General features: G+C 37.8%; 3 protein-coding genes, 2 long non-coding RNA genes and 1 pseudogene across 6 annotated transcripts; all 6 read right to left on the reverse strand.

The window, feature by feature from the left end:
• Positions 1–3,715: 3,715 nt before the first annotated feature.
• On the reverse strand, positions 3,716–3,965 carry LOC110791295 (60S ribosomal protein L39-like; annotated as a pseudogene).
• Positions 3,966–6,765: 2,800 nt separating this feature from the next.
• Positions 6,766–9,519, reverse strand: LOC110791294 (uncharacterized). The gene is made up of 4 exons (XR_002534052.2): positions 9,197–9,519; positions 7,892–8,044; positions 7,645–7,786; positions 6,766–6,937 (listed from the first exon to the last, which is right to left on the reverse strand). It is a non-coding gene; the product is annotated as an uncharacterized lncRNA (long non-coding RNA).
• A 3,552-nt stretch (positions 9,520–13,071) lies between these two features.
• Positions 13,072–19,897, reverse strand: LOC110791300 (uncharacterized). 2 transcript variants are annotated; one of them, XR_008927433.1, is made up of 6 exons: positions 18,347–19,897; positions 18,095–18,140; positions 16,211–16,659; positions 15,893–16,000; positions 14,255–14,317; positions 13,072–13,464 (listed from the first exon to the last, which is right to left on the reverse strand). It is a non-coding gene; the product is annotated as an uncharacterized lncRNA (long non-coding RNA). The 2 variants fall into 2 exon arrangements; XR_002534054.2 differs by lacking the exons at positions 15,893–16,000; positions 16,211–16,659 and having other exon boundaries at positions 18,347–19,103.
• A 25,654-nt stretch (positions 19,898–45,551) lies between these two features.
• On the reverse strand, positions 45,552–47,802 carry LOC110791299 (biogenesis of lysosome-related organelles complex 1 subunit 2). Its single transcript, XM_021996054.2, has 2 exons — positions 47,468–47,802; positions 45,552–46,036 (listed from the first exon to the last, which is right to left on the reverse strand). Exons 1-2 carry the CDS (start codon positions 47,576–47,578, stop codon positions 45,770–45,772), a joined length of 378 nt encoding a protein of 125 aa, XP_021851746.1. The 5' UTR covers positions 47,579–47,802; the 3' UTR covers positions 45,552–45,769.
• Positions 47,803–48,295: 493 nt separating this feature from the next.
• On the reverse strand, positions 48,296–51,225 carry LOC110791298 (amino acid transporter AVT6A). The gene is made up of 5 exons (XM_021996053.2): positions 50,097–51,225; positions 49,847–50,002; positions 49,463–49,666; positions 48,908–49,373; positions 48,296–48,817 (listed from the first exon to the last, which is right to left on the reverse strand). The coding sequence occupies exons 1-5, from the start codon at positions 50,485–50,487 to the stop codon at positions 48,691–48,693; spliced, it is 1,344 nt and encodes a 447-aa protein (XP_021851745.2). The 5' UTR covers positions 50,488–51,225; the 3' UTR covers positions 48,296–48,690.
• A 142-nt stretch (positions 51,226–51,367) lies between these two features.
• Positions 51,368–54,533, reverse strand: LOC110791297 (amino acid transporter AVT6B). The gene is made up of 5 exons (XM_021996052.2): positions 53,130–54,533; positions 52,800–52,952; positions 52,453–52,656; positions 51,875–52,346; positions 51,368–51,684 (listed from the first exon to the last, which is right to left on the reverse strand). Exons 1-5 carry the CDS (start codon positions 53,533–53,535, stop codon positions 51,570–51,572), a joined length of 1,350 nt encoding a protein of 449 aa, XP_021851744.1. The 5' UTR covers positions 53,536–54,533; the 3' UTR covers positions 51,368–51,569.
• Between the last annotated feature and the right edge of the window lie 17,556 nt (positions 54,534–72,089).

A 72,089-nucleotide genomic window follows, 5' to 3' on the forward strand; every position in this document is an offset into this window, starting at 1 on the left:
CTTAGGCCTTTGCCTATTCGGACACTCCTGTCTGAATCATCTTCGAGGAAGATATCCTCCATTTCTTGGTCTTGCTCGGGAGATAGGGTTTCGGGTCGAGCATCAACCTCTGCGCGTTTCACCAGACTGCTCGTTCATGTCTTTCTCCTCTTCACCACGCTCTCCTCTCTCGAGGGATCCTTCTTTCCTTCTTCATCTTCAGAACCGTCTCCTAGCCTTGGCTTTCGGATGGCGGTGTGGTAGGTTCTTCTTGCGACCTCTTGGTCGCCCCTGACTCGTTCGGCAAAGCCTGCGTCCGAGACATATATCATCATTTGATGGTATGTGGATGGGATTGCTTGCATCTTGTGAATCATGGTTCGTCCCATGATGACATTGTACACTGAATCGCAATCCATCACTAAGAATTCGTCTCGGAGGGTTCTCGCTGCTTGATCTTCGCTAACCGTGACTGGTAGGGTGATCTTCCCTCAGGGAATCGTTGCGGATCCGTTGAATCCGATCAGGGGATAGCTGACTTTTGTTAGTGATTTCTCTGATTCCTCGAGGATCAACTGCTTAAAGCAGTTTCTGAAGATGATGTTGACGGCGCTTCCTCCGTCGACTAATACTCTGTGTACGTTGTGGTTGTTGAGATCCATGGAGATTACCAAGGGATTATCATGCTTATATTGGACTCCGAGGCAGTCGTCGGCAGTGAAAGTCATGTTCGGGGGATGGGGCTGACTCTCTCCTACTGTGCTGAAGTTCACTCGGTGGGAGAGAGCTCCCAAGTTCTTCTTGCTGGCGTGGCCAGATTTCTGCCCCCTGAACACCACCAAGATGTCATTCTTCTTTTGCCCTGTGGCCTCGTAGATCCTTTTTTTGGGGTTGCTCTTGCGGTTTGCCACCCGCGGCCTTTTCCTTTTCCTCCCTTCGGTCTAACAAGTACTGTTTTAGGTAGCCTCGACGGACGAGGTCCTCGATGTTATCTTTCAGCCAGTTGCATTCCTCGGTGTAATGGCCAAAGTCATCATGGAACTCGCACCATTTGTTCTTGTTTCTCCAATTCGGGTTGGACCTGAGCTTCCCTGGTAGCTTCCATTTCTCGTCGTTTTTGTGGAGGCTGAAAATTTCTTTTCGGGGTAGAGTGAGTGGAGTGTATAGTTAGTGTATCTGGGTTGAAGTTCACCCTTTCTCCCATCTTTCTTTGGGCTCGCATCTCTTGCACCCACTTTTTCTTTCCCTTTTCTTGAGCTGCCCTCGGGCTTGCCCTGATTTGTTTTCGTGTCCCTCGGATCCGCAGATCCTTTCAATCTTGCAGCGGCTTTGTTGAACTCCTCTGTTCTGATGAACGCATCTGCCATTTGCAGCACGTCGGCTATTTTGGAGGGGTTTTTCATTGACAGTTTATCACGGAACTTCCCCTCATGGAGCGTGTGCTTCAAAGTGAAGATTGCCACGTCGGGCTGCAAATTTGGGATGTTGGTTGATTCCTTCATGAACCTGGCCATGAAGTCTCGTAGACTCTCGTGTCTTTCTTGTTGGATGTAGGTCAATTCTGCGGTGGTTCATTCGGGGGGATTATTGCTCACGAACTGTACGCAGAATCTCTTCTTTAATTCCTTCCAACTTTTCATCGACCCCTTCGGCAGCGATCTGAACCACTCTCCTGCCACTCCGGTTAGTGTGGTTGGGAAGTATTTGCACCAACAAGCTTCGGAGTAGGGACTTAGGAACATTTGCTGCTCGTAGGAGATGACATGATCCCTCGGATCCGTGGTCCCGTTGTATGTTAGGTGCGCTGGCAGCCTAACCTTTGGGATCTCCTCCATGATCAGCTCCTCTGTGAATGGGGAGGACGCTGGGGTCATGATTCTTCTCCCTAGCCTCGCTCTGATACCTCCACTTGCCGAGGTTCTGTTGTTGGAACGCTCGGGTGTGCATTGGGGGCTAGGGGTTCGATCACTCCTCCTGTCTCTCCTTCTCGCCGATCGGCTACTGACCTCGGGTCGTTTGCCAGACCTGCTTGACTCACCTATACTATCGTGAACCGACGGTCTCAACCTGCTGAGTACCGAGCGTTCGGGGGGGTCATTTTGCTTTGGAGAGCTGATGGAGTATGTGCTGGCCTTGCAAACCAATCTGGCTGCTGTTGAGCCCTCTTTTGAGTGTCCCATGTTCTTTCCATCCACCTCGATGTTAGGTGAGTTCCTCTCATGGAAGGAAGCTCTAGTTCGGGTCTGGAAACCTCTTCATTGGGCGGCATGTTCAGCCGTCGCCTAGTTCTCCTTTCCTCTCGGCGGTCATTTGCCAATCCCTGCTCCTTCTCGTTGAAGAGGAAGTTTTGCATGATGGTCATGGCCGCGTTGAGTTCTTCCCGGGATGGAATTGGGGATCTTGCGATCGTGGCGGTCGTAGCCCTGCTTGGCTGTGACCTCGCCACCGACCATGGTTGCACCTCCGCTTCAGATTCTGAATATGTGCGGACTATCATGTCATTATCACCGTTATTATCCATTTTCGGAGCAAAGATGGTTGATTTTTTCAAGGCTTTGAAGTGTTCTTCCCCACAAACGACGCCAAATTATTCCGGTGTTGAAACAATGGGCTTCGTATGAAGGCCCTTTCGATTTGTGTTGAAGATCTTGCCTACTTGAATGAGTTGTGTCCGAATTCACCTGCACAATGACAAAGTCACTAGCCTCGGGGGTGTTTCCGAGGAAAGCCCCTCCGATGCCTAAGTAAGAACAATGATCGGATTCTAGAGAATTCTAGAGAGAAGTTCTCTAGAGAGTAGTCTTCAGGCAGTAAATTGGACGTACTTTGAGGTGTGAGCCTTGGCGGCTTATTTATAGTGTTTGTGTAATAAATGCCTATAGGTCATTTATTGCTATTGGGCCTTGGGCCTTTGTTGGTGGCTGATCAGCAATGTTGAATAGAAATGGGTTTGATGCTATTGTATTGAGCCATTGGGCTTTGGACTTAGTGGCCCAATTGGTATCCAATTGGGAGCCCAAACACTTCGTATCACCTCTAATGCGCCCTTATTAGAAAATAAACTTGTAAAATCTTTACCATCAGACCAAACTTGGCTTAATAAGCGAGTGACAATCGAATATCAGATAACGTATACGGAGTAATGCCATACAGATATTTACATAAAAATACTGCCAGTTGGGCCAAGGTGTTTAACATGTCGTTATATTGTTGTTCAAGTGTTAAGCCAAATCTTACCTGCTCAACTTTATGAAAATGCAAAAATATTGAAAAATGTACTTCCAATGATCAACATAATTAGGATCCCTATAAAAACGCCTCATACCCATGATTTGTTCCTCCATCATAATATCTATTCTAACATCGGTTTTGAGCTATCGGCGTCGAATGATATGCGAAGCAATGATCTCTTCCCTAATATTCTTCTTCTCCATATCTATCTCTAATTGTACTACCTACATTCATGAGTTCTTCCCACTACCATCTTCTTCCTTATACGTCAAAAATTCCCCTAAAAAACACATTATTTAAATGAAAATAAGAAATTAAGAAAATATTCAACCTTTACATTAACCATTTAATTATAAAGGTTCTTTTGGGGTTTAGCAGATTATCAAGAAAAAATTGAAAACTAAAGAATATGTTTAAAAAATTAGCAAGAGAAGTTTGAGTCAGAAAAAACAAAATACTACTACTGAAATTGAAAAACAAAATACTCTAGAAATTGGAAAACACCTCAGAACCCGAGCTTGGTACGACGCCAATGCTTGCCCTTCGTATTGTACCTTCAAATTTCAAAATAAAATCAACAAATGAGTGAATATTTACAAAAATCAACTTATAAGAATTAGAAAAAATGACTAATTAACGGAAAAATTATACTCCGTACATGATAGTGTTGTCGGTGAGCATATGCATCTGCTACGGGGTGGACGATTCTGCTTCATCTTCTTTGCGAGCTTCGTCTTGATTATGAACGGCTTGAGGGATGGTTTCCATCAAAAAGAAAGAAAAATTAACAGCAAGATTAAATGTGATCAACCAATATATAAAAAAATGAACCATATAGAATTTTTACGTTCTTTTTGTTTGACAACCGAATACGAAGTACAATATTAGAAGCTCTCACAATATCAAATGGGGATTGTAAAATAAAATTGTGTAAAATCATGCATGAAGCTTTAATTTTTCGAATATTTGTCTTCCGACCCTTTTCAATTTCAATTTGACTGATAGATTATATGTATATTTTGTATATTATTCTCTATGTTATATTTAGCCATATATATTATTGGAAGATATTCCTTAATTGATGAGAATGACATAAGTCAACATATGTACAAACTAATCTACGTAATTGTTATATTTACATATTTACGTTAATGCCACATATTTACATTAATGGTTATATTTATGGGTTATTTTCATTAATAGTTATGCTTAAATAATATAGAGGGTAGTTTAGTAAAATCCTCGGGGGACACTAAAAGCGTGATTACGAAAGTAACCCTCCCCTCTTGGCTTGTATAATAGAGATACTCACAACGTTTGGTATTTTGCACTATTCACATATTCCACTTTATCTATTGTTGGTGATTTATATGTCAAATAAAACATAGTCATGTGAAATCTTATTAGATTCCTCTCAATACGTATTTTTAAAATATCAACTTTTTATAATTTTTTCTTGAAGAGAATTTAAGATATTGGCGATCTAAATTGTGCATTGGCATGCGTGAAAGTGACAAACGTTGTGAGTATTTATGAAAGGAGGAAATATGTGGCAAGTCACAACATCAATTGATGGTGTAACATGTTCACACAATCACACTACATGCATAACCTATATTTTCTATTTTATTCTCTTCTTTTATATTTTTTACCGTCATATCTTTTTCTCCTCCCAGTACGTAATCACCTTATTCTTCATACTTAAAAAAATGGTCAATCAAGCAAATCAAATCTCACTAACATGTAAAGATCACTAATGAGACCATCAGTCAAGCGAACAAATAAGCCCCAAATATGAGGAGAAAGAAACACGAGAAGAGGATTCACAACCATTAAAGTTCAAGCAACAATAGAGAAATTCGAAAATAATTAAGGAGGTTTTTTTTTATGGTTGGAGAGATATGTATTCAATGATTTTTCGGATTTAAGGTGTCACCATTGTTGGAGGTAGGAGGAAGAAACAGTTAGTGGGTACCCAACTTCTTGCCATTTTTTAACTTTAAGTTGTGTCTATTTTTGGAGGTACATGGAGGTCCATTTTTTTTTTCTTGGCTTTAATTTAGTAATATTAGTAGTAAGTGTGCCTAATATTTAAAAGTAACACCATTAACATACAAAAAATAACATTTAATAATATTAGTAGTAATTTTAGCTAATATTTAAAAGTAATACCACTAACATATAAATGTAGTCCTAGTAAAATATTAAAGCAACATCCTAATTTTTTAAGTAAATAAGTAACAATTAATTAAAAGTAATTCTTCTAAAACTAAAAAAGTAACTAAAATTATAAACAATAGAAGTAACTAATTACAAATAGAAGTAATCCTTAGTAATATTATTAGTAATTGTGCCTATTGTTTAAAAGTAACACCAATAACATACAAAAGGTAACTCTAGTAAAATATTAAAGTAGCATCCTAATCTTTTAAGTGAATTATGGCTTGACTAAGAATAGCCTTTCTAATACTATAAAAGTAACTGGAATTGTAAATAAAAGTAACTAATTACAAATAGAAGTAACCCTCAGTAGTTTTTTTGTAGTTATTGTGTCTATTATTGAACAACAACACCATTAACATACAAATAGTATCCCTAGTTAAAATAAAAAGAAAGTAACTTCCTAAATTTTACGTGATTAAGTAATTGGATTAAAAGTTACTCTGTTAATACTATAAAAGTAACGAAAATTATAAATAGAAGTAACCAAATACAAATAGAAATTTTTCTAAGTAATATTAGCGGCAAGTGTGCCTAACATTTAAAAGTAACACCATTAATATACAACATGTAACCCTAATTAAACAATAAAGTAACTCCCTAATATTTTATAAACTAAAGTAATTTTCTAATATTTAGCATGAAAATTAAACTGTTAATAAGTAGGAAGATATTTAAAATTATTTTATTATATAAGTGTATAATAGGAATCCCTAATAGTACAACAAGTAACTTTAAATATTATTACAAGTAACTAATACTCTCTCCGTAAAATATATTAAAAAAAAAAATCAAGAAAAAAAATCAAAATAAAAGACACCAAGAAAGTTCGAACACCCAACCAACGCAAATCATGGCTCTAAATTGACAAGCATGACCGGTGACCAAAGCATCAATTTACTGTCCTACAGTTTTGTGTTTTGTATTTTCCTGGAATTCCAGTGATGTAGTGTGCTACAAGGCATGTGTGAACGCGTCACCCCATCAATTGATGGTGTGGCGCGCCATGCAGAAGACCGGCTGAACTACAATAGGGAGGTACAAGGTGCAGTCCAGGACCTGGAATATTTTATTAAGAAAACTAGATTGTAGGGGCCTTGTACAGTGTTTACATAAACTAGTTTTTGAACTCGTGCGATGCACGGTTCTGCTTTGTTTAAGTTGATTTTTAGTTTTTATTCCATCACATAATTTTTTTGCATGTCTTAAAAAGAAAAAAACTTATTAAGTTGACTTTTAGTTTTTATTTCATCATATATTTTTTTTCCGTGTCTTAAGAAGAAAAACTAAGTTCATGAAATAAGTTGTTACAATAAAATAAGTTTTCTTCTTAGAAATGTAAAAAGCGAAGTAACATTAATATATGGATTTTGACATTGCAAGAGATTATAATCAGTACAAAAATGAAGTGAAACAACACATCCTTCTTAAATATATCTTTGATTTATACATGTATGAGTGCTCTCTTATGAGTATTCATAAAGTTGCCTCATCATATGTCATGTACCTGAAAGCATTAGTGACAAAGTTATAACATCTGATTCTGGGAAATTGGAAGTTAATGTAGGCATCCAAATCATTAATGTAGGTATCCAACCATATTGATTCAGATCAACAAGTTTCCATAATCATAAAATAAGAAAATTCAATCATGTAGAAATGAAATTTTTTACATAGACCATTCATTTCATCCAAATACGGAGTACGTGAATTCGCCAATCGACACTCCAAAGAAATGTGTAAGAAATTCATATCCCACCCTTAAGTTTTAAGGTTAGGCATGAGATTATTTAAAATTAAAAACCAAAGACCTAAATGGGAATACAAAACAAAGAGGAATATGCACAACCATTTTAGTATTTAGAAATAAAGTCATTACTGTTTTATCCTAGCAAGTAGCAACTATGTTTCTTGAATTCTTTGAACTTTTAAGAGATGGTATTTTGTATATGTTTCATCGAATAAGATTATCAGATTATCAAACTACAATTCAACTAAGACGATGCATCAGACTAATAAAGAAAAGCAGAATCGGAAAGGTGAGAATCACAAACCCCAAGCCAAAAACTCAAGAGAGAAAAGGCAAGAAAGATGGCATAATCTGATTAAATCCAACACAGATTGAACAACATCATAGAAAAATGGCAAACTTTCATATAGAAAAAGTTCAGCATTACATACTTACAGCATGATTACATACAAAAGGGAACTCACCCTTAGGAAAGATTCAAAATCAATCTCATGTGTCAAGTCAGAATACGTATCCTCCAATGCAGCTCTCAATTCATTCTCCGTATACATTCCATTGATACCCTTAATTTTTGCATAAGCCGGCGGCAATTGGCGAATCCAGCACCTTAACATAACCGATCAATCAAACATACAATCTAGATTAATTAATCTCATACACCAACAACAAAATATCAAATTAACAATAATCAGAAGTCAAAGTATCCAAAACCTTAGACTTGAGGCTGCGAAGGTCCACTTGGTAAAATTGACTTTGCAACCGGGGAACATAAACAATTAATTACACCCTCAAACCCAGACATCTTTGAAAATGTGGTTTTTACTTTCTACCCTTTATTGTGCAATCCGAATCCTATCATCAAAACTGCAATCAACCCACCAACCATCATCATCAAAATTACAACAAATCAAATGCAATAAAATAAAATTAAAAGCAAAGAATATTCAAAGTTAAAATAACCGAAGCCTATTCCAAAAGGACGATGATAAAGGTCGCAAGTTGCGACAACATTTAGTTGTCGCAATCTTACATGTCGGAGTTTAATTGGTACATATAGGCGCCACGTAGGATATGAGTCATCATAATATTTTTACTATCAATGCAAAAAATTTACTATGAAAATATGTAAATAAGGTAATCGATATAAAAAAAGAAACAAATTAAAATATTAAGATTTTCCTACTTTTATTTTAAACATGTATAATAGGATATATAAGTTAAATATTTTAGATTCCAATTTAAATCATGACACATAAGCATGACATGTCATCATTATGACACGGCTTAAAGGTCGCATGTTGCGACCTTTATCATTTTCGATTCCAAAAATATCAACGACAGAATTATGTACAATTTTCAATCCTAAAAATCAATACTACAAACAGCCCATCAACCTCATTCATAAATCCCCTAATAACCATTAAGTTTCTCATCACTTGTAAACTGACATTCCAAATCCACAATGCTTCATAATCAAACATTAATAATCATCCATTTTTAATAACCTAGATTGTAAAGAGTGAAGGCGTGATTATCAATGTTACATTGTTGGTGTTAAACTCTGGGGTTTCTGTAGCGGTTATGAAGTAATACTAATTAGTACTCCGTATTCTTTATTCAATAAAATTATCCGTTTCCTTAATCAAACGGTTTAACACCAACTTCCAACATTGATGAACATGTATCGCGGATGTTCTTCACCTTCAAATTCTCCTCCAAACCATGGCAGTTGTGGCTATAGTTGCCTATTTTTTTGAATGGGAACCCCACATTTCTATCTCCAAAATAGTGGGATTTAAAAATTCTCTAGATGGTATCTAAGACTATAATGTATAAATTGAATTAAAATGGGTGAACTTAAGGAAAAGGGAAAAATTTAGAAAAATGTAAATGTTCAGAAATATAGAAAATTCACCCGTGAGATTCTGATAATATCCTGTAACCTAAAAAGAGACGAAGATGAAAGAAAAAAGGAATAATCTGAAATGAGAAAAGACAAATCAGTGGGCAAAATACCAGTTAAATTCTCTGAAAGTATGTGAATAACCATCCAACTTTGCAAATTAAACAAATTATGAGAACAAATTTGACTGAATTCGAACAATTTCCATGAAAAAAGAAACCCAATGAATCGATTCACTATCAAAGTATCAATCAATTGGTGAGAAAAGCACAATTGAAAGAATATGATTTTTTGGGAACCAAAAGACTGGGGTGGAAGAGTGATATCCGTGTCGTGTAAGAGAAGAGTGGGAAGTGAGGGAAGAGATCGAAGAAAGATGTTGACTCCATTGTTGAAGAATGGAAGAGATACTAGAAAGGGGAAAGGGCGTGAATATGAAAAGGAAAAATGCTGATGATACGTCATGACTCAGGAGAAAGAATTGGAAAAAAAATAAAATTTAATAAATTATAAAAATTAAATAAAAAATTAAAGTGGGACGACACTCTAAAATTCTTGCAAATCTCCCTGCTATTATATATTTGAATATATGGGCCTGGCAGACTAGATCACGCATCGGTTCTTAATATGTTCATATTTTATAGTGTTTTTACTCCCTTCCCTTAGTACTTTTCGATCTCAAATGAGCTCTTTGGAGCCATTTTTAGTACTAATGTGCTCCTTGTAGTGTGTTTGTAGTTTCAGGTTTATCATTGTAGGAATTGACATATTTAAATGCATTTCCTACTCATTTGAACCATTGAAGAGGTGAACATTGAGTTGGAAGATTTTTGAAGCAAAGCGAATAACGAAAGAAGTAGAAAAATGACTATAGTCCACTATTTTAGTCATAACTCAAGTTTTACAACTCCAAATACAGTTATTCCAATAGGGTTGGATTCTAGACTTCAAGAGATTTCTGACGAGTGGTCACTCGCCTAATTTCGACGAATAACGAAGGAGATAAGACGTTTTGAACATAGGGGATCGTGCAATTTGTACGCGCGCCCGATCGGGCGGGTTGCGAGCTGTTCGCTCGATCGGGTGACGACAACCTTGGGTGCAGATTCTTAAGTTTGTTTACGTTTTTTACTTTGTTTTGGGCAAGACTATAAATATAAGCCCTTAGTTTTTGTATTGACCATCTTATTTTCCTAGACTCTTAGTTTATTACTTAGTTTTATTCTCTCTCTAAACTTTGGTTATTACTTTTATAATTCAATTCAAGTTTCCAGCTTTAAATTTCATCCTTCATTCTTCAATTCGGAATGGGTTTGTTTCTTATTTTATTATTCAATTTCAATTATGCTTTCATTAAATATATTTGCATTGTTTACTTCAATTATGCGTGAGTAGTTTATTATCTAGGGTTTGGGAATCCATGAACTAATATGAAGGGATGATTGACTATGGTTGATTGTTGGAATTGTGGTTGATTTCATATTGATTGATTCCATTTACTATGCGATTAGATTTGTGCAAGTTTAATTGTATTAGTCTAGCAATATCAAGTTAAAATTCGAGAGATGCAATTTGATGTTTAGGCTTGTTTCAATAGGTAGAATTGAGATTGATAAATTGTGAGAGCCTGTTAATTCCAAGTATATGATTAGTATCGATTAGAGAGAGCATGCTAGTCTGATTAATCGCTTTATTGATTATTAGTGATTGTTTATTATCCCAGATTATTGTTCATTGGTGAACCTATACCCCTAGGCCTTTTATTAATTGTACCTCTATTTTATATTGTTGTAGTTTAATTACTCAAACCAACCAATTTCTTGTTTCCCGATAGTCTAGACCTTAGTTTTAATAATAGGAAGAACGTTGTTTCCCTGTGGATTCGATCATGACTTCCCTTACTACATGGTTAGTGGAATTAGGTATATCTTTGATTAGGTGACACGACTTAATCCTATCACTTCTTACACCATAACTCTTCTAAAACCAACTGCCACTACAAGAAAAAAGGGCTTTCGTGGTGATTATTTTGGCCGTTAGTTGCGAATATATTCGCTACGAAAACATTCCCCATCAATTAGCTATTCGAGGCGGTAGCCACCGTTGCCATAGCCTTTAGTAGCGATTAGTACATTCAATGGGGTAGACCAAAGGAATCGATACGAAATACTATGTATAATAGTATCGATTATTGTAGCGATTATAATCGCTATAGTTCCCTAATTTCACATACCAAATACATTAGTTTTAGCGGGAAAAGAATCGATGCTATTGGTAGTTATAGTAGCGAATGCAATATACGTTATTAGATACTTATCATATCGATTATAATCACTACTATAGGTTACTTATTGGTGCAAATTTAAGTGATACTATTAATTTCGTAATTGATACATTTGCTAAGATAACAATCCAAATTGACAGTCTATAGCGGCGATTATAATCGTTACAAAATGGATCATAGTATAATTTAGTTTTACAATGGCTTGTCAAAAGTTGCCACTATCAAGCATATTAACAATTATATTTATACACGAGTATAAATTTAAAATCACAAATAATTATAAGATAAAAATAATATTATAAATAAATAACTCATACAAAGTAAGTCATAAATCATTACATAGGTGATATACACTGTCTACTAATCTTAACAATTTAACAAAATGTTATCTAATAATATGCAGATGACAAGATAAATAACTAATTAACTACTACAATGCAACAAAGAAACAACTAATATGGTATAAGTCGATAGCATCCGGTGCTTCCCCAAATAAGTCTGACTCACCGTTTGCCAAATAAAGAGTTATCCGCAAGTCAAAAGAATGTACGATAATTAATATCATGAGTATGGAAATATTTCTATACAATCAATACACCGCAACATACCATACCATACAAATAGAAAGTCAGATGAAATTACATCATTGTATAATAGGCCAAAATTCCCTTTTATATATGGTAAGATACAATTAACAATTGGTTGCATGGTGTTGTGTGATTATTAGTTATCAATTGTATTCTGTCTCTAACTTATTACTTTCCATGTCCTGCTTACATTTCATTCTTCCAGCAGCGAAAGGTCAGATTCTAAAAACAATTAGGATCTCAGCTAGTACTAAAGTGTTTTTTTTTTCATAAATACTATGCATCACCAGAGGCCATGAACTATGGCCCTGACCTGGTATTATTTGGGCATTCCTTTTCAAATCCAGTAACTCCCATCTTAGGTTCTAATGCAAGCTAGGCAATATAATATTAAATACATATATGTTGTATTTTGTCATTGACATTCACATAAATATATGCTAATGCTGTTTTCTATATTTGGGAAAGTGTTAATGTTCTTGTTCTTACTAATTGAAAGGGCAAGAATACTATCTGTTTGTGAATCTTGCTCTTTAAAATGGAATTGTTTTATAAGTTTTAAGCTTTAAGGCAATTTCTGTAAATCAGCTGAAGTTTCTTACACCATTCACTACTACAAAAATAGCCTAAGGGACCGGACGAAACAAGCCAAGGAGACCGGAGATTTTACGGTGCCTAGGTAGTAGGTCTCTTAGCCTAAGAGACCAAATTTTTGGTCCAGTCTCTTAGATATTATGAAGAGACCATTTTTACAAAATATTCGGTTTCTTTGATGTGTTCTAAACCAATAATATACGGATGCTAGGAAATCGGATATCTACAAAGTCCAGTTTCTTTGTCATCATCTATGGAACCTAATTTCATAAATAACAGGTTTCTTTGCTTGTTTTGTTATTAAAAATAAAATATAGCACAACATTATTTTACAATTATATCCACGATTAGAGCTCAATAATAACGGCTAAATCAAATGACATTTAAAGGCAATGAATAAAATGGAAAAAAAATATAATTCATTCATCTAACAATGATACAGATATTACACTCATCCAAAATGAAATTAATTAACATCAAACACGAACTCAATTGGAAGTCCATGGAAAATCGCGGCCAAAAATCAGCAAAGGAATTGAACTAATCCATTAATCAGAAACCAACATACCAACCATCAGCAAAAGTAATTGAACTCTACAGTAGACAACCAATCCATTAATTAGAAACCATAAACAAACCGACTCTTTGGGGTTAGACGAAACACTCAGAGGTGGATGAAAAGAATAACAAAGATGTACAAGGGAATCCATGGAAAAGGGAATTTCCATATGTATTTGGTGCAATAAGCCTATAATGCCTAACATTTTATCAAACATGGTATCGAAGATCTCTACGACAGTGAGTCAACTCGTCCACGCGGGAGCAGCGAGCTGGTGTTTCGTCTGGTGTTTGAGGCACTGTTACCGGCATTTCCGTCGGTGGCTCTGGAACTTGGTTGTACACTACCCCGTAATAACTGCAAAAACTCAAATTGGACTTTACCTTTTTAGATAAAAAGATAAGCACAATATATTAGATTAATTAATTTTACCTTTTTATGTACTAATAAAAGGTAGGAAACTGTATTTTAGACATAACTAGTATCTTAGAGCTAAGGAACCTGACAAAACTCATGTTTGGTTTCTTATTTATTTACCTAAGAAACCATATATCATTTAAACACGATTCCTTTATCTAAGAAACCATGGGAATAACTTAATCGGTTCCCTATCAATAGTTCTTTAGGCTATTTTTGTAGTAGTGATTAAACTCAGAATATGTAGGCATGATTTAATTTTACCCTATGTTCAAAGCACATTATCCCAGCATCATCACCACTCAATCTGTACAACACCAGGATTATTTCATCTAGTACTTTTGATGATTTCAGACCTACAACACCAGGATACTGCCCTGGTGCTGGTCACTCTTTCATGACTAACACAGACAAGACCTCAACAAACCAGCAAACTAAAAGTTCTAGAATGTGGAATAGCTTAACAGCATCAGAAGATGATTTTAGACGTACTACACCAGGTCACAGCTCAGGTGCTGGGCATGCTGAAGTAGACAGGGACCCAAACCTTACAACTTCAGTTCTTTCCAAATATTGAAATATCATCCAATGAGGTGCTCACGTGTAGGTGGAATAAGTGTGCTTTCACTCAGCATCTGGTTCTTTCACTCAGTGTTTTTACCCCTTGTTATTAGTACTGTCCTTAAACAACCAACAACAAATATTTAGAGCAGAAGTAAACAATTCTTACCGTCCTTATGCGTTGCTACCTAAGCTTTGCTTTTCACGACCCCCATGCCGAAGTATCATCATCCTATAAGATTTGACAACACCTTATAGTTATGTATAGAAATGGATTACAAATTGCAAATGCCAAACACAAGAATGTTTTTCTTAAAAAAGGCAGAATTTCAATAAAAAAAAGTAGCAAACTAGTACAAATTTAAATAATGGAAAACAAATTTAAACTAGTACATATTTTGATTTGCACGCCTCTAACAAATGCCAAATCATACAAACAAGTGGACAAGCAGGAATTGTGATTTGTATGCTAACAGTTTATAACTTAGAACTCAATGCCAGTTTATAAGTATTCTAACAATCACAATTTTTTTTGACTATTTATTGCATTTTTTCCAGATTTTGATTGTTACCTTTTTTCTCACACACGTGCTCATTAAAGGTGAGAATGATGAGAAAATGATTGCTTAAGAAGGCCTTTGACATGATCCGTGGCATATCAATGAGTGAGAACAAAGATGTAAGTAAATACCATTGTTGTCAATCCTGCTTCTTCAAGTAATTGTTTCTTATAGTCTGTGTACTAATTATAGTTAACATCCAATGATGTAATTTTGTTAACCTGCACAACAGTTTTCCAATCATATCTTGCCTTTATTTTTATTTTTTGAGCAATTGAAGCCTTCTCTTATTTTCACAAAAGAGAAACATTTGTCTTTTAAAAACCAATTGATCCCATAACCGGGAACAAAGGAATTGAAGTTATCCATAATTGTAGATATGCTCAATGACAACCAAGTAAACTGTGCTCGCTTTAGCTAAATTATAAGACTACGGGATCACCACACTGTCAGGATATATATGAAAAAAAATCATACTGCTATAAAGACACATTCACCAGAACATGTACACTAAATTGAACAAAAAGTGACTGAAATACAGCATAAAACAACACCGCTATGAGTTCCATGAGTTATTGAAAAAGAAGGGTAGATAATCAAAATCTCAAATTAGTGGCTTATAAAAGGATATTGGCTTCCACAATGATATATATAGTTTAATTTCACATAACCGTAGTGAGTATATAATTCACACAAAACGATCATAGTAAAGAGTAGTACGGAGTACCTGAGTGCATAACTGCAAAAACAAAACCACTAATCAAGATATATGGGAGCTTGGAGTATAATAGAGTAGATCATATCAGCAAAGAAAAGTAATCTGGCACTTGATCTTTAGACAAATACTACACTCACTTTCAAAGTTTTTCAAATTTAACAAAGGAAATCTAAAACTCAATAAGGCCTTGAACAAAAATGCGAGAAAAACTAATCGACAATTCTAGATTTGGGAGACTTGGTATAAAATTCAGCACCTTCAAATAGATAAGCGTTGAACACCGTCAAATATACATTCATTGAACAATTAAACATGCAATTCCATAAAATGAGTTGAACCTTTACAACAGTCACGAAATTAAATTCATCACCAAAACATTTGATTTTCATCTCAGAAATTAAACATAAAAGCACCTTCATACATCAATCGAAACATAAAATCATAATAAAGAAACAATAAAATAAACAAATAACACAAAATAAATAACGAATTAGAAAAAAAAATGTGCAAATTAAAATCGAGCTCACACCTAAACGAATTACAGGAGTCTGGACTCTGTCAACCATAGGTAGGAGAGAGGAGAAGAGGAACTTCGATCGGAATCCAAAAGTTCGACTGATGGAGTGTATTAGAGAAGCTAAGGGGGAAGAATGTCGCATGTCGGCGGATTGAGAGAGGAGAAACCGAAATACAAAGTAGGTCAATGAATTTGTAATAAGTTGGTAGGGGTAGGGGTAAAATTGGAATAAAAAATTACGCAAAACTTCTTGGTTGTTCGGCTTTTTTATACAAGTAAGGATACTGTATAGAGAGTGATATAAAAACAGGAACTCAATTGAAGATATACCTGATGGAATTGATTTTACAGCACCAGCAAGAAACTGGAGAAAGAACTCAAAAAGTAGTCAGAAAAGTCTTCTGATAATTTGGCTTCAGTAAAGGAACTTGAAGCTCATGTCCAGAACCTTGAAGAAGATCTAGAGTAACAAGCAGAAGGGTTTGAAGCTGATCTTGAGGCGGTTACTCATGCCAAAGTGGAGCAGGAGCAGCGAGCAATACGGGCAGAAGAACCCTGAGATTGATGAGGTGGAAAAATTCTAATACAGCTGCAAGAATTCAAGATGAATTCAAAAGACTGTCCTCACAAATGCAGCCGTCATTTGATGCTAATGAGAATCTTGCTAGCAAAGCGTTGACTGAAGCTAGTGAATTACGAATGCAGAATCGTCAGCTTCAGGATATGCTTCAGAAGGCCAATGAAGAGCTTGAGTCAGCTAAAGATGAATATGAAATGAACTGCATGAAATGTACAGTCAAATCAACACAAAATCAACTCGGGTGAAGCAGATGGAGGAGGAAATTAAAGAGAAGTCCAAACAGGTGGAAACCCAGAAAAAACAAAGTGATGGATTCCAGAGAAGTGTTTCAGCTCAGCAACTGGATCATAGATCAGAGATACAGAGACTTATCTCTGAAAACAAGTCGCTGACTGAACAGATGAAAGCAAAGAAAGAGATTCTTTTTCTAAGGGAGAATACAGAATGCGACAATCCAGTGGAGGGATTTTATAGTTATCAAAGTACATCACCATGTCGTGAATTCTTTTCTTTCACCACTATGACTCTAAGGGAATCTAAAAACTATGCGGTATGCTTTACTCCTTAAACCTGAAAATCAGTGTCGACCACTAATACAGGGATAACACATACGAAGTATAAATTATAATTCCTTAGCTTGGTATAAACTGTATAATATCGGCTTGTAACAAGGTCACTATTAGACTAGTTTTTAACAGACTAGTTTTTAACATGGTCACTTAGAGAATAGCTTAGAAGTCTAGAACAGAGTACAAGATCAAAGATACCGTCATTGGTCTGTAATATTATCACCCTTCCAGCTGTCCTAGAGCTGATAAATGGGTAGTTCAGTTTAGGTCTACTCATTTCCAGAATTCCAGACATAGTCAATCAACTTATTATGTTAAATTAATAAATGTTAGTCAAACGATTTTTTGAAGTTAGGTCATTATCCTGTCAAATAATTCAGGCAGTCAGGCACAGCTTGATGATAGGTCAGATACTCAGATCAAATGATCGGGACACATTGTGGTTTTGCCAATTCAACCTTCCACACGTGTTTGAAGTTTGAACCTCTAGATTTTGTTTAGGTAATAATACAACAGCCACCTTTAAAGTTATGAATGTGCTTGACTAAAGATGAACTAAAGCAAATTGAGAAATTCCTAACAAAATAGAAAACCTGTGTTTTAGCAGTACACACTTAATCGAGTTCCCAAAGCACTGATGATCATAATGTTGGTATAACACTTAACCAGTTAACTAATTGTTAAGGGAAAGCTTACCAATATATCCTTTAATTCATTAATACAATGCATTTTTCGATCATCACCTATATAATTAAACTATAAAAATATTTCTAACCAAAATTCAAAATGAACTAGAGGATGAAATATCAACCAAAATTCGAATAGAAATAGGAAAATTCATCCAAATATAAAAAAGAATCAAGAAAAATCAAAACATTCGAAAAGATTTAGTATATAATGCAGGAAAATTAGAAATCACCAAAGAATGGCGAATTCGGAGAGAAGGGATGACAAAGGAACAACCACAACCGAATTCATTTGTAATTATCATCCAAAATATCGAATAGAATTAGGTAAATTCAACCAAACTTCGAAAAGAAATATACTATTTAAGAGGAAAATTACCTGATATGCTTCGTAAAATCATCAGAGAATGGCGAATTTGTTTTCTCTGAATACCTCAATTTGGGGAAGGAGAGAAGTGATGACAAAGGAACAACCCAACCGAATTAATATGTAATTACACCAAAAATCGAAGAGAATTAGGAAAATTCAATCAAAATTTGAAAAGGATTGTGAAAATTCAACTAAATTTCGAAAATAATTAGAAAGCTTGCCAAATTTCGAAAAGAATTAAAATAAAAGGAGGAAAATTACCTTGAAAAACCGCTGGAATGGAGTTTCGTGAAATCAGGTTAAGAATCAAGGATGAAAAACCCGATCAATGTTTGCGCAAATTGTTCACACCCTCTCCTAGAAGCCCGCGCTTCTGAGTTCAAGATTTTGGTATCAACTGGTGTCACCTATGGAGCATTGGAGGATGAGAGAAAACTAATCTTAACCCTAATTGAGAAGAGGGAAGGCAGTGTGGAGGGAACTGAAATTTCTAAGCGAAAAAATTGTGAGCGAAAAGTTTTGAGCGAAAAAAATTAGTAAGAATGACAAGTAAAAAAAAAAAATGCTAGAGAGAGAGCGAGAGAGCGAGAGAGAGAGCCCCCTCCACAGCCACCGGATCCCGCCAAAGAAGCACAGGTTCAGCTAGCACACTACTCAACCACCATCAACCTCCATCCCCACCCTGACCAAACCCAACCCCAAAACCAATCCCAATCCCAAACCCACAAACCAACCTATGCAGAAATGCTACAAAACAAAAACCAGCAGCACACCCATCCGGCTACCAACCTCAACCAACTAATGAACATTGTCTCCACCACCCCTCCACCCAACTATGATGAGAGCACAGAAGCATTCATCAGCTTAAACCAGGAAGATGCGTCAACAATCTCGGAGAAATGGGTAAGCTCCCTCATTGTGAAGGCAATAGGGAAGTCATTCTCAATTGATTATTTGAAGTCATCCCTTCAAAGAATCTGGAAAATCACCCCACCCCTGCAATTCATAGCACTAGGGAAAGGGTTTTACAATGTCACCATACTCTCGGAGGAGGCAAGAGAAGGTATACTCTCGAAGGGACCGTGGTTTGTTGCAGGCCATATGCTCCTTGTCCAACCTTGGACACCAGGCTTTAAACCATCGGAAGCGATTATTTCAAAAGCCCCAGTTTGGGTCTCGCTACCGGAATTACCAATAGAATTCCACACCAAACCAATCCTGCACCGAATTGCGAATGAAATTGGGGCCTTCATCAAAACAGACATGAATGCAATTGAGCAAAACAGGGTAAGGTTTGCCAGAATTCAGATTTTGCTGGACTTGGCAAAACAGAGGAAGGAAGCCGTATGGTTAGGAGCGTTCAAACAAACCATACAGTACGAAGACACACCTAAATTTTGCCACCAATGCAGCTCCATTGGCCATGGAGAAGAAAGGTGCCCCCAGAAAAGAACAATCATGGAGATAACCAAGAACGGCGGGAGTACAGGGGATGCCGATGAGGACAAAATTTTAGGGCAAGACGTGTCACAAGCAGAAAGGGTTGATAGAGAGGAAGAAGGGGAAGGCCCTTGGATCCATGTTTCAAAAAAGGCGACAGCGGGAAGTAAGAGAGGTGAAAGGCAAAAGGCTCCAAGAAACAAGAAAGCTGAGCAGAAGATTGCTGCAGAAGGCAATGTTGGAGGAAAAGGAGGGAAAAGACAAAACCACAACGGACAAAAGAAAAAACCAAATGCTCCAACAGGGAGGTACACAATTTTAGTCCAAAATGTTACTAACAAACTGTCAGCCCAGTTGAGGAAGAAGGATCTCACCAAAGCCCAAATCAAAAAGCCCAGTTGTGAAATGGACCTCAAAAAACCCAAACGGCTAGCATTAATACCTCAACTCCCAATACCAACCCACCGCCACCTAAACCAATCAAAAGCCACCCCTCAAAGACAATCCAAACCGTCCATCTATCCCCCCCTCCCCAGCAAACCACAGCCGCTCGATCGCAACTTTTCACCTTCTCCTCAACAGTAAAACCTAATGAGGTAAATGCCCCCAAACCCATCAACCCCACTATCTCCCCTACCAGAAACACAACTCCTCCCGCTGAAAAAAAAAAAAAACCACTCAGAACACCCTCAACCCAGCAAGAATGTCGAGCGATTTGGACACGGAAATGTTCGATCTTGGAAGCGAGTCGGAGGAGGAAACAGACTCCACCAAGCCACCACCATACATCCACAGTTACTTCAAGCGCCGAACCACACCAAACCCCAAATTCCTTCTTCCCTTCCAGCCTCTCCCACTGGAGTACCCATTTCCAATCATCGAACCCACCATAGATCTTTCTCTAACCCACTATGTCTGCAAGGAACCACCGATCCCGACTTTCCCGGAATTCCATTTCAACAACATGAGGTTCACCCTCAAACTCTCATCACAATGGATAGATGTCAGCCCTTCGGCGATACGTCAATTCATGCTGGAACCACACTGGCTAGATTTCCCATACCAGGATATGGAAATGTCGCCAAAAAAAGGAGGTATGATGATACCTGTCCATCTGCCGGATCTCAAAACAATCAAAGCCCTTTCCCCTGTTTTGGAGAAGTTTCTGCGATGGTGGATGCTAAGCAAGGAAGCACAGAAGGGGCAGTTCATAGTACCACCAGAGCTGGAATTTATGTGCGACCCAATCCCAGTGCTACCTCAAGTCAGGAGGACCTGGCCGTTGTCAGCAAGGAACCCGATCAAGGGAACCTTTGGGGAGACAACAAATGCACTCATGGTACTTGCGACAACGGAGAAGTTCAACCAAGTGGAAATCAAAGTGATAATAGTGAAGGAGGTGGAAGAAGGGGACTGCGAGATGGAACTGGAATTCATGGCAAGGAAGGAGACCCTATGGAGCAGGAGGAACAACGAGTTCATACACAAGATAGATCCTCTGACCAACAGGAAGTTCAAGGAGTTCTCCAAAACTCGAAAAACACCTGATCCCATGATAATAGTTGCTTGGAACTGCAGAGGAATTGCCCGCCGGGGATTCCAATCCAATATCCGCCACCTCTTTAAAGAGCACCTTCCCCAAATCCTAATACTAACCGAAACCAAAACCAGCCCCAAAAACACTGCAAGAATCATGAAGAAAACTCCCTTTGAAAAGTATGTGCTAGCTGAACCCTATGGCCTCGCTGGTGGGATCATAGTTATGTGGAACCCTGACTTCATCAACTTTCAGATGATTGGAAGGGACCTGCATACTATTCATGGTATTGTGGAGGTAAACACTTCCCCCCCTTTTAGTTTTTGCTTATCTGCTGTGTATGCTAGTACCAAGTACAAAAGTAGATTAGAAACTTGGCATGACCTAATAGACATGTCTAAACTAATAACAGTTCCTTGGGTAGTAATGGGAGATTTTAATGAAGTCACTTGTCAATCAGAGAAACTGGGGGGCAATTTGATCAAACAACATAGGGCAGATAGATATTCTGATGCCATGAATGAATGTGGGCTAGTTGATGCTGGCTGTGTGGGTAGCAGGTTTACCTGGTTTAATAAACAGAAAGATAAACCCATTTACCAAAGACTTGATAGGGCTTGGGTAAATATGCACTGGCTTAATCTGTTTCCTAACTCTACTGTAATTACATTGCCTAGAGAAGCTTCTGACCATAATCCAATTAAGCTAATAATGGAAAATATTGGTTTGCAAAATCATGGTCACCAAAATGTTTTCAAAATGGAACCTTTATGGTATGCTGAACCAGGTTTCTCAACCATGGTGGATGAAAACCTAAATGCTGATAATTCTGACTTGGTTAGTAAACTCAATAATATCTCCAAAACCATGTCTTCTTGGGTTAAGGACAATATAGGAAATATTTTCAAAAAAAGGAAAGTCTTGTGTGCTAGAATCATGGGTATCCAACGAGCTCTAGAACACAAGCCAACCAATAAGCACCTCTTGGACTTAAATGAGGACCTCTCTAATGAGCTAGGTCTCATTTATGAGCAAGAGGAAGCCTTCTGGATGGCTAGGGCTAGAACTAGTTGGATTGAAAATAGGGACAAAAACACTAGCTATTTCCAGAAGTCTGTCATCATAAGAAGAAGAAGGAATAAAATCACTAGCCTTAGGTCAGAAGTGGGTCAGGATATCCAAGGGAAAGATCTAGTGCCCCATATTGTCAGCTACTTTTCCACCCTCTTCACCTCTGAACAGACCATTCCCCCCTGTGAAAACCACCACTACTCCAATGAAATCAGTATTGACCATGCCACCAATATTGAAGAAGTTGGGAGAGCTGTGTTTGACCTAGGTCCCCTTAAGGCCCCAGGTATAGATGGCCTTCATGCCCACTTCTACCAACAACACTGGGGTGTTTTGTGGAAAGACCTATATAAGTATGTGGATAATGTACTGCAGACCAAAACCTTTCCCCAGTCCATCAATGATACCACTATCTGCATTATACCCAAGACTGCCCTACCAGAGTCCATAAAGCAATTTAGGCCCATAAGCCTGTGTAATGCCAGCTATAAAATAGTGTCAAAAATATTAGTCAACAGGATCAGACCTCTTTTGAAGGACATCATCTCCCCAAATCAGAATAGTTTCCTTCCTGGAAAGGGCTGTGAAGTTAATTACATTGCAGCTTCTGAAATCTTACACTCCATGAAAACCAAAAAAGGGAAGTTTGGGTGGTTTGCTCTTAAGATAGATCTTGAAAAAGCTTATGATAGGCTGGAGTGGAACTTCATTAGGTTCTGTTTAGCAAGGAAAGGCTTTGATAGAAATTCCACAGACCTCATTCTTAATTGCATTGCCTCTCCTGCAACATCTATCATTGTAAATGGAAAGCCCTCCCCCTCCTTTAAAACCACTAGAGGAATCAGACAAGGAGACCCAATATCCCCATATGTTTTCATTATTTGCATGGAGTACTTAGCTGATATGATTAGTGAGGCTGCCTCTAAGGAAAACTGGAAACCCTTCTACTTGAAGAGAAATGGCATCCCCATCACCCATTTGATGTTTGCAGATGATCTGCTTCTGTTTGGAGATACTTCTGCCAAAACTCTCAGTGGCATGAAGGAGGTCCTTAGGAACTTCTGGGACTGCTCTGGCCAAAAAATGAATAACTCTAAGAGCAAGATCTATTTTTCCAAACATACCCCCCAAAACCAAAAAGATCTATTCTGTAACAATCTAGAGGTACAACCAAGCCCTGACTTAGGAACATACCTAGGGTTCCCCTTGACAGACAAAAGGCCAACCAAGAACCAAACTTTAGACATTTGCAGGAAAATTAAGAGCAAACTGGCCTCCTGGAAGGCTAAATGCCTCAGCAAAGCTGGTAGGTTAGTACTTATAAAGTCCACCTTAACCACCATAGCAAATTACTCTATGCAAATTCTGTACTTACCAAAGAAAACCCTCCAGACTATTGACCAAGCTTGTGCTAATTTCCTATGGGATTCAGAACCCCAGAAAAAGAAAACCCACCTTGTAGCTTGGCTCAAGGCCTGTGGACCATTGGAAGTAGGAGGGCTTAGTGTTAGATCAGCTGTAATGATGAATAAAGTGCTAATGACTAAACTCTGCTGGAAATTTAACACAGGGGAAAACCTAGCCAGTAGCCTAATCAAGGAAAAGTATGTTGATAATAGACCCTACCCTGCCCCTTTCTCAAAAGGGTCTCATAAAATGTTGGAAAGGGGTGGAACATGTACAAGGACCTTACTGCTTGGTGTATAGGGGATGGAACCCAGATCAACCTTTGGCTAGATAATTGGACAGGAAAAGGTTCACTTAGATCTTTAATACAAGGACCCCTAACCAGAGATGAATTTGCACACACTGTTAGTGACATTAGGAGGGATGGCCATTGGAACTTAAGCTGCATTTCCTTCACCCTACCCACTGACTTAATCCAATGGATTCAAGCCATTCCCATCCCTCAGTTTGGTGAGGATGCCCCCTTCTGCTCTCTATCAAAAGGGCTCCACTTTGACTCAAAAACAGCTTACAACACCATTTGGAACACCCACTTCCCTGACACAGACTCAAGTGATAAATGGAGTTGCATTTGGAAAGCTAGATGCCCACCTAAACTGAAAATATTCCTTTGGCTTATTCTTTGGGGAAGACTCCCAACTGCATCCCACCTATCCAGTAGACAGATTATCCCTAATGGAAATTGCCAGTTTTGTCCTAATACCTAGGAAGACATGGTACACTTGTTTTTAAACTGCCCCAGAGCTACTGAATTTTGGAGTAATATTGAGTTTCAACCCAAGTATAACCATCTCCACTCTGATGTTGAAAATTGGTTCCTAGATAACTTGAATGATACTGGGCTATCCCAGGTCTTGAACACTACAAACCAAACAGTTTTCATCTTTTGCCTTTGGAGAATATGGAATAGAAGGAACTTATGGATTTTTCAAAAAGAAAACAAAAATATTCAGTCACCTATGGAGCATTGGAGGATGAGAGAAAACTAATCTTAACCCTAATTGAGAAGAGGGAAGGCAGTGTGGAGGGAACTGAAATTTCTAAGCGAAAAAATTGTGAGAAAAAAGTTTTGAGCGAAAGTTTGACTGAAAATTTGAGCGCAATTGGTGAAAATAGGGAGGTATACTTGGGAATAATATCTAATTATTTTTTCATCTTGATTAATTAAAGGCTAATATAGCGATTATAAAATGTGATAATTTTCTACATTATTTAACACACGTTATTGACTTATAGTAGCGATTATACATTCGGTATTAAATATTCGCCACGAAAAGGTAAATTTCTTGTAGTGTGCGCTGCAACTTAAAGTGGGTCATTTTCCACTGTTGATCGAACTATTACTTTTTTGTGTTAGATTATTATTTTTAGATGCAAGCAAATGTTAGATTGATGATATCAACTTATCAATTATGAACTACGAGTACTAAATCTAACCGGTACAGTTAACTTTAGCCCACCTAAATTTTAAATTTTGGTCGTACATGAATGTACTAAGGGCCCCCTGTTGAATTTTTTCCCTGGGTGCATTGCTTATCCAATCATTAATACAAATCTCATCCTCATATCTTCTGAAATTGCCTCTCTTTTCCGGAGTTCTTTTTCAGTTTTCTATCTTCTTCTTCTTCTCATTCTATTCTCCATTGTTGCTTCTTTGAGCAGAAGATTTTGCCTCTTGCATCATAGCTACAATCTCTTATTATTTAATTTATTTATTTGATCTGAAATAAATTATTCAATATCTAATAAGATTTTGAGCTACCTGCTCAAAATAGCTACAAGACTTTAATAGCGGCTTATGTCATTGATGTACCAACGGTTGGCTACTTGCTCACGTATTTTTATTTTTTTGTGAGCATGTCCTTTTTTAATAGCAACTCTAGTGGTTAAAAAAAACCAGCTAACAAAATTAAAAAATATATGAGCAGATAGCCAACTATTGGCACATAAAATATGTAAGCAGCTATCAAAATCTTGTAGCTCATATTAGCAAGTAGCTTACGAACAAAATGTGGAAAAGGTAAAACATATAAAATTGTATATATCCAAATTTTGTAGTCAAACAATGTGAAATTTTGTAGTTAAAAACAGTATTAAATAAATTATTATGAGGAGCTACAAAATATTGTAGTCAAACAATGTGAAATTTTGTTGCTTAAACACATTGTATCTAGAAATTTGATGCGGCAAATTTAGTTACACAGCTTTGTAGCTAACTATTGGAATTGCTCTTAATTGTGTCTTATACCCAGTATACAAATATACAGTTACCCTAATGGTTCAACATAATCTAAAAGTTATTTACTTTCAGTTAAATTTTTTTTTTTAGGGAAGGTAATAAAGGATTTTTTACAATGTACCCTTGTATTTCTTTGATTTCAACGTTGTACCCATGCGTTTATATAGTCAACCTTATCCTTATTGTTAATCCAATGATTAAAAATGCCGCTAATTTTTAAACAAAGTACGGTTTCTATATTTTAATCAATCTTATGTTTGTTAACCCATTGCTAATGTAGAAAATCTTGATTTTAAAAAAAATATAATGGAACTTGTTAACATTGGATTCACAACAAGGATAAAAATGATTAATTTTTGCAACTACAAGAGTATAATGTGTAAAATTTAAAATGTTTAGATACCACGTAGAAATCAATGAACTACATAGGTACAATGTAGAACAACCCTAAAAATTTATCCATAAAAAATTACTCCGTACTTCATAATATAAAAAGTTAATCAAAACATGTTTAAAGTTACCAAAAACTAGGTAAAATACACCCAGACATACAATAATCTATACGTATATTAAAATGCATTCTTAAAAACGTATATGTGTCACGTATACTCCTCCTTATTATGCCACGTCACCACTAATCATCATCATGACATGTCGTTGACAACCCAAAAACATGTAGGTTTGTACATTTCCAACGAGATCGTGTTTTATTTGGGGTGGTTGCGGCGAATTTTAGAGGTTGTGTGGTTGGTTTCGTGATAGATAGGGTAGTTTGCTGGTGAATATGCATGGTAGTTTCAGTAGTACGTGGTAGGGTGGATTCAATGGTATTTGAGTGATTTTGAGGAGGTTAAGTAGGTTTGTTGAGGCCACGCCGCCGATGGTTGGGGAGGTAGGTTAGGTGGTGTACGTGGTGGTTAAGAATGGTCATAAGAGTAGTTAAGTTCTTTGGTTGAAGGGCAACCTGGGGGTTATGATGATTCCTGAAGGAGGGCCTGTGGGGAATCATGGTGGAGGAAAGCTGGGGAATAGTTTAATTGGTTACCAAACAACAAGAGAAGGAATAAAGTTAGTTAATTGATTTGCCGAAATGCCAAAATAACACATTAACACCCCCTTAGTGGTTCGTTTGGAAGTGGGAACTTTCTAGAATTTGTGTAGAACACTTCTTTGGAGCAAGTTGTAGAATCTCAAAAGTAAGAATGTTCCAGGCTATGAACCAAGGAATTGAAGTACATAAAAGACATTATCATCATCATTCATTCATTCAATACATTTTAGCCAACACGCTTTGTAATTTCTTTCAAGCAATACAAAGCATATTTCCAAATTCTCTTGTTTACTTCTTCCTTCCTTGGCCAATTCCCGTAACACAATTGTTCTAGAAAATTATTCTGATAACCTTGATTAGTGTTCTGAACTTCAATGAGGTTAGTAGGCAACATGCAACAATATAAGGTAAAGTCAGCACGTGACGCAGATGTGATGACAAGATCTTGTTTGCTACCCAGACAAGAAATTGATTTCGATAGATTACTAGTTGTTGGACCGCGCAATAACGCGCACAGTCCCCTAAGATATCAAAACTAATCATCAAACTAATTAACTATGTAAAGCAGTAGGGTAATTAGATATATGAATCCGGTTTATGTAGGCACAATAGTGGTCATTTTTTATTTATTATTATCAATGTTTACATTAATACAAATTACCAATCGCTTTAAAGATTTCACCACCTTAACAATTTACAGTTTTTCCCGGTAAATAAGAAATATACTGATGATAAATAGTAACCATAAAGCATGTACAAGGGTGGTGAAAAAATATCCACAAACCAACAAACAAAAAACAATAAAAACCTCTAACAAACCTACCAAATCCAAAATGAGCTAACACATGCTCAAGAAAACAATCTCAAAAAAGTTAACCCTGGTCAGATTTAACTAGAATTGATAACATAAGAACATCAAAACACATCAACAAGTCTTCCTTAATTTCTTCCAACCTACTTGCAACACGGCTCATTAACCTGATTTAACCAGCGCATGAAATAACCACTACACACCTGCCACTGCAACAAGGACATAACAACCTACCCCCTTCAAGCCGACTCTAGACCAATAAACACCATAAGAGCCAAGGTTGCACACATCTAAAACGCCAGCTCTGATGGTAACCAACAACCACACTCAAAACAATAGTCACAATACAAAATGACAAGTTGCAACCATAACTATATTTCTTGTCAACCAACTCATATTTCAAATATAACTCAATAATCAAGTTCATCCTTACATAATACTTCTGCTAACATCAAGAAACAAAATAATATAGAAGCTTGACTTGAAAATTACGTGATGAATTATTTTTTCAAAATAAAACATAAATGAGCCACTTATCAAGTAGCTCATCCTTACATTAATACCTTTTCTAACATCATGAAATTAGAACTGTAACTCATACTAGAGACGCCCAAATCATTACTCAACTATTGAAGTGTTATCCATTCATTCATTCATTTACAATGTATGTTTCTTGTAGTTTTTTTATCAAAAAAATCCCATAAGAGATATCTCACTATGTTATATCAGACCAAGTATACACGTAACATTAATTCTAGTTCGTGACATTCTATTTGATCGGTATCTATGAGCAACAGGGGAAGAGTTGTGCATTTAATGTTGTAGCATGAGAGGAATTTGTAGGCCAAAGGCTCCAAGAAATATCTCTAAGAGAAGTATGAGCATTTATTCATGCATAGAGATTACACTATACACAATGAATAAGAAATTAAGTATCATGTCACGAACTGAATAATTGTATCAATACCCCTTCCCCGGAATGTATATTGTTGGAATGGTTTGTGATAAATTGAGCAAAAGTTGTACTTGAATCAGAAATTGAGAGGTTTATAATCAATTCATTTGTCAGCGATAGCTGATGATTTTGAGGAGATTGCAACAAACACTTTCAATAGAATGGTCATAGGCATACATAAGCCCATACTTTTCCAACAAAATAAGAGATTGTTGCTTATGTTTGCTTGGTTCATTTGCAAAGTAAATAATTCCGCAGTTGCAAAGTAAAGACACAAGCAATTAGGGGTCAATAAAAAACATCATGGGAAAAGAAACAAAAGAGTGAAACATAGATACACTATCTCTTGCTTTCTACCATTGGTTGCGGCAATTTATACATTACCGCATGGTCTAACTAGATCATTATCAGTAAATGTTGAAATAAAGGAGTCATCATATAGAAGTAAGGTCTAATCACCGTCAAAATACATGCAAACAAACACATTGAGACAAAGGGGGCATCAAGACTTAAGAGTACTGTCAGAAATAGAAAAATAAGATGGAAGCCATGTATTCTAATAATTTGCAAAAATTACACCTTTAGAAATTTCATCAACTTCAATATCCTTAACATCTCTCTTTTTAACTACAAAAACAATAAATGGACATAGGTCCATTAAGCAATCCATCCTTTTGTATATGCTAAATTCAACATAAAGATATTGCAATTCAAGAGCAGTAGCAAGATCGAGATGCCTCTAAAATCCTGAGAATTCATGCTTAATAAAGGTCACATTGTGGCACGACGATTCACACTCTAACCACTAATAAAGTGAGATAAGACATGCATTATTAAAAGAGATACACTTGTCGGATGCATTTTACATTTTGATAGCCTCCGGAGAAACAACATTTTTCTTTTCTGTGGTCAGAGAGAGAACAGAAAACAATGCAACGGAACATTAAGATATTCACCGTAATTTGAAGAATCATTATGAATTCCCATTCATGAAAGTGAAAACCAATGTCCAAAGCTAAGTAGTTGTAGAATTAAGTGTTACCACAGAACAAACAATTTTACCTTGTGTATTTTCTCAATCTCATGAAGCATATAACTCTTTAACTTCTTTTCAAGGGGAGATTATGTTTTCGCTTGTCAAAAGATTCTCCTGCAAACAAACACATGGACATTAGTTTTCTCATAAAATTGATGGAAAATTCCAACCAAAATTCAGTGACATTGTACATTCATATCAAAAATCAAAGACTCTTTTCTCAGCAACAACAATAAGAGTATTTTAAGACTCGAAAGATCAGTTCTTTTGAAAGAAAGACTAAGAAAAGAAAGGATTTTTTTGATAATCCACATACTGCCTCCGTCCCAGAATACTCGTTACACTTTCCTTTTTTATCCGTCCCAGATTACTCGTTACACTTATTTTTCAACCCATTTTAGAAAATTTTTTATTATATTTTAATAGATGCCCCTTTCTCACTTTGGCCCACCACACAACTCTCCTATCCTTCAATATAAAAATATCATACATTCTCTTTCCTCTAATATTAAAATACTCCACTAACTTCTATCACATCTACTTTTTAATAAAATAATAATTGATAAGCACACTACTACTTATTGCATTAAACTGTGTGCCCAGAAGAGTGTAACGACTATTTTGGGACGGAGGGAGTATATAACTCATATAGGTGACCATATCCTACATTTAACAATCAATTACTCAGAAAGACTAGCAGATCATATAATGTAATTGATCGCAGACTACTTTGCATGCCTTGATTTGTTTTTGTCGTTGTCGTTGTCGTTGTAGAATAGTGGTATGCATTTTCGAATCCAGATAACACAAATGAAGCGTAGACCAAGTTCATATACATAATAGAAATCTTATGAGGCCCAACTTGTGTTTGTTAATTAGTTCCAGACATCATCATGCGGAGTCCAATGTAAGTTCCCTACCAGATAAACAAATCGAATAATGTGTTGAGGGAGGCAAGGGCAAAATCAATCCTACAACTAATGGAATGGGTTATGAGGTATGTCATGGAAAGATTCAATGCAAAAAGGAAGGGATTGAAGGGATTTAAGGGTGTTATTATGCCATCTATGGTTAAGATGGTTCAGCAGGGTCTGAAGCAAGTGCATAACATGAGAATCAGGCAAGCAGACCTACATGAGTTTGAGGTGGATCATTACTAGGATACATTTGTTTCAACTTGGAAACTTAAGTATGTGGATGCTACAAATGGAGTCTAATGGGAATTCCTTTCTAGCATGCATTAGCATGTATCCAAACAAAGAGGCTAAACTATGAAGACTACATCCACCTTGCTTATCATGTTCAAATCTATGCTAAGTGTTATGCCCCACCATTAAAAGGTATGCATGGTCAGAACCAATGGGAACACTCAGGTCCATTGCCTCCTTCTTACAGAAAAATTCCTTGTAGGCCAAGCTGTTAGGTTATGATACATATGACAATTCATAAATCATGCGGAAAAACCATAAAGCCAGGAAAACATATTATTTACACATAATCATTTAGCATAGTTTAGATGCATACTCTTTGTTGCGTGCCTTCCCTAGCTGCGCCCGAACCGAACAAGAACAAGTCTTTAGGACTCCAAGTGTCGTCCCTCCGTAGATAGTCCACAGCACGTCCGGATCCGCCTTAAGCTTGACCAACTAGGATCGCCCTTAAGGTACTTAGAATTTTCGGCACATATAGGCAATTGTATGACTGAATTTTTGCTCTCAAAAATCACTTTGAATACTTGAAATCTCTATATAAAATAATGACCCTAGGCCTTTATTTATAGAGGTATGGAAAGGGAATTGTAATCCTATTAGGATACGAATTAATTAAACTAGAATCCTAATAGAATTCTTATTTAATTAATTCATCCTTTTAGGTTTAGGAATTTAATCATATGTCGAAACCTGATAGCTTTAGGATTCGTATAGCACACAAACACACACACACGCACGCACAGCAGCCCACGAGGGGCGCCATGCGCGCGCGCGCAGCCCGCGAGCTCGCAGCCCATTGCCACGAGGCCCACACGCTGCCGCAGCGTTGGCGCGCGCTGGGCCTGCCTTGCGGTGGGCCTGGCGCAGCCTTGGCTGGTGCGTTGTGGCGCGCTGGCTTGCTGGGCGATGGCCCGGCTTCGTGCTGGGCCTTCGTCTGGCAGGCCTCGTCCGATGCTAATTCGTACGATACGCTTCCGATTAATTTCCCGATTCCGGAATTCATTTCCGATACGAACAATATTTAATATTTCCGATTCCGGAATTAATTTCCGTTTCGAACAAATATTTAATATTTCCGTTTCCGGAATTATTTTCCGATTCCGGTAATATTTCCGATTCTGACAATATTTCCGTTTCCGGCAATATTTCCGATTCCGGCAATATTTCCATTTCCGATAATATTTTCCGATACGTACCATGTTTCCGTTTCCGGCAACATCTACGACTTGGATAATATTTATATTTCCGATACGATCCATATTTCCGTTTCCGGCAATATCATCGTTTCCGGAGCATTCATTTCTTGCCTGTGACGATCTCAGCTCCCACTGAAACCAAGATCCGTCGATTCCGAATATCCATAGATGGAGTATTTAATGCCATTAAATACTTGATCCGTTTACGTACTATTTGTGTGACCCTACGGGTTCAGTCAAGAGTAAGTTGTGGATTAATATCATTAATTCCACTTGAACTGAAGCGGCCTCTAGCTAGGCATTCAGCTCACTTGATCTCACTGAATTATTAACTCGTTAATTAATACTGAACCGCACTTATTAGACTTAACATAGAATGCATACTTGGACCAAGGGCATTATTTCCTTCAGTTTCCCACTTGTCCTTAGGGACAAGTGTGCATTTCCTAATTCCTTTGTCGCTCGATGCTTGCTCTTGAACATAAGGTAAGAGTTGTCATCCTTATTATGTCCAGAGGTGTTCCTCGGTTTTAGAGTTCAACTGATCAAATAAACAGATAATCATAGCCTATGATTCATCCGAGCACGGCCATGCATTTCACAGTTTCTAGCTCTCCGAGTGGCCTTGTACAACTTTTAAGCATCTCATCCTGATTTGTGGGAGGACAATCCCAATCTTGCGATCTTGAGATTAGACTTCGTTTGATAGGTGATTACCTGAGCGTTGCCTTTATAGCCTCCTTTTACGGTGCGACGGTTGGTCAACGTCAAAGCAACCAGTTCTCAAACAAGTAATCTCAAATCACTCAGGTATTGAGGATTTAGTGTCTAATAATTTTAATGAAATTTACTTATGACAGATTTTCATCTCTTACAGTAAAGTTTCATAGGTCTTGTCCGATACTAGTCTTCCCAAAGTAAGTATCTATGCAAATGATTATGACATTGCCATGTCCACATAGTTCAAGAAACAGAACTACTAGTCATCTTGCATTCTAATCGTCTAACGTTTTCTATGCGTCCAATTTTATAGAAAACTCCGACTAGGGACCATTTTCAACCTTTGACATTCAAGTTCACTTGATAGACATTTCTTAGTCACAGGACTGGTCTTGACAGTCTATCTTGAATATATCGTCAAATTGAAGGGACTCATCATTTAATACTAAACCAAGATTAAATGGAATATGAAAAATACATTTCATATATGATAAATGTTCAACCCCAACGTTTTACAACCATGGGCCTCAAACCCATCTTTAAAACAGTTCATGGAATTCAAAGCTATGCTTGATTTCCAGTGCTACAACGTGAGTGTTGCTTCTCACTTGTTGCATAGGTTTAGTTATCACGCTTTGCCAATCTTAACATCCTTTTCATCGAATGTTCTTCGAGATATGATGATAAGAACTTTTGAGTATGTTTATTTTGTGATCTAGTCTTTCTTGCTACATTAGTGGTTCTACGCATTTTGCAATGAAGAACCATTAAGTCAACAGACATGTGATCTTTCCAAGTTCAATGAAGAACTCATATAAACAACTCTATTTTATTGCTTCTTAGGCAATAATTACTTTTACTTCAACTGTATAGGTTGCTAGTGATGCATTGTTTAGATCTACTTATCCAAGCAGTTCACAGATATGTGGAAGACTCTCTAACTATATCTTAGAACATAGAAATTATTATTTTAATTTCCCACGCAACAACTCATGGTCTTCAATCCATGTTGCCATTTCAAAACACGATGCTCTTTAGCTCGTCCTTGTCAATGGTTAACTCCAAAGGGTCTTGCTTGATCCTTTGCCAGTGTTTATGCGTGTAGCATCAATATTTAGCATATCTTTATTTCCTTGAATCAAGAACTATTCCTATGTACCTTTTCAAGTACCATAAGTATTCTTGATCTTAATCTAGTTGATCTTCACTTAGATCAATAGAGATTGGTATATGTTCGTCATGCCTAAAGTCATACGATACATTTTTGGCGATCCTCATATTATATCATACATGATAAATTCTTTTGCAGAATAATTCTCAATTGAATTCTATTCATGTAACTTTAGCTCATTCAATTTCAGTAGATACTGAATCCAGCTAAATTCTTTGACATATAATATAGGTTAAGAATCTCATTTAGACTCTTTGATGTTTAACTTAGTAAATGCTTATACATAGTTCAAACATCCTTTACTTAGATTTATTCACATGGGTCGAATATCTCCAATGGAGTCTTTCGTGTTTGATTTAGTAAATGCCATTACTTAATCCAAAACATTAATATAAGATCTTTGTAAATAGATCTTAATACCCAGTATGTACTAAGTTTCGCCTTGGTCCATCATTGATGAATAATTTCAAATCTAAGTCATTAGCATTTGAATGTTATTTCACAATAGAGAGATATGTGTATGATACACATAGAACCAATTAAGTTTTACGTACTCCCACTAAACTTCTTATATGTTCATAAGAATCCTGTACATTTTATGAAACTAAAATACTTATTAGTTTCACTAAAATACATTTCTAATTCCCAATTGCTTGCTTAAATCTGTACTTAGATTTCATAAGCTAGCTTTCCTTTTCAAGCATTTATTTGGATCCACAAATCCTATGACATACCATGTACATAGTTTATTCCAACATTTTATTGAGGAATTATTTTGTCATCCAATTGCCATATGTACCAATATGCAATCATTGCTTGATTTATAGACTTGAGCATTACGATTATGCATGAGGTTTCAACACAATCCACGCCGTGAATTTGCTTGTAACCTTTAGCAACTAATCTAGCTTTGTGTGTGAACACAATTTCATGTTTGATGGTTTTTATCCTTAAAACAAACTTGCAACCAATAGGTGTGAAACTATTCTTGCAAATCAACAAAATTTCAATTTTGTCATCAAAACATTGAGTACGTTTTATGGCCTCTAACCATTTAAAACATTTGAGTCTATATATGGCCTCTAACCATTTTAGGGAATCTGGGTTTCGTCATAGCTTTCTTACAAGTCACAAACTCATTAATCTACATGATAATAGTTTGACTGCAAGTTGTAGGTTTCTTCACTATCTAATAGAAGAATTGCATAGTTTCAGTGACCTGAACTCCATGTTTCTTCACTATCTAATAGAAGAATCTCATAGTTTCAGTGACTTGAACTCTATGCCTACAAGGGTATAGAACATCAAACAACAGAATATCAATAGCCACTTAAAAGTCCTTTGAATATTCTGTTCTCCTTGAAGCACTTGTAAAGTCTTCTAAGAGATGTCTATTTTTTAAAGCCACTTCTAAAGTCCTTAAAGAATACGTGTTCGGATTTTCTAAAGAACTTCGAAAAGCTTCCGGAATGTCCGTTTATGTTTGTTGTTCGCCTCGAAGACTTTCGAGGTCTATTTTCTCCCACTTGTCATTTTGGAAACGAATCTCCAAAAGGACATTATTTCGAGCAAATAAACATTATGTTCTCAAAAATTCGTGGTAGAAACAATACCCTTGTGTCTCATTTGAATAAATCACAATGAAACATATATCTATACTTGGGCCTTAGTTTGTCGAATGACAAACACTAAGCTCCCACTGAGTTTTGCAACTCTCTAGATATATTTTATGAAAAGTTATTCTGAAATTACTTTTCAATAGCTTTGACGAATTTGGTTTAGTTTGGTGGTAGTTGAGCATTTTGTTTTAGAAATTATAGGAAAAGTCCTTATGATTCATCATTAATCGAATCAAGTACTAATTGACTTCGATTATTCCAACTAAGATATGCCATATCTTATGGACCTAGATTGTGAAATTACAACACACAACCATTGATGATCATATTTGGTCTCAAGTAATCATCAACATGATCTAACCTAGATCTTTATGATGTTTTGCCAAGTGGATTTTATACTTCTGAATCTTGGAACTACCCAAACAGATTCAACTTATATCAAATTTGAGTCAATAAACCTATATTCACTCAAATCCATGTGAAATAATAAAGTCATAAAATCTTTCTTTAGCTTTGAACTCTATTGTCTAGGCGTTCTAACAATAGTTCATATCTTTTGTTACTTTCAACAAGTAAGACTAGTCGTCTTAAATTGATCTAGAAATCAATGAACTTTCAAAAGTCCATTAAAATAGAGCTTTTGAATGTTAACTTGTTGATATGGTCTAAGCAACTATGCCAAAGATTAGTGGAACTCAAATCAAGGGTTTGATTTGAACCTAGTAAAGTTTTTATTTTTAAAGAGTTGTTTGTTTTAATCAAGCATATTGACTCAACCCGTAAATGTCCATTTCATTCAAATAAACAAACAAACATTGTTTTTGTTCTTCTGAATGTGAGTCTTTTTGTGTTTGAAACAGAAATTTAGGTATGCTGATTATGGAACAAAATATCCATTAAGTTCCAGCCTTTGAAAGGACTTAAAACAAACTAGATGACCCTACAACTAATGTAGCATTGCCATGCTTCATTTCCCACTTGTAGGTCATTAGTGTATCCTAGCTTCCATTGTTTGAGTTATTACCGAAGTAAGAACCTCAAGCGGTATATGATACCAAGGAAGTTTGATTGCTAGGTCACTTCTCTTTAAACATAAACTTATAGGTAGAAACGGAATCGTAAATTCCTTTCATTTGTTCCTTGTTTTCCTATTTCTTGTACCCTTTCTTATAGTCTTAAGAATTGAATTCTATAGTGTTGACTTTTATACTTTGTTAGACATGTCCGATGTCATTCCAACAGAGTTCTTACCATTTTATTTATGTTGAATATTCTGTTTCAACTAGATGATCTTACCAGAAGCTTCTAAAGTTCTCTAAGCATCAATCTATTCGAATGTCTAGGGACTAGACTCATTCGAGAATTAAATGGACAAAGATATTAGGTTGTTAACCATTGGTAAAGCTGAGCGTTTAAACTCAATGCTTTATGATCTCAAAACTACATTGTATTTTGAATTCACAAGCACCAATCGGTTTGCCATTCGACTTTGATACTCGAAAACAACCATAAAAGTCGCTAAAAGAAACGTACATTTTAAATCGCTCATTTTCTCTCATTTCCGTGAATCGTTCTTGAATTCACTACCAATCGAGGAAATTTACTGTTACCTTTCTAAAAGGATTTATTGCAGTGCAAGATATTTAATTATAAACAATAATTAAAACATACATTGAAGCATGCAAAGTCTAAACATTTATCATGAATAATAACTTGAAAATGAAAGCAATCATGCAATTTAAACAAGTCATTAGCATTTTATTCGAATTATGTGTTCCGGCAGGTGTGAATAAAATGATTCCAAGACCCTAAAACCATTGAAGAATTAAGCACAGTTTGTCGACTTAATTCTAAAACATCTTAGGTAAGCAAAAGCCTTTTGCTAATAGTCTAGAAACTATTCTTGGTTGATAGGCACGTCTAAGAACTTATTAGGTAAACCTATCGATTTTGCCACGACATAAAAGGACTCCTTACTTATATCGTTGAGTTTCACCAAAACTAACATGTACTCACAATTATTTGCGTACCTTGCCCCTTTAGGACCAATAAGTAACACCTCGCTGAGCGAAAACTATTACTAGATTGATGTAAAGGATATCCAAGCAAGTGTATATTTTGGCATGGCACCTTTTAACTCAATTTTTAAGTTTGGAACTTAAGGCTCTTACTATGTTGGTTAGATTTTAAGTGAACTAAAATCCTTAATCATGCAACATAATCAAGCTTTTGATCTCATGCATTTTAAGACATATTTAAAAGCAATAAATAACTTAAACATGCATAAGATAAATGTGATCTAGCATGGCCCGACTTCATCTTGAAGCTTTAACTTCAAAGTCCGTCTTGAAAATCTCCGTGGGAGGCACCATTTTCTTCAAATAGGATAAGCTATAACTAATTACAACTATTTGATGGTACGCAGACCATATTCGAATTGAAAAATAACTTTGGTACTTTAGACCAATTACATTCAAATTAATGTTACGCAGACCATATTTTCTATCCTATTTGGGCCATACTAGTCACTTCATAACCTGCAAAACAGTACATATACAATATATACCATTCACCCATTCATTATCATGAATGGCCCACATAGCTGGTTAGTAAAACACATTATGCATCACATAAACATTTGCAGCAATTAATCAAGGGCACCAATAATCTACAAATTATTCAGTCCTTATTAATTCTAATCAAGTTGTTTTAACCTTAAGGATTTGTAGACCTAATCAAGAGTTTATGACTAAAAGGGGCTCCCACTTAAACCAATAAATTCATATGCTTTACTAATTTTAAACATAAAAATGTATTTCTAGTCTAACCGGAAACATACAAATTTAATTAAAATTTAAAGCTCATATAAATTTATAATTGAATCCAAAAAGTTTAATTTAATTTCAGTCGTATTTAAATTAATTCATGATTTTAATTTTAGTAAAATAATTAGAATAAATAAAATTTATTATAATTACAATATTCAAAATTAAAATCCAAGAAAATAATTTAAATTATTAATTTTAAAATTAATTAAAATTACGTAAACTGAAAATTTCAAATTAAAATTTCAAAACGATCTAATCGCAACGCAACAATCCCACGCAACGCACGCCCATGGGCCACACGCACACAGCCATCGCTGGCCATGTGCACGCAGCCCATGCGCTGCGTCGCATCGCTGCTGCTCACCATCGCAAGGCATCACGCGAGCTGGTGCTCGCTGCGCGCGCCAGCGCTCGACGCACGAGCATGCTGCCGCAGCCCATCGCTGGGCGCAGCGCTCGTCGCACGTCGCAATAGCGAGCTGCTTGCCATCGCTGGGCGCAGCGCTCGTCGCACGTCGCAACAAGCACTCGCACGCCATCGCTGGGCGCAGCGCTCGTCGCACGCACAACAAGCACTCGCACGCCATCGCTGGGCGCAGCGCTCGTTGCACGCACAACAGCGCTCGCTGCGCGCGAGCGATCGATGCTGGGCGTAGCACTCGTGGCACGCGAGTTTGCGCTCGCTGCGCGCGAGGCTCCGCACGCTTGCGCGAGGAAGTGCGCGCTGTGGCGCAGCTCGCTTGCTGCCCACACGCGACTGCTCGTGCCTTGCTCTCGCCCTCGCCCATTCGCCCATTGCACACAGCCCACGACACAAGGCAGGGCTGCTGCCTTGTGCTCGTGCACCATGGCCTTGCTCATTGCTTTCGTGCCGCATGGGCGACGAGCTCCCTTGCTCGTCGTCACATGCCCGCACTATGCAACACCCCTTAAGGGTAACACGTAGCATCCATTGCTTTGTGCGTGCAAGTTATATGAGCGAATCGCATAAAATTTTAAAATTTATATTTAAAATTAATGACAAATTAATAAATAATATTAATTTCATAATTTTAGGGCGAAAAATCGAAAATTTATTATTCAATTGATTTCCGATTAACATGGATTCAAGTCTAGGTCATAAAAATTTAAAATTTAACATAAATTTACAATTTTTATGGTGGTTTTTAATCATAAGTATCTAATTAAATTATAACTAATTATGAAAATCAAATTAATTCTAAATTATTTCAATTTTCAACAAATTAATCATAATTACAAATTAGATTGCATAATTAACAAGGTTAGGCATTCAAACTTGTTAAACATATACAGTAGGTCAATCAAAAATTCAAGATTTATCAACAAGAATCGCAAATATTTAATTTAACATCTTAAATTTATGAAATTTTGCATTCGAAAAACTAAAACCTCCGAAAAGTCATAGTTAGGCTTCAAATTTGAGAATTCTGGGTTCGGCCGAAAAATAATTTTTTTGTCAAAATTTTAGAATGCCTTTTACATGCGGAATTGACACAAAAATCACTCGATTTGGATGAGTAACGAAGAAACTGCCGAAAAACTGCGTACGTATAATTAAATAAACGCAATTTGCAATTAATTAACAATTACGAAAATTAATCACCCCTTTTAATTCTTGCAAATTTGTATATTTAACCATGTTCATGCAATTTAGATTATGAAAATAATAAGAGGCTCGTGATACCACTGTTAGGTTATGATACATATGACAATTCATAAATCATGCGGAAAAGCCATAAAGCCAGGAAAACATATTATTTACACATAATCATTTAGCATAGTTTAGATGCATACTCTTTGTTGCGTGCCTTCCCTAGCTGCGCCCGAACCGAACAAGAACAAGTCTTTAGGACTCCAAGTGTCGTCCCTCCGTAGATAGTCCACAGCACGTCCGGATCCGCCTTAAGCTTGACCAACTAGGATCGCCCTTAAGGTACTTAGAATTTTCGGCACATATAGGCAATTGTATGACTGAATTTTTGCTCTCAAAAATCACTTTGAATACTTGAAATCTCTATATAAAATAATGACCCTAGGCCTTTATTTATAGAGGTATGGAAAGGGAATTGTAATCCTATTAGGATACGAATTAATTAAACTAGAATCCTAATAGAATTCTTATTTAATTAATTCATCATTTTAGGTTTAGGAATTTAATCATATGTCGAAACCTGATAGCTTTAGGATTCGTATAGCACACAAACACACACACACGCACGCACAGCAGCCCACGAGGGGCGCCATGCGCGCGCGCGCAGCCCGCGAGCTCGCAGCCCATTGCCACGAGGCCCACACGCTGCCGCAGCGTTGGCGCGCGCTGGGCCTGCCTTGCGGTGGGCCTGGCGCAGCCTTGGCTGGTGCGTTGTGGCGCGCTGGCTTGCTGGGCGATGGCCCGGCTTCGTGCTGGGCCTTCGTCTGACAAGCCTCGTACGATGCTAATTCGTACGATACGCTTCCGATTAATTTCCCGATTCCGAAATTCATTTCCGATACGAACAATATTTAATATTTCCGATTCCGGAAATAATTTCCGTTTCGAACAAATATTTAATATTTCCGTTTCCGGAATTATTTTCTGATTCTGACAATATTTCCGTTTCCGGCAATATTTCCAATTCCGGCAATATTTCCATTTCCGATAATATTTTCCGATACGTACCATGTTTCCGTTTCCGGCAACATCTACGACTTGGATAATATTTATATTTCCGATACGATCCATATTTCCGTTTCCGGCAATATCATCGTTTCCGGAGCATTCATTTCTTGCCTGTGACGATCTCAGCTCCCATTGAAACCAAGATCCGTCGGTTCCGAATATCCATAGATGGAGTATTTAATGCCATTAAATACTTGATCCGTTTACGTACTATTTGTGTGACTCTACGGGTTCAGTCAAGAGTAAGCTGTGGATTAATATCATTAATTCCACTTGAACTGAAGCGGCCTCTAGCTAGGCATTCAGCTCACTTGATCTCACTGAATTATTAACTCGTTAATTAATACTGAACCGCACTTATTAGATTTAACATAGAATGCATATTTGGACCAAGGGCATTATTTCCTTCACAAGCGAACACAAGAGGAAAAATGGAGTTGGAGAAGATGAAGACAAGCTGCCCGTCAAGAGAGCAAAGAGGCAGAACTAGTGTAGCAGATATGGTGGTCTTCGACATTACAAACCCCAGCTGCTTCAACCTCCGTTGTGGCTCAGAATGCTGCTTTAAACTTTGCTATTGACCGCAACTCAGGGAGCTATTGTGGTTCAATCTTCCCAATATGCTCCTCAAATCAACCCAAGTCAGCAACAAGATTAGCGTGTTAGTTATGTTACTGGTTATTTTATTGTCTGTAGTTTGCTTGTATTTTGATCTTGAAACTAAAGTCAACTTTGGTATGCGTAAGTCACATTAGTCAATTTGACAACTTTTGTAAACTTCTGTCAATTTGGAATCTATATAAGTCCATTTCTCTCATTTTAGTCAATTTTTTTGGAAGATTATGCTAAGTTATCTTATTTATACATGTTAACTTGTTAAAACAAGCATGTTTAGTGGAAACGAAACAATTGTCCTTAAACACGACACAATATATTAAAATCGAGCACTACCAAAATAAACATCACTTTAACAATGCGTTTTGTTGAAAATGTAACATCAATAAAACATGATAAGAGTTATGATTCCGATTCATTTTGGCCAAAATAACGAGGCAAAATTTCCATTCATTTTTAAACCATAATGGTTTGATTACAACGAAGGCATTACACTTAAAGGCATTACAACGAAGATTTACACCTAACCTAGTTTCAACCATACAGACTTAATTTATTGACTAATCAAGATTAAACCCTAATTAGCATAATAATTGATTTGTAAGAGTAATTAGTATAAAAATACCAAATTCACATGCCTTTTTCTAATCTCCATTAACCAATACAAAAAGGCCCTAATTTTTTAATTAAAATCGCACATCAGGGTTTAAAATGGCAAATTTACCTTGGTCTGTGTACTACTCTGTAACGTAAGTAAATGTTTATCCGTGTCGCCTTCCTCTTCCTTTTCCTTGATGTTGATGTCCTTCTCTTTCCTTTATTAGTAGCTATGGATGTACAACAGAGAAGAGCAGAGAAGTAAAATGAAAAAAAAAAGTCAGAAAATTTGGCCAAAAACGAAAAAAAATCATGAATTTATGTACTTGAAGCATTGATGACTTACTGTGTTGATTGGGTGTTCAATTCCTCCTTGGTAATGACGCTTCACTGATGGCGCTGGCAGGTGAACCTCATTAGTTTTGCAGAGAAAGTTATTTTTTTAAGGATTTCAATAGGCTTATATATACCTGCATTTTGGAGTGAAGTGGGTTGAGGTTAGCAACCTTAAGGCACACGTGCACATCACGTAAAAGTCAATGTCAAAAACACTAAGTCAATGCCGGAAACTACCATTTGTTTGTCTTTCGCAATAAAAAATTACGGAGTATATTAAGGCGTGCCTTCAAAATTTTTTATAAAAAGTCATTTCTCACAAAATTTTGGTTATAAAGTGTCCTTTTTGGCAAATCTAAATCTTTCTAGTTCTCATCCCCCTACTTCGATATTTTTCAGTTTTCATGATTGCCTCGGATTGCCAAACCCATCTTACATACAAAGCATTGTGTCCCCACTATAAATGTACATATAAAAGACCAAAGAACAAGAACTTGTAGTAACAATACATTATGATAATCTAATATCAAAAGATATGAGAAAATAAATTGAACGACCATCTACAATTAGGATGAAATTAAACTAAATCAGATTAAAATGAGAACATAATTTGGGCTATCGTACATCTACAGACGTACAAACCATTAACAAACTGAACAACCAACAGACATAAAATGCAAAAGATACGAGAAAATCAGAAATCTAAGTCGATAAGCACACTAAATAAATTAATTGTAGATAAAAGGAATCAAGCAACTGAAACCTAGGAAACTGAGCACATAAATTTGAAGATTGGGTGTATTGTTTTTCTTAAACCAGTTAGCAAAGGAGCAAGAGGTAGTAGGAGGTATCATAGCAACAGACGCATTTTTTGAAAAACTGGTAGCATATTAAGGTCATTAGGGTAGCATAACAGATAGGTAGACTATGAAACACATAAATAACAAGCTTCCAAGTTCATGCAAATTAAACTAATAAACACCATACACCTATGGAGAGGGTTGCCATAAAATTTTGTAATATACATAGTGACAAAACTCAAAAACAAGTTATCAAATGATTATAGCAAATGTAGCATACGTTGGATTCTTTTACCAAACAAAACAAAACCTATGTAAATTATAGGAGGTGATGCAAAGTAATGACACTTCACCCAAGGGTACAGACAACAAATTAATTCATTGGCTCTATATATATAGTGGTTGTAATATTAAGATGACATAGCTTTTTGTTTTCTATGAAAAGATTTGGAGGAAAAAGAGGGAGCTACTGGAAAAAAGATCTACTGTAAATGAAACATTTATAAGTTTACTGAGAGCATGTCGCTTCTGGAAGGAGATCGTACTTAAGGTGTAAGCTGGGAGAAACTTGGTGTTGTCGACATCGTCTTCCTCACATCCAAAAGAGTCGATCGTTGCACAAACATGCCACTTCACATATAGAACAGTGATTGTCAATGCCTTGTTCGTGATCTTTGTTGCTCTTCTCAGTATTATCATGAGCACTGTCAGTAGATCATAGAGTAGAGATGCATCAGATAGAAATACTAACCAACTTCAAACATGTATGTTGATTGATTGTGTTGTGGTTTTGTACGCTATTGATTAGCATAATACTAACCAAAACATGTTTATCACAACCCTTCACAAGAAATCAACTCAAAATTGATAGTGAACTCATAGACCATAGACTAATCCTAACAGTAAACCATGAGTACAAAATTTAGTAAACATAATAAGCTAACAATAAGCATCTAAGTGGCCTATGTTTCTGAATTTCCCTATGGCAGACAATTACAAAGATAAATAGCATTTTAAGTGACATCAAATAAAACCGAGCGTAGTAGAACAACATATTGTGCGTCTAAGAAGCCGAGACAGCAGAATAAAAACAAGAGTAGTTTTGGTTGATATGAAAAGGTATAACATAAATAGCTTACTGCTCAATGACATTAGTAGAGGAAGACAGCCGAACAATGGATTTGGAAGAGCACTAAACAAAGAATGGAAAATGCATGTCAAATTACAACATTGAATTAACTTTTCTTGCCAACTTTATACCCCCTACAATGCAGTTAAAATAGGCAAAACTACTCAGATTTCTTTCCTGGATCTTTTATTTGGAATCTACTCAAACCACTATATATGATCCTAACAAATTCATACGGAGTACAACATAAACACCAAATCAATTTGCCAATTCAATTAAAATCAGCCTTAGTGCAACAACTAATAGGGAGAAAAAAACCCCACTTCGAAAAAATTAGAGAAAACAGTATCCCAGAAAAAGGTTGAATTGATCATGAGGTCAAAAAAGCGCTAGTTGCAAGCTGGAGGAGGGAGAAAAGCCGCCTATCGCAAGTAAATCTGAACTTGTATCAAGCATCAACATGAATATGAGCTTAGATATTTAAAGACGTTCCTTTTTTTATAGGAATAATTCAAACAAATCGCATAGCATCACTAATCATTTCACAAACCCAACAGGCAGAAGTTGCAACCATAAAACATACAATATTAAAATTAAAATATTAATTAACAGATAAAAAGCAAAATTAAGAGCATATAGTCGAATTTAATCGTAAAACTAACAACAAATTAATAGTATATAGTTGAAATTAATCGAAAATTAACAACAAATTAACACAAGACACACCTTGTCGAGTTGTCGGGGATTTAAAGCTTGCAAAGTCTTAGCCGTCGAAGTCGACGACCAGGGGAGTTGCTCCGCTTGCGAAATCTTAGTTTCGAGTTACTGTAATTGCAACACAAATCGAAAAAAGAGAAAAGCGAGAGTAACACCGAACGATGAAATCAGTGACTTATCCAAAAAAGCAAAGAGAAGGAAGCAGAGTATGAACATGACCTTGTTAGTGAGAAAGTCAGAGAGACAATGAAAAGGTACATTATTATCCACTCTACATTTCGCATGGTTAATTGTTCCATCACAATTGCATAAGAGTTCCCAACGACAAAAACGAGTCAAATGCAAAACCAGCCTCCCACACAAAACAATTATAATTATAATATGAAATTGATACCAAAATAATATTTTTTTGGCAAAACTTTCTAAAACACATCAATGAAGATAAGATGTCGATAAAACTACAATGGTGGAACCTGATATGCAGATTGCACTTTCTTTTCCAACATAGAAACGTATTTATCAAGCATTGAAATTACTGCTTCAAATTCTGTTACTTGTTGATCTATTGCATCAATTTGTTGAATGTACCCTTCAAAGCTACCACTCTTGTGCTTTAACTGCTCCACGAACACCCTCAGTCCAGAAGCAACGTCGCCATAACTGTTATACTCTTCGGCAACTTTAAGATTCATCTTCTCCAAAAGTTCAAGAATGTTGTTTGTTCCCTGTGACAATGCAAAAAAAAATCTGAATAGTGAGGTTCATCACTATTATACATACAGAAAAATATTTGAACCGCACATATGTCGCATATTATATACTCCTTTCTAAGTTCTACTGCCTACGTCTCACAATTATAGTCCTGTTTTCCTAATCGGACGTCCTAAAATTATAGTTCTCTTTCTATTTTTGGCCATTAAATTCTCCATTTTCCCCTATACTATATAATACAACTCCTATATATTATAGTCTCCTTTCCCATGTACTATATTCCACTTTCCATGCAAATCAATTACCAATATACTCTATTTCCCATGATATTTCACTTTTTTCTAAATAGGGAACGGATGGAGTAATATAAAACCCAAACGGTACATTTACACCACCACCTCTATCTCAACTCCACAAAAGAAGATAGGTACAATTGTTCAAAAATTTGTATCTTATCACAAGAAGTCACAAAACTAAATATGGCAATACACATAGTAAATCCATCCAGATAATCTTCCATCTCTAGACTGCCCAATTGTAGTAATCTTACGCACAAGTTGTAAATTTCACTCCTCAACTTCCAATCTAACAAGGGTAATACTACAACCAAAACTTTCAATCTAACAAGGGTAATACTACAACCGCGCAACTATACTTCCAAAATAACTGGCATTTTGCCATTTTCCATTCTGTTGAGATACTACTCCCATTCAGATCTAGCAAAGCCAAATTACACCCCCAACTCAAACGAAAAGTTATAGATGCATAAATAACAACTCCAAAAGAAAAGTTATAGCTGCATAAATAACAAGTATGGAGTAGTTGATATACATAGTTCAGAAACTGAAACTTTAATGCTCTTGAACTCCAATGCCCAGTTATTCTTAACAAACTAGACTTTCATCATCACACTTCCACATATTGAGTGGAATCTCAAGATTCTATTATCTGATGATGCAATTAGACCCAAAGACACCCAGGAAATTGTTGTACGCTACTAGTATGAGGAATATTGGGTAATGGAAAATTATCTTTGGAAAAATGATCCCACGTAGAGAGGGGACACGAGCATGTCACCTAGGTATGCCAAGGGGGAAACTCCATTCAAAATCAAGGTTAAACCTCAAAGGAGTGGGAAAAAGCTTCAGGCCAAGAACCTCTTTTGGTACAAATTGTACAATACCGTTCGTCGCTTCAACCAATTCTACACAATCAATAATCATAGAAAATCGAATAAGGTGAAACAATCAGAACAATTAACTTGATTTCTTAACATAGTCAGATAAATCTTGGAGATTTTGATAAACCCTAGATTAACAAAACAAAACAATAATTGATCAACAGAGATTTTAGTAATCTAACTACTGGTCTATAAATTACTATTGCTGTTTTAATGCTAAATGCTAAAAGACGTCGATGAGATAGAAAAAGAGGAGGAAATGAACCTGAAGCTCGGACTTGATCATGGTGGAAACGCCATTAAAGAGATCATCAAGAGCATCTGCAAGTTCGTCAGGTTGATCTTGTTGTTCCTTACCTACCTCATTTTCCGCCATTTTTACAATTTTGAGGCTCTGTGATTGAAATTGCACAAACTGAAATCAGAGGGATGAATTTGAAAGATGAAGACAATGATTTGATGACGAGGGAGAAATTGAGAACTGAGAAGGGGGTAGATGGAGTTTTGGCAAAACTGTTAAGATTTTTTAGTTTTTAATAAAAAGAATTAAAAAAAGTAATTTGGGTTTTGGCCCATTGACAATGTGGGTTTAGTGCTGTCAATTTGAGTGGACCGGTCGTTTTCATGTCCATTTTCAAGGGTTATACTGCTATGCACATGCAAGACTGCAACTAGGTTCACCCGTCCACGTGATCCAGCTATCGCGTAAACGGTAAATCACACTTATGTGTATGAGACGCGTCACATTCACAAATGAACTTCTATGCTCATATAAGTATGCAACTAGTTTCACCAGTCCACATGATACGGTGAACCACACATCGGTGTATGAAATATATATCATACTCCGTAGTCAGTTAGTCACATACATTCGCAAATGAACTGACATGTATTGTGGATACGATGGGTTGAGGCTTGAGAATTGAGACAATATATGATCTTGGGTCATCTGGTGATGATATAATTTGTTTTGTTAAACATGAATGTCCCTTTGTGTTTGTTCTTTCTTTAATATACCTTTTTGTTGGGTTTAGGTTCTTATCTAGAATGCTAAGTTGAAATTTCATAATTATTATTGTAGATTGGTCGCGACTTACGCAGTCTAAACACATCTTTATTATAATGGTGGCGGTGGGCTACCCGAAAATGCCATCTCAAAGCACGTGTATCATGCTATAATACGGCCCTTTGAACTTGGCAGAATAGCACGGCACAAGGCAACCGTGTTTTAACAATGTGCAATATACTCTGAATAGTTAGTCAGGTTACAGCCGCTAGACTTGCTACGAACATAATCGTTCGTAAAAAAATAATGTACTAAATCGTACAAAAAGTGCACACGCCTGCACCATCAAAATTGCGCAAAATGTGAGGAAATATAATCCAATGCCCCCCTTCTTTTTCCCTAAATACATTTCAAAATAAGACCCAATTAAACACCCTGTTGTTGGTTCATGGTGTAACACAATGAAGAAGCATATAGGCTGATCATGAACGCTTTGTAATCAAAGAGCTCGCGTTGCTGTAAATAGCAATCCCATCTGCAAACACCGCCACAACGATCAACGAGACTGCTAAAATGTTGTCCCTTGTCGTTGCTATGCCATGCCGGTCCCTGAGATACCAAAAGAAACACAAACTTTACATGATAACCAATTCATAGTCGAAAACAATTAAGATGATGAGAATGAAGAAGATTAAGTACTTGAGAACGATGGAAGCAGGGAATATAAAGAGGAGCAAGGATCCAGCAGTGGCTCCAGTAAACTCAAAGGCCTGCCAGATACTAGGGATGAATATAGCTCCATACAGGATCACAGACATCAGTATTAACGTCACTACTGTAAATCTCCAATTATCTGAAGCTAGAGGCCTTGTTTGGCAAAACATTAGACCGTCAAAATTAAGTCTCAAGGAATAAAAGATAATGGGGAACACCAGTATGATATGTCCTGCATAGCTGACACGAACAATGTTGTTCATGAATGAGCTGTAGGGAACACCTAGATCCGTGTCAAAGTTGGATAGCACATCGGATGCAGTGGAATCCCCGAATAGCAAAAACCCAAATAAGCCTGTTAGCAAGTATACTGTTCCAGAGAGGGACAGAGATGTTCTAACTACTGCTTGCATCTCACATGGATCTTTCAGCTCATTTTGTATTGGGTGAACTGCAAACAAGATAAATGCAAACTCAGATATAGTTTTTTAAAAAAACATCAAAGTTCCCTTGTTTTAAGAGGAGATTAGACTTTCTTACCATTGAAGTGGCAAAGGTAAGCGCAAACAAGAACAGGTACAGCAGTGAAGAGATTCCAAAACGATTCTAAGTCCTTAATACGCGGAAACCATGCAGGTTCCTGTATAGTCCCCTTTACTAGTTTAAAAGCTGAGATTGCAACTACCACAACTATGAAGAACACTGCTAGTGCAACTGCTACAGCTGAAGTGTATCTTAATGAATCTGCACATATATAGCAACATAGGTTAAAACAATCTTCGCTTTATCTACATGTTTAATGTTTTATGGTCATAAGTATTAAGTTCATAACTCACACATTATTGCGTAGGCATCAAAATTATTAGAATCAATACAGAGGCATGAATACAAAGAGGGTTACTTGATGTCTCTCCAGTTACTCACCTATACGCTTACACCATATCAAAGGCATGAATACAAAGAGGGTCAGGATGAGTAGCACAAAGGCGCGCTCAGTCCACCATTGTTGTCCAAACCCATCTTCTAGTACACCTGGGTGATGAATCCCACTTGAAGTTGTTGATCCAGAGAGCACGTCCTCTTAATCAATTAAATAACAACTAAAAGTGATCAAATTTACTATAAACATTATATGTAATGAAATTAGAACAACTAAAATTGTGGTTGATCTTACCGATTATGATTAGGTAAATGATGGACATGCCGATATTATTGACAACAACACAGAGCTGCACTAAGAACTTACCGACTCTACCAAATGCATCTTCCATGACAGAACAATAAGAAAATGAACAAGATGCATCGCTGAACCGAAGCAAGAACTCAATCGAAGCCTGAGTCAAAAATCCACCAACTATAATCAAAATGACACCAGGAACAACACCTAATACTTTCATAGCAGCAGGTAAGCTCATGATTCCAGCACCAACTATGGTGCATGACAAATTAAAAACTGAACTACCAAAAGAGGCTCTCTTGTGACCCAACAAAGGAACTTTTTCATCATTCAAGTCAATCGAGCTACCCCTTTCTGAACTACTTTCAACGTCCTGAATGACGGTCATCTTGTGAAAATGCAGAATTCTGAACCAAGTAAGTATTGGTGAAAGTCTAATATATTATCAAAACCAATAATATGAATGAAAGATTAGCTCTGACTTTTGAACTATGCTAGCACTTAGAATCGGAACGGAAAGACAAACAACCTAACAACTCGAGAACTTGGAAACTCGAAGAGGAAAGATCAAGATTCAAGAATAATCAGGAATATAATTGGCAGAAGCAAAAAGATGAAGATGGAGAATATTATAGCAGAGGAAAAATACTGTTGACATATTTGATTGTTTCTCCTTCCTGTGCTACATTATAGTTAGCACGTTAAGAGTAAAAGAAAGAACAAGTTCTTTGTCTAAGTGTTTAGCAGGTACTCAAAAGTTGACTGGCCATACATGTGCACAGCCTAGTTAGCAATTTCTACAATAATCAAAGAGCGGTAGTATCATAATCATTTATGAATACTTGTCTACTTTCAAATTGTACACTCCCTCGGTATGGAGTTGATAGTCACATACTCACATTATACTATTTTAGGATGTCCAAAAAAAATTGTCCCCTTTCCTAAAATAGCATGATATATGATTGAATTTCCTGATATGTCGCTACCTAGATTAATCAATCGGGGGGGGGGGGGGGGGGGAAAGGGAATCTCAAACCATTGTGAATTTTGCGACAGTTGCTTGAAAGTGAAGCCAAACAAAATCCAGCCTTCGCCCTATTGAGTATGCTTGACTTTGAGCTAGCAGTCAGAAATCCATATAATGTGATCTGACCAAGCTTATGCCAATTTCAGGTACCTAAAGTAACCCTCCAGAACCTACTTAATTAGTAAGTATGTCACACAAAAAACACAAAATCTTCTAGAAATGCGAAAAAAGTTACCAGTAATGATAGAACATATTGACAGTATTTTGAATATTTCTCTACTACATATACAGTACATTTGTCGTACCAACACACCAACCCCTCCCCTCCCCGTTTTTCAAATGTGGGATGTAAAGTTCCTATTAAACATGAAATAAGGCAAACCACCAATTTGGGAGTAACACAGACAAAAGAATACAATAACTGATAGGAAAAAACAGATACTTCAAAACAAGGAAACCGCATTGCTGTATATAGCCACCAGATCCGACAATACAGCAAGAATGATCAAACCCCATGAAAGGATCTTGTCTCTCCTTGTTGAGATTCCGATATGGTCCCTGGAAATAGACAAACAAAAGAACTACGATCAATGGTAACAATCAAAATTATGACTTGTTCCTAGTTCGTACTGTTCTATTGCCTACAAAGTTCAGAATCAGCATCATTATCCTGAATCAGCTAATTCTCGCTCTAACAACTAGTCAATGCAACACATATATTTTTCAAACAAATTAAAACAAGACTAACCTGAGAACAATGGAAGCAGGGAATATGAACAAGATCAAGGCTCCAGCTGTTGCCCCAGTAAACTGAAATGCTACCCAAATGCTGGGAATAAAAATAGCCCCTAACAGGATTACAAGGATTAAACTCAATGTGATAATAGCAAATGCAGATCTCCGATTATCTGAAGTCAATGGAATGGCCGAGTTGTATACAAGACCATAGAAGTTAAGCCTTAGGGCATAGAAGACAACAGGGAATACAAGAACAATGTGGGCTGCATAGCTCAGACGAACCATAGAATTTAAGACTGAACTGTATGGGACACCAAGGTCAGAGTCAAAGTTAGAGAGCACATCAGAAGCAGTCGAATCTCCAAATAAAAGAAATCCAAATAACCCTGTCATTATGTAGATTGTACTGCACACAGAAAGAGAAGACTTCACTACTCCCGGCATCTGTGATGGATCTTGTAGCTCATTTCGTATTGTATGCACTACAAAAAATGGTGCCACAAACACAATCCAGTTTAACAAATGGCTTTCCAAAAGTGCAAAACTGAAATAACGAAAAGAGAAGGAAAAAAAGCTTATATCACCTACCATTATAGTGGCAAAGGTATGCACAAACAAGCACAGGAACTGCAGTGAATAGATTCCCAAAAGATGCATAGTCATCTATACGTGGAAAGAGTGCTGGTTGCTTTATTGTTCCCATTGCCAACTTGTAGCAGGTGATTTCCATGACAATAAGAATGAAAAACACAGCCAAACCAACTGCAATTGCAGAGGTGTATTGCAAAGCTTCTGCAGCCATGACATAAAAACATGGATATGCATCATTGACCAAAATGTTTGAGAATTAAAATAACTATACACTAGATGATGACATAGAGATGTTAAGAGAGTTTTGTAACAAAATCGGGAAAAAGGTCCAAGGAATCACTAACCCATACGCTTAATCCATGCTGTTGGAACCAATACAAAAGCAGTCAGGAAAATCAGCACAAAGGCGCGGCCTGTCCACCATTGTTCTCCGAACCACTCTTCTAAAACACCAGAATGGTGAATTCCACTTGTTGTTGATCCAGATATCACATCCGCTTACAAATACAAACATGAAAATATCAGACAACTTGTATAGTTGTATATACACCAATGCATATTAATATAAATAGAAAATGAGAAGGCAAATAAAAGGAAGAGATTTTCTATAGCCAGCAACTCTAAAGTTAAAATATGAACAAAACAAGTTGCAAAAGGGGACAATGGACTAATACCAATTATTATCAAATAAATTATGGTAATGCCTGTGTTGTTGATAATGACACTAATTTGAAACAAAATCTCTCCAATCCTTCCAAAAGCATCATACATGAGCTGCCCGTAGGTATATGATCCTTCCTTTTCGCTATAGCGAAGCAATATCTCAACAGAGTACTTAGTCAAAAATCCGGAAATAAAAATCAAAAGAACCCCCGGGATAACACCAAGTACTTTCATGGCAGCTGGTAAGCTCATTATCCCTGCACCAACTATGGTGCATGACAAATTAAAGACTCCACTTAAATATGAAGCTGTGTTAGTATCATCCTTTGTTATAATCAAAGGATGATCTTGTAGCAAGGGCACTCGTTCACTCCTTTGAGGGTTAATCTGTTGACTCTCTATATCAATACCAGCCATCTTTTCTGAATTGGGGTTTTCAGCAAATAACGAGAAGATATATTTGGGATAATCAAAAGTGGCAGGAAACTATACAATTGCAGATATATGCAAAAAGCTCAAGATAAACAACAAGATAGGAAATGAATATATATTTACAACAAGAAAAACCAAAAAAATATGAACTTTGAGACTTTGATGTCTCAATAGTTCAGGAAAAGAGAGGGTTATGAACTTTGAGTCTCTGATGTCTAAATGTCTTTACCCTTTTATAAGACATAAAACAACCACTCAAATTCGCTTATTCCTGCAGTTGACATTGAGCTTCACGCATCGCCGCGTATATTGTCAAGCTTTGTCATCAATTGAAAATGACATCATTGGGTTTGATCTAGTGAATTAAATAAACAAATTAGAAACTATTTGTCCAGTTCAAATTTAGCTCATCAAAGAACTGAAAAAACAACCATTCTGATTTTTAAAGTAGGGTAAAAATGAGGCAGCTGAAGTCTTCAACCATTGCAAAATTGGAGTTTTGGAAGTAGATTTAGCAATAAACTGATAAAAATATTGGACATGAGTGGGATAACGTTCACATCAAGGACATTGTTAAACTAATAAAAAATAATTAATTTTGCCCTTAAACGGGGTATTAGAAGGTAGCAATCATAGATTTTAAATCCCATATTCTAGATTTTGATGCAACCAAATATAATTTCCAACACGCAAGCATTGAACAGGATAGCTGTTTCTTCAAAACTGAGTTTACAAAATCAGGAAAAAGTCATTCAGAAAGTTCAAACAAATGTGTTTATCTGCATCATCAAACACGCGTAAAATAAGAACTTAGACTAATTGCATCTCCTATAAGCTAGATTGTGCATTTGTGCTCAAGCCTCTAAAACACACACTCCATACAAATAATAACTTAGCCTGATTGCGATCTCACATAAGGTTGCATCATCAAACACTATAAGAACTTAGCCTAATTGCAATCTCAAATATAGTAGAAAAGCTTAGCTATACTATTATTTATGCTTTTTAACTCTATTTAAATATATTTAGGTGGGATAGGATTAGTGTAAGTGTATTTATACTATTTTTTTCACATGGTTTATGTTATTAATTTTCTAATTTCACCACATAGTGATTGCAAGAAAAATTAATTTTGTTACAATTATTGAAAATTGTTTTGAATAATGACTGCATTTTTAATTTGTCCATTTTCTACATGTTAGCATATGTGGATCATAACATATACACCAAAAATTTATTAGATATTAGAAATGACTTACAAATATTAACAATCCAATAAGGGAAGAACACTATTACTTAAATTGATACGTACTACATACAATGCATCACAATGTCACATCCAAATAAAATAAACGATCTCCGAAAAGTTATTAAAAACAGGTCAAACTCACATTCGCAACACATGTAAACAATGCGTAAAAATTTCGTATATTTTCCAACATTATAACCGGAGCATCGCCGGGCACACACTAGTTTAATAGAAAAACTCTCAAATAACTAGGGAAGATCTAATTTTGTTTGTATGACATACAAAAACATGGGAAGTTTGAATTCCTATGAATTGCAAAGTATGAGTGTTGTTTGGTCGACAATATTTTGATGAAACGGGGAACTTTATAATAATTTCAACTTCCTAGGAATTTCAACTTCTCACAAAATGGGGGTATTTGCTTACCTAGTCCCCTAGTTAAATAGAAATTCCCATAGAAAGTTACTTCTCACATTATTAACCAAACAACTATAGCAAGTTCCTATGGATTTAATTAAGATACTCATTCCCTATAAATTTGTATTTTATGAGAAATTCTACCTCCTATGTGAACCAAACGACGCCTAAAATGTGAGTATGATACCATCTTATGATGCAAACTGTAACAGCTTTTCGATAATCTAATGCCAACAACAATCATAATACTCCCTCCGTCCCTTAATACTCGCACCGCTTTCCTTTTCGGGCCGCCCCTTAATACTTGCACCGCTTCTATAAACGGAAATCTTTACCAATATTATATTATTTCTCACGCTTACCTACTACCCCACCTACACCCCTACTCCCTATAAAAAATCATTTAAAAATCCACACCCCTCACTCACTACTCCCCACTCCTTACACATTTCCCACTAACTATATTTAAAAAATACCCCACTATCAACTAACAACCATTAAATTAATAAGTCAATTATAATATCTTAAACTCCGCACTGGTCAAACCAGTGCGAGTATTAAGGGACGGAGGGAGTAAGAAAGAATGGCCAATTTCTTACATGCTCTCGAGTCTCGACTCTTGAAACACGGTAACTAGTATGAAAAGGTGCACTAAAGCGCGCGTTTTTGCAAATGAGCATTGGGTATGGAGGGAGGCTACATCGCTGGTAACCAGCGATGTATCTGCCCCATACCCACCAAAACAAAAAGTGAAAAGAAAATAAATTGTAAGATGGCCCACCCCTTAAATAAATGGTAAAAATATTGCGAACTTGCTATATACTGTCAAAGGTTAGATAAATACTGTCATTATTGTGTATATACAGTCATTGTTGTATTAAATTTGTCATAATCATCCAAAAAGAAGAAAACGAAATGAAACAAAAATAGTAAAGGGACCACTTAAATGACTGGATAAACGTGTTACATATACTCTCTGTCATAATCATCCAAAAAGAAGAAAACGAAATGAAACAAAAATAGTAAAGGGACCACTTAAATTACTGGATAAATGTGTTACATATACTATGTCATTGTTTGTATAAATATTGTCATTGTTGAATTGAATACTGTCATTGTTATATTGAATACTGTCATTTATTTCCGATACTTAGTACTTTGTTTGACTTTTCAACTAATTAAGTGAAAAGACGATTTTGCCCCTGGATATGGGCAAAAAAGACGCTGGTAACCAGCGATGTAGCCTCCCTCTTGGGTATGTCTAGGGTCTGGGTAAACCCGGGTGTATAATTATTAACTGACTGGTTACCCAAACAGCCGCGCTATTCCAGATGTGTACAACAGAACAAGGCATTGAAATTCAACGATTTAAATATTTAATACGTACATCGACCAAAACACCCACAACTCCACAAGAATCTATGAAAATAGCATAAACTAAAAGATGGTTGTCAACGGGCGGGACAATCAGCTAAGCCCGGTTCATCAGGCCCGTTTATATAGCGGGTTTGGACAATGATTTGGGAAAAAATTAAGAGTTTGGGCGGGCTAAGTCTGGCCCTTTAACGTTAACGGGCGGATGTAGACACCTACTTTTGTCCCCATTCCCGAAAGGGAAGGTTCGATGATGAGAGCATAAATCTCCACTTGACAACGCATCTCCTATAAAATAACGAATCTCGATCACCCCTTTTCATTTCACCCGAAACCTGCTATTTATAGAAACCTGCTATTTATGGAAACCTGCTAAAAATAGTAACTGCCGTAATGGGTAGTTGTTAAAAGTGGCAAGTCATAAAAGATAGATACCTGTCAGAATTAGGTGTTGCACTCCAACATAAATCCTAAATGAGATAGAGATTACGAGAGAATCCTATTCCTAATATGATTCGAAAATAAGAGTCACGTATTAATTAAAATCCTAACGAGCCTAGAGTTCGTAACGGGCTCAGACGCATTCCGTCACAAGGTTAATACGCACTAAAAGACTCGATTAAGTCTCAAACACTCCGGATTCTAGGAATCCGAATCTGACTAAGAAAACAGCCCAGATCCAATTTTCAACGCCTGGCTCTGGGCGCCGAAATCTTCGGCGCCCAAGCCTGGGCGCTGAAATTACCTGGGACGTATTATTTCCTAATTCCTCGTGGATTAGAGCTCTACAATTCTATCTTTCCACTAACTCTTTTCTATAAATATAGCCCAAGTTCGACGTGAAAAAAGGACACACAATTATTATTCTAAGTATTGACTCTAAACCCCTAAGCCTAAGCCTCACGCTGCAAAACTGATCACGCGTTCTGTCGCAATCGATCCATAAATCGAACAGAACGTATCCTGTCCCATAACTTGAGATTCGCTAAATAAAAGGAGAAATAGCAAAGTCAAAGTGGTTAGTTTTCTGAGAACCGTGACGCACCTCTCAAGGGTGCGTCGTAACGTGTCCCTTTTCTATGATTTAATTGCTTTCCTCGCCCTTTTTATGAACTGTTAAACTAACTAAATCTGATTGTTCTATCACGCCTAATAAATATGATATTTTTGGGAAATTGGATTATCATGCTAGGTCCCTTAATACAATCTAAATCAGATAATCGCGCTCGATCTAGTACTATATGTTGCATATTGTTAAAATCAACTCAGATTAGTTTAATAGTTAACGCATGTCCCTTCAATTATTTATGCTGAGCTAGTAAGGATATCCTGCCTCTGGAGTTATCGAAGAGCGAGTACTCCTCTCGGTAGTTACAGTCCCCCGAACCCTCAATCTCTACCTTGCGGGTGTATATTGAGAGATCCCCACACCAGGGATCACAAGGGAACCTACGGCCGTCGTGGTCAAACATAATTGCACTCCCTTTATGTCACGATAACCGGGTTTTGTCAGTTTTTCTCATTGTAGTTAAAAACTGAATGGCGACTCCTATATTACTAGTCAATTGGGTGTAAACTCACAGGAAATCCAATTACACTTGATTTGACAAAAAGAAACGTTACACCCACGAGGGACAAGGTCACGCATTAGCCTCGTGCTTTTTCGACCCCCTCACAATGGCGACTCAACTGGGGATAGTGAAGGAAATACTCGTGCTCGTAGGTAATCAAAATAGCCGAAGGGTGAAACGATCCTACCCCGCGTTTATTTCCCCATCAAGTTGGGACGACCTGAAAATCAGCATATTAATATGAACGGACAGAACCGCATAACGAATCTTGGCTCCCTTGGTGTTTCATCTCGGGAGTTGGGACTAAGGATACCCATCGCCAACCGGGGGGCGCATACGCTTCGAATGTTGTCCACTCGGCACTTTCGCTAGTAGTACACCCGTCCCAAACCCAATCGCTCGCCCATTAGGTCCCTCTCATTGGTGCATGCCCCCTTGGCTTACATCGTGATTGGCCTCTTGGGCGAAATTCGTCTGTTGAAGGCACTACCTCAACCGGGGCATGTGTTGGATCTGCGATAGAAGCGGTACCAAGCCAGGCGCAAATACTACCCATAGAAGCCTATCATAAACTACATGACATATTATTATTGCCTCATGATGTGATGTTAGTTATGTGTAGCGAAATATGTGATTGTGTGTGACAAACAATGTTAGAAAACCAACGACCTTAAAAATTGCCCAAACATTCATAAACCAATTGGCCAAAGAGTTATACCAAAATACGTGTTCCGCAAACCCGAACGATCGCCACAAAAATAAGCGACGCTCGGGATGGCCTGTAACGAATCCCACTAACGCTGCACAACGCGTAAAGGACGTTATAAGGCAAGCACGCAAAATCGAAGTCGCATAAACAAAAAGTAGACGCAAACAGAAAACGAGAACCAGCCAGGGACGCATTTTCAACGCCCCTGGCTGGGCGCCGATATTTCTCACGCCCTACGCTGGGCGCTGAAGTTGCTGCCTGGCCTTTTGGTCAGGCACAGCAGCCTCGGTGCCCACGCATGAAGAAAATACGTAGCAAAAAAAAAAAAACCTTTCGTGAATTTTTTTTTGCTACAAGGGCGTATGAAAAAGCACTCGATTCTAAAAGCGACTAAAAAAAATATACATAGTAATGAATAACTCTTTGTGTCGTTGTTAGGCCTCCTACGACGACAATGTTCGGCTCCGAAACCGAGCACGCTAATTGAAATAACCTTGAATGTCACATGAGCAAAGTATTCAAAAAATAATGTTCAAATGAAGTTTTCAAGGAAAAATAATGTTCGAATAAAAAAAAAAAATCCGAGTCTAGACTAGGCTATGCCGAAGTACAATCTAAATCCTAAGTCTTAATTGTCTTATCCATAGAATCGGTCCTAATACTTGGTGTCGTTCTGCAAGCTAAAAGGTTAAACCATATTGAGTCTCCCTTCCTAACATTTAAATCATTAAGCACCCATATGTAATTGTCATCCCTTGCTAAGATTCTACGGCCTCAATACTCTCTCTCACCAATAAAAAGAATATATTATAGTATTTGCAAAATGGAAACAGTCATATTCTGAAAATCATTCCCCCATAGTCGCACAACCCCCAAAGTGAGCCTAAGGTGTCAATACCATTAGCGAAAAAATTTAATGGCCTCAAGGCTTATGATCACATTGGGTCACGACTATCATAGTCCTCTCGAGCCACTCGCTCCTTTAAATACTCCTAAGTACGGACTAAAAGATTTTCCATGAATACAACAAGACGAACCATGAAAATACCCAAATCGGCATACCATAAGGCTACCATTGGGGTAAAGCAATACACACTAAGAGAGAAGCCGCACTAATGATTCTAGTCTTGCAAAAATAAAAAATTCGATCTCCCCAATTAACTACCTTGCCAACATTAAGCAAAATGGCGCATGACAAATGAACATCCAAGGGTTAAAATCTAAAGTGTCAACCAACGAAAGTTATGGTCCAATTAGCCTAAGTCTGAAAGTTGCTTGGTCAAGTGTTATAGGCTTACGCCACGTCATTATTTTGAGTCTAGGCCACCTCCTTATATTCATACACGGGTTATAATCAGAAAGATAAATGAAAGTTCGAGTCTAAATCACAACTTCCAATTAAAATCCCAGAAACTGGAGTCTGAAAAGAAACAAAAAAATTATTTTCGATGTAATTCTTTCGTTAAATTTCAATAAAGTAAAAACAACATTTTGAATCTACGCTATTTGCACATTTTAAGAAACGACTAAATACGCTTGCAAAGTAAGACAATTTAAAGGTCCACCCTAGGCCTACTAAAGCTAAAGGTCCACCCTAGGCCTACTAAAATTAAAGGTCCACTATAGGCCTACCAAACGAGGTTCACTCAGTCTCGCCTCGTGACTCAAAGACTACAACCATCTACCTTTTAGCCCAAATAAAAAATTTGAAGGATTTATGTTGGGGAGAAATCCCAAGCAAAAAGAAAAAAATAGAAAGAGAAAAGGGAAGCGAAAAAGAGCGATCCATGAAACACTTAGCCCGTACCTCCCAAAGTGCAACATTTACCCAAGTAAACGAAGGAAAAGAATTGAGTCAACCAATCCAAATCATAAGATTCTACGATGTCTACCCTTTCCAATCCTTATGCTCTTAGACGCCTTCGCTCTGGGGTCCCTGTTCAGCTCATTTAACCCATCCGTGCTCTCATCGCCATAACCCAAGAAACCATTAACTCGACTCTTGTTCTTGAACTTGTTATCAACTGCAAACCACGTACGGCCATTGACACGTGCGTCATACTCATTATCTCCAAAGCCCAAACCCATTATTACACCACCGTTAGCATAATGACCATACCTTGTTTGGATACATCCTGTTGATATACCCTTGAGCCATGCCCATGCTACTCATTGGCCTTGATTGATGTAAACTCATGACACTAGCTTGAGGCTGCAAATTGTGAGTCCCGGCAGATATAATCCTCATGCTTGACCAATACCTATACAAATTGTCCTATCTCATTTAACCCATCTTTCAAACCGTCTTGAGTCACGAGTAAAAAAAAAGAAGACAAATGAAAAGTACAAAACAATAATGAATAATAAAAAAGAAAACTTTGCAAAGCGCGTTTAAAAGTTCGTCTAAAAAGAAAAAGAAGCATTTAGCGCACCAAAAAAGATCCGCCCAGAAGACATTTCCAGCGCCCACACCTGGGCGCCGAAAACTTTGACGCCCCAGCTTGGGCGTTGAAACTCTCTGCCTGCCAAGTTTTGTTCAGAAGTACGTGCTCGTCATTTTATCCGCACATGCACGGAAAAATAACGAACACTTGGAGGGGTACAATACGTATTCAGATATACGTACCAAAAAATACATGTACTAAAAAATTATGTACTCAAAATATATATAAAACAAATTTACGGCTTACGGCAAAGCAGCAGATTAAAATAAATTTCACCCTATTTCAAACATTACGATTCCACTCGAACGTACTTGTTTAAAATCAGCATTCTAATAAACCATTTTCTGGCTAAGAACTACGTATGACCTAATTCCAAATTAAATCTATTTAAGGCGGATACGTAGGCAATCCATGATTCGGTCCAACCAATTTGCAAAAATATTAAAGCCTATAGAATAACAAGAATAAAAATAGAGTCCCTTATTGAAATTTAATTACTTGCAATCCAAGTCGAAAGAAAAATTTAAGTCAAAGGAAGAATCCAATTCATCAAGATGCCAAAACAAGCGCACATCGAAAAAATAATAAGGGCACGTACCCTTGCCAGAAGGAGCACTCACACTCCTAGGCACTTAGCCAAGACTCAAAAGATCGCTCTTCAATTGAATGGGGGCTAGCGCAAGCGTCCATGACCTCTAAAGTACTCGACTTGACCCTCCCTAAAGCGAACTAACTCACTTAAAGACTTTCTTTCACCACTAGACATAGTCGTTCGCTTAAAGACCTTCTTTCACCACTAGACACAGTCATGATCGCCAACAAGTAGTAAAGGCAGTAAGCTTAAAATAAAGAGGATTGTTCTACGGCATCGCCCCATCGTTCATTCGAACTCAGGGCACCCGTTCATGGTAATTCGAATGCTTGCGAATCCCCTTTGAAAAAAAATAGACATTGTCAATAGGACTTGGCACTTAACCAAGGCTCACCCTACTTAGACATATGACACGGGCATCTAAAATCGAAATCTAAAAGCATCATTAATGGGAAAACATAACAGCAACTGGGGGCTAAAAAATTGAAATGAAAGAGCTAGGGAAAGAACTAGGTATACCTTGACCTTTTGTGCAGACATACACCAAGTAAATCTAAGTCAATTTGAAAACGGTTTATAGTCCCGCAATTCTGGAAAAGATGGCCCTAAAAGCCTAAAGCATATGCCAAACGGGCACAAGTATATCTTGACGCCTGCACCCTGACTTCCAGCAAATCCTTAGACAGCATTCCAAAAATCGTAACAGTATTTTTATTCACTCATGTAATCCTGTACGAACCCTTCTATAAGTCAACCTACTTAGGACACTTCGGATTGTACAACAGTAGGACTCGGATTTCAAATAATTTTCAAAGACTTCTTCGAACATAATAAAGTGTCATTGGTTTAATCTAAGTATGCGTTTATCTCGATGTTGCAAGTGAGCCAAAGATATTTCTAAATATGATTACGGGTAAAGAAGGGCACCTAGCTTTTGGTCAAGGCACACTTCAACATGTGACTACCTTGACCATGGCAATGTCGCACAATACGACATTTACAAGTGTGAGGGGGTCGAAAAAAGCGCGAGGCTAATGCGTGACCTTGTCCCTCGTGGGTGTGACGATTCTTTTTATTCAATCAAGTGTAATTGGATTTCCTGTGAGTATACACCCAATTGACTAGTAATATAGGAGTCGCCATTCAGTTTTTAACGACAATGAGAAAAACTGACAAAACCCGGTTATCGTGACATAAAGGGAGTGCAATTATGTTTGACCACGACGGCCGTAGGTTCCCTTGTGATCCCTGGTGTGGGGATCTCTCAATATACACCCGCAAGGTAGAGATTGAGGGTTCGGGGGACTGTAACTACCGAGAGGAGTACTTCGCTCGTCGATAACTCCAGAGGCAGGATATCCTTACTAGCTCAGCATAAATAATTGAAGGGACATGCGTTAACTATTAAACTAATCTGAGTTGATTTTAGCAATATGCAACATATAATACTAATTCGATCGCGATTATCTGATTTACATAGCATTAAGGGACCTAGCATGATAATCCAATTTCCCAAAAATATTATATTTGTTAGGCGTGATAGAACAATCAGATTAGGTTAGTTTAACAGTTCATAAAAAGGGCGAGGAAAGCAGTTAAATCATCGAAAAGGGACACATTACGACGCACCCTTGAGAGGTGCGTCACGGTTCTCAGAAAACTAACCACTTTGACTTTGCTATTTCTCCTTTTTATTTAACGAATCTCAATTATGGGACAGGATACGTTCTGTTCGATTTATGGATCGATTGCGACAGAACGCGTGAACAGTTTCGCAGCGAGAGGCTTAGGTTAAGGGTTGGAGTCAATACTCAGAATATAATTATGTGTTGTTGTGTGTCCTTTCACGTCGAATTTAGGGGCCTATTTATAGGGAAGAGTTCGTGGAAAGATAGAATTGCAGAGTTCTAATCCACAAAGAATTAGGAAAAAACACGTACCCAGGTTTTTTCAGCGCCCAGGCCTGGGCGCCGGAGATTTCGGCGCCCAGAGCCAGGCGTTGAAAATAGGGTCTGGGCTGTTTTCTTTAGTCAGATTTGAATTCCTGAAATCCGTAGAGTTTGAGATTAATTCGAGTCTTTTAGTGCGTATCAATTTTTTGACGGAATGCGTCTGGGCCCGTTACGAACTCTAGGCTCGTTAGGATTTCAATTAATACGTAACTCTTATTTCCGAATCATATTAGGAATAGGATTCTCGCAGTTTTCTATCTCATTTAGGATTTATGTTTGAATGCAACACCTAATTCTAACAGGTTTCTATCTTTTATGATTTGCCACTTTTAGAAGCTACCTTTTACGGCAGTTACTATTTTTAGCAGGTTTCCATAAATATCAGGTTTCGGGTGAAATGAAATGGGGGATTGAGATTCGTTTATTTTATAGGAGATGCGTTGTCAAGTGGAGTTTTTATGCTTTCATCATCGAACCTTTCCCTTATGGGAACGGGGACAAAAGTAGGTGTCTACAGTTAGCCCCCACTTTGACTGAGTCTTGGAGTAAGACGATGGTCAAAGTATTAGACGGAGTGCGTCACACAAGCCATGGTGTATGTGACCTGTTTTGCGAGGGTCTCACGAGCCCCCGAGTGATAACATTTGACTTAAGGGTCATCACTTGAAGTGTCGACATATCCCTCACGTGTCATTGGGATTTGTCAACTGATAGTATAGAAACTTCCTCACTTTGTCATTGGAAGAATCTAAAGGTGCGTAGAAACTCCCTCACTTTGTCATTGGGAGTAGCTACAGAGTTTTTCGAAATCAAAGCTATAAAGTGTAATTGGGCCTAGCCAAGCCCAATCACGAGGTAAAACGTTGTTTAAAGATTCTCATTTTCAGGGCTAGCTAAACGAGAAAACCCCCTTGTTTTTATAGGACGTAAAACGAAGGAAAATCCAGCACCCTTGTTTTTATAGGACGTAAAACGAAGGAAAATCCAGTAAAAGTTTATCGCTGCAACGACTAAGGACCTGCGCGGTTAGTGACGCAGACCCCGCCATCTGAAGATGGCGAGCCTGTCCGCTGAGGGTGGACGCCCCGTCCGATAGAAGTGGACGAATCTGTTTTGATGTTTTGAAAATAAGGACCTACGCGGTTTGTGACGTAGACCCTGCCGGCTGAAGATGGCGAACCTTTCCGCTAAGGGTGGACACCCCGTCCGATAGAAGTGGACGAATCTATTTTGAAATTTATTTTGCTTTTTTGAAAATAAGGACCTACGTGGTTTGCGCCGTAGACCCCGCCGGCTAAAGATGGGGAGCCTATTTTATTTTTCGAAAACTGAGGACCTGCGTGGCTAGTGACGCAGACCCCGCCCGCTGAGGGTGGGCGAGCCCTGTCCGCTGAGGGTGGACGTCCCTGAATTCGTTTTCTTTTCGATTTGGGAACTCGCGCGGTTTGTGACGCGATCTTGCCGACTGAAGATGGGCAAGTTCCTATTTCTTTGATTCTTTGTGATTGCTTTTGAGAATTTCTTTTATTCATTCTTGCAAGAGCGAATTCTTTCGAGGGGTGCTCGAATTTAGTTGTAACCTAAACGTGGGCTGACAACGTGTTCAGACGGATCTTTGTCTTGCGACCTTCCGCTTTCGTGATTTTGAGCTAGTCTTTACGGCTCGACTTGGCCTTTGATCAGAGGACCGTGCACAAGCGTCAGTGACGTCCTTTCGATGAGGTCGAACCTATTCGTTTGTTCTTTTTTTGAGATGTCCAAACATGATATGGTGTATGGCGCAGTCTGGGGATGTGATTTTGATCGCGCGCTCCTTGTTGGAGTCTATTTTTTTCGCGAGCCCCCAAGCACTGGGGCTCGTCGGTTGTTTTTCGCATCTTGTAATATGTTTGGGGTCATGCTCGTATGTGCGAGCGACCTTCTATAGTAGTGTGCTGCTTTAGCAAAGCCGTGGAGTGCGGCTTTAGTTTTCAGGCGACATCCGGTTTTAGCTTAGCCCGGATTAACCCTTTGACAGACAAACATTTTTTGGAAAACCAATGACTTGACGACACATATTTTTGGTGTTTCGAAGAATGACCATTTTAACTTGCTTTTTTTGAAAGTGTACATAAGCACTTTTTCAGACGAGTCTAAGTTTCGACCAAGTTTTAATGTTATTATTTTTTCCTTGCTTATTTGGGAGCTAAAGGTGCTTTGGGCTTGATCCTACTTGCAATACGGCCTCGTGTTTTAGCAACACGGTCTTAAGTCCTTTCCTGTTCCGTGTTTTGTGAAATCTGGGCCTTGGGCTGCATTTTCAGCACCCAAGTTCAGGCGTTAAACATTTCGGCGCCCAGGCGTGGGCGTTGAAAGTCCTTTCCTGGTAATATTTGATTTTCGGATTTCCTAACACGTTTCCGAATGGGATCAGGATGTCATTGGGTGCGTTCAGCTATATATAGGGGCTAGATACGTCCTTATTTTCCACCACTCTCAAATTCTTTCTCTCCTTTTGTTGTGCTCTAATTATTCACTGCTTTTGCCATGTCGATCCCTACTTTCTCACTCCAACGAACTGTTAGGCGTTGGCTACGGGCCCTTACTCCCACAGAAAAAGCTTTGTTAAAAGAATACCACTTAGAGGCACTTTTAGGTTTACAACAAATTAATATTGATTATAACTTTCTGCATGCTGCCCTAAGCTTTTGGGACTCCGATCATCATGTTTTTGCCTTTCGGGGCAATGAAATATGTCCTTTGCCTGATGAATTTGCTGCGGTCCTTGGTTATCCTACTAATGCTACTCCTGTTACCCCTGGCACTGTTGAAGAGGGTAAAACAATCATAAGGGCTTTCCTAGGGCATGTTTGCTGAAATTGTTGTAGATGATAAGGTTAATTTGGCAAAACTTGTAAAACATCACTTTAGGCCTAGTAAAAATATGACCGAACAGAAATTGAATATTCGAGCCCTTGTATTTTGCTTGTTGAGTCATTATTTGCTGTCGAATAACAATGGTGAGTTCAATGACATAAGGTTGATCCCCTTGATTAGCCAGAAGGAAAGTTGCTATTCTATCATGCCGTTGGTTGTTGCTGAGACTTTGCTGAGTGCGGATGAACTGAAGAAGGGCGCCAAATCTGAATATTTTAAGGGGAGCCCCCTATTGCTGCAGGTAATCGATCTTTTCCTTGCGCACATGTATGTTTTTTTTTTGCATATATTTCTTTTTGCCTGGGGCTGAGTTTCAGCGCCCAGGGCTGGGCGCTGGAATTTTCGGCGCCTGGTCCTGGGCGTTGAAACTGCGCCCCAAGAACCGTTTTTTCTTTCTTTTCATTCTTTGATTCGATCGTACCTGTTTTTGCAGATTTGGCTTGCGGAACGGCTTAGACTTTTGGAAGCTCCTGCCGATCCTAAACATTATCGCCCTATAGCTTTGGGTAACCGAAAATACTTGCACCAAGGCCAGGACGAGGCCGAATGGACCTCCTTTTTTACTTATGGTATTTGTTCTATTAAGTGGGTGGTACCATGGTGGGGTTTGACTACTATGACAGGGGGGTCTCATGTATCGGTTTATGTTTCTTTGTTGGGGCTATCTCGTCCCATTTATATTTTCCCTTACCGAGTCATGCGTCAATACGGTTTAAGGCAGACTATCCCCTTTTCTGATACGGTACCACCTAAGGTAGCGGCCTTTTCACAAACACGGGTCTTAGCGTGGGCTAAGTATTATGATGGTCTCCCGCGTTGGGCCGTAGCTACAAATGGCTTTGTGGGTCTTTCTGAAAACTACAAGTTGTGGATGAGTTCCGATGACAAAGATGTGAGAACCGAGGCTCGTAATGGGGAGCCGGCTGAGCTTTTGATACCTCGTATTCGTGTCAAGTATGAGGGTCCTGATTCTGCCAGACCTCGTACCTATAGTATTAAGACTGTGAAAGCTCGTCCTGATCGAAAGCGAAAGGAAGTTCCTCCCTGTTCCAGTTTCAGGCCTAAAAAGATGCCTAACATGAAGGGGCCTGCTGTTGTTAAAAGAAATACAAGCTCTCGCGGAGATCGTCGCCGGAACAATGTATGGGTTAGGAAGGCTCAGCCGCCTATGGAAACAGTGGCTAGTCTAGTTGATGATAATAACCCTTCTCCCACCATTGCCTGTGCCTTCGAGGCTGAGCGGGCTATAATTGAGAATGTTTCTGAAGCCTTGACATCTTTGGAAGTTAGTGTCCAGGAGCCGGTTCTTATGGAGATTGATATTGGGGCAGCGCAGAAGACTGTGGGGGTGGATCCTGCGAACATTGCTCTCTACAAGACTTTATTTGATGATCCGGAAGAACTAGAGTAGTGTAGTTCTTGCTAGGGGTAGGTGCCCTTTATTTATTTCAGTTGTGTTTGTTTTTTATTCCTAGCACTTTGTTTTCCTTCTTATTATATTTTAATAAAGGCGTATTTTTTAGTTTTCATTTATTTTTGTTTCTCCTCTGTTTTATGTATTTTATATGTCTAACACTTTTTTGTACAAAGAATATTTTTTTTTATTTGGACCGAATCCTTGGTAAGGATTGCCTACGTATCTTGTCAGAATCAGGTCGCGCGTAGTTCTAGCTTTAGAATAAGTTCTAGTATGCCGGATTTCGGTAGATATGTCCTGAAGTGGAAACATATTACTTAATCGGTCAAATGAGTGAAGTATTTATCATTATTTTCATCTGCCGCTTTTTTGCCATAGGTTGCGTAAAATTCGACTAATTTGTATAGCTATATTCTTTGGTAAACCTATTTGGATACGTACTGTACCCCCAAGTGTTCGTTATTTTTCCGTTGTGTGCGGATAAAATGACGAGCACTTTCGAAAAAGAAAACTTTGCCAGGCAGAGAGTTTCAACGCCCAGGCTGGGGCGTCAGAAATTTTGGCGCCCAGCCCTGGGCGCTGAAAATGACTTGGGCGGTCAATTTTTGACGCTTTGCTTCACATGTTCTTGCGTTTATTTCTATTTCTTTTTTTTTTGTGCCTTGATATTTTGCTTCGTATTTAAAGTTAATTTTGAGGCTATTTTGGAAGCTTTTTTGACTGTTAGCGTGAAACGCATTTTTGTCCAGATTAATTTTTTCTATTGGTGACTCAAAACAGTTTTGAAAATGGAGTTAGGGTGCGGAAGTTATGAAGATCTTTGTGTAGGCTTTGGAGGTGGGTTGTTAGTGAAGGGTATGATGGAATCTATGTTTTATGAATCTGATTTTTTGGTAACATTTGCATTGTTTTAAATTTTTGATTCCCTTTGATTTTGGGTTGCATGGATTGACTCTTATGATGACACTGGTTGGCTTTTTAGGTTTTGGGGATGGGATAGTGTGGTTTATTTTGTGGGTTTCGGGAATTGGTTCCCGTGGCACTATTTCGAAACCGAGTGGGCTTTGTTTGTTGGGCCTAGAGTGGGCCGCCTCTTTATTTTTGTATTTTGCAAGTACATTTGGTGTTTATTTAGTGTTAGAATAAAATTTTTAGGAGAAATATTACGCCTTTATTGATTCGGAAAGTAAGGAAAACACACTGAAATAAAACTGACCCATATTCTAAAGGGCCTTAGGACCATCTAAAGTCTCTATTATTTTTTTTATCAATCTAAAGAACTAATAGGTGCTTTTTACTAATGGTGCTCTATGTGGCTCAAGCCTGGGGTTTAGTCTCATAAAACTTCGGTCCTTCACCGGTACTCATCTTGAATTCCATTCCTTTTGCGTTGACCCACTGATATGTCTTCACCCATCCGTTCTCGACCTCTTCTAGTGTTGATGCAGGAGAGATTAACCGGGTTGGATCGAAACCTTCATCTTGTAAAGCTAGGGTAGTCATCACAGTCTCGTTCTCCATAGGCCTCGATTCGTTAAACAATGTCCATAGAGCCTGGTTGTCCAATATTTCAGCTGTTTTAGCCTTGGCGAGGTGGGGTGCCTCATCCAAGGTGTGGCAGTCATGGAAAATTTCAAATCCGGGTTTTAGCAAGCCATCCTGAACGAAGGGTTCAGGGAAATCACAGCATGGGTGTTCTTCTCCTTCTCGAACGAACATCCCGTTAAGGGTCCTTTGATACGGGGGAAGGAGGGTGGTTTGTTTGGTTTTGTTAAGGCGTAGCCTAGATAGGCGGTCAGCAATATCTTCCTCCGTTGGTTCATAACCTAAGCCAAAGGGAGTAGATTTGTCGGGAAAAGGATGGAATGTGCATTCCTTCTTCCTTATGCCCAATGGGGTTCCTGGAAAATAGCCTTGAGCTAACAGCATTCTAGGGATGACTCGGGATGCATGCGGGTCTAGGAATGCTGGATCATAATCTTCGATGAACTGGATTGTTTCTTCCATTTGAAACCCATAAAGGTCGTCTGCAGTTTCAGCCGTTCCAACCATAGTACAACTGACGTCGAGAGGAGGGGCGCGGATTTCTAGTATTACCCCGTTATGGTTAAGTTTAACCATTTGGTGCAAGGTAGAAGCCACACCGCCTAAGTCATGGAGCCAAGGTCGCCCCAAGAGGAGGTTGAAAGTGGGCTTGATGTCGATTATTTGAAACTCCGTGGTGCGTGCCACAGGCCCGGTTTGTATGGTAAGGTTGATTTTTCCCAATACAAGCCTTCGGGAGTTATCATAAGCTCGTACCCCTTGCGTGGAGGTTTGGAAATCATCGTTTCCTAGCCCCAAGCAATGGGCGGTTCGCAATGGGCAGACATTAACCGCCGAACCATTATCTACAAGCGCTAGGGGGATGTTTTGTCCTTTGCATCCAACCACTAGGTAAAGGGCTTTATTGTGAGCACCCCCCTCTTTGGGTAGGTCTTTATCAGTGAAAACTATGGCCTTTTCTCCGGCATCTCTCGTGACATGGCTAACCAATGAGTCAGGTGTGATATCTGTAGGTACTGAGATGAGGTCAAGTGAGCGAATAAGCTTTTCGCGATGTTCCTTTGAAGTACACATAAGATCCCAGATGGTAATCTCAGCCTTGGTTCTTTTTAGTTGTTTCAGGAGAGGATTTTCAATGACTTCCGCGACGGCGGCGTGCCGTCCATTCTCAGGAGTTTGCCTAACCGGGATGTCGTCCGTAGGAGGCGGGTGAATATCCGGTTGGTATATCCTTCCGGACCGGGTGAGGTTGTCGACCTCGGGCTCCTGAGGGGTGGTGTCAATGAGAGCATACCCGGGCCAAGTTTCAGTGAAGACGTCCTGGCCCGAGACTTGAGATAGGTAAATATCTTCAGCATCATCGTTCCACACACCGCACACTTCCCTCTCGATTCGATCCATAGGGACCACAGCGAGTGGTGCACCTTGAGGTGTAATATACACCGTGGGGTCGAAATTCTCTGGTTGGTCGAGAGAGATGTGACAAGAGCCGAGTGGGCTCTTGTTGTTGTTGGGTTTGCCAACATTAGGGAGAGGTATCACTTCATCCTCTATCATGTCCTGGATCGTATGTTTTAGACTCCAGCAGTTTTCAGTGTCATGCCCATTTCCTTGATGGAATTTGCAGTAAGTACCTTCGACCCAATATTTGTTTTTGACAGGAGGGTCACGGGTGGGGCCTATAGGTCTCAACTTTCCTTGATTGGTTAGTCTTTCAAAGGCTTGTACCAAAGTTGACCCGAGTGGGGCAAACTTTCAGTCTCGGACCCATCTTACAGGGTTTCTTCGGGCGGGAGCCTCTTCTACAGCATGGACTTCTTGGGCTTGGGATGTGTTACCCCGATTATAGGTGTTGGTCTTATATGTGGGTTTGCTCTGCATGGTTTTGGCGAGGTCGTCCTCGATCTTTATTCCCACATCATAAAGTCTTTTGAAAGTGTCGAGTCCTAGGTACCTAAGGTGTTGTCTGTAAGCCGGGTCCAGGTTGTCAATGAATTTTTGGACCAATTCTGTTTCGGGAGGCCTATTGATTAGCTGGGCCGCCTGGTCCCTCCATCTAGCAAAGTAGGTTGTGAAACCCTCATTTTTCTTTTGGAAGAGAACTTCCAGCTTGCGCATGGTGACTTGGAAATCCATGTTCGACGAGTATTGCTTGATGAAGACATTGACAAAGTCTTCCCAAGTGGGGAAGAGCTTAGGGTCCTGGTGATAGTACCATTTGAGCGGCACAGGTTCCAAGGACAAAGGAAAGGCAGGTAAGTACATGGACTTGTCCACGCCTTTCATGTTCATGGTATTCACAAAGCTCATTAGATGATCACGGGGGTTGTCCGTGGCCTTGAACTTTGGTAAG

Source organism: Spinacia oleracea, chromosome 1 (assembly GCF_020520425.1).
Source record: "Spinacia oleracea cultivar Varoflay chromosome 1, BTI_SOV_V1, whole genome shotgun sequence".
In the NCBI taxonomy this organism is placed as follows: Eukaryota; Viridiplantae; Streptophyta; class Magnoliopsida; order Caryophyllales; family Amaranthaceae; genus Spinacia; species Spinacia oleracea.

What these genes read in the sequence shown, in the direction of transcription:
- LOC110791299 (XM_021996054.2), bottom strand. Translation starts at nt 47,578, where the DNA reads ATGGCGGAAAATGAGGTAGGTAAGGAACAACAAGATCAACCTGACGAA. An exon ending in TGATCAAGTCCGAGCTTCAG is followed by an intron (nt 46,037 to 47,467) that starts GTTCATTTCCTC and finishes GCATTGTCACAG; the next exon opens with GGAACAAACAACATTCTTGA.
- LOC110791298 (XM_021996053.2), bottom strand. Translation starts at nt 50,487, where the DNA reads ATGACCGTCATTCAGGACGTTGAAAGTAGTTCAGAAAGGGGTAGCTCG. An exon ending in GATATGGTGTAAGCGTATAG is followed by an intron (nt 49,667 to 49,846) that starts GTGAGTAACTGG and finishes ATATATGTGCAG; the next exon opens with ATTCATTAAGATACACTTCA. An exon ending in CCTGCTTCCATCGTTCTCAA is followed by an intron (nt 48,818 to 48,907) that starts GTACTTAATCTT and finishes TTGGTATCTCAG; the next exon opens with GGACCGGCATGGCATAGCAA.
- LOC110791297 (XM_021996052.2), bottom strand. Translation starts at nt 53,535, where the DNA reads ATGGCTGGTATTGATATAGAGAGTCAACAGATTAACCCTCAAAGGAGT. An exon ending in AGCATGGATTAAGCGTATGG is followed by an intron (nt 52,657 to 52,799) that starts GTTAGTGATTCC and finishes TCATGGCTGCAG; the next exon opens with AAGCTTTGCAATACACCTCT. An exon ending in ATACCTTTGCCACTATAATG is followed by an intron (nt 52,347 to 52,452) that starts GTAGGTGATATA and finishes CATTTTTTGTAG; the next exon opens with TGCATACAATACGAAATGAG.